At 48.8% G+C, this 71,700-nt stretch overlaps 1 protein-coding gene across 1 annotated transcript; it reads left to right on the top strand.

Annotated features, from left to right (window-relative positions):
- Positions 1–5,846: 5,846 nt before the first annotated feature.
- On the top strand, positions 5,847–19,778 carry INO80B (INO80 complex subunit B). The gene is made up of 5 exons (XM_073562790.1): positions 5,847–6,041; positions 13,310–13,508; positions 13,574–13,692; positions 18,684–18,844; positions 19,136–19,778. The coding sequence occupies exons 1-5, from the start codon at positions 5,882–5,884 to the stop codon at positions 19,649–19,651; spliced, it is 1,155 nt and encodes a 384-aa protein (XP_073418891.1). The 5' UTR covers positions 5,847–5,881; the 3' UTR covers positions 19,652–19,778.
- The last annotated feature ends 51,922 nt before the right edge of the window (positions 19,779–71,700 follow it).

Below are 71,700 nucleotides of genomic sequence, written 5' to 3' on the forward strand. Positions count from 1 at the left end.
TGGTTATTATTGGGGGGTTCACACTGATCGCTCGTCCCTCGGGGTCCGGTTATTATTGGGGGGGGTCACACTGATCGCTCGTCCCTCGGGGTCCGATTATTATTGGGGGGGTCAAACTGATCGCTCGTCCCTCGGGGTCCGGTTATTATTGGGGGGGGGGGGGTCACACTGATCGCTCGTCCCTCGGGGTCCGGTTATTATTGGGGGGTCACACTGATCGCTCGTCCCTCGGGGTCTGGTTATTATTGGAGGGGGGTCACACTGATCGCTCGTCAGTTGTCAGGCTTTTGAGAGATTTAAAGTCTTCTCCTGTCTCTGGGTGTAGGAGGACGAGAACAGACGGAGAAAGAGAGAACAACCAGAACAGGGAGATGAGTCATGTACTGAGCTGTGCAGGAGGAATAGTCTGCAGGGTGTAACGTGGGGGGAATAGTCTGCAGGGTGTAACGTGGGGGGAATAGTCTGCAGGGTGTAACGTGGGGGGAATAGTCTGCAGGGTGTAACGTGGGGGGAATAGTCTGCAGGGTGTAACGTGGGGGGAATAGTCTGCAGGGTGTAACGTGGGGGGAATAGTCTGCAGGGTGTAACGTGGGGGGAATAGTCTGCAGGGGGTAATGTGGGGGGGAATAGTCTGCAGGGTGTAATGTGGGGGGAATAGTCTGCAGGGTGTAATGTGGGGGGAATAGTCTGCAGGGTGTAATGTGGGGGGAATAGTCTGCAGGGTGTAATGTGGGGGAATAGTCTGCAGGGTGTAATGTGGGGGAATAGTCTGCAGGGTGTAATGTGGAGGAATAGTCTGCAGGGTGTAATGTGGAGGGAATAGTCTGCAGGGGGTAATGTGGAGGGAATAGTCTGCAGGGTGTAATGTGGAGGAATAGTCTGCAGGGAGTAATGTGGAGGAATAGTCTGCAGGGTGTAATGTGGAGGAATAGTCTGCAGGGGGTAATGTGGAGGAATAGTCTGCGGGGTGTAATGTGGGGGAATAGTCTGCAGGGGGTAATGTGGAGGAATAGTCTGCAGGGTGTAATGTGGGGGAATAGTCTGCAGGGGGTAATGTGGAGGAATAGTCTGCAGGGGGTAATGTGGGGGAATAGTCTGCAGGGGGTAATGTGGGGGAATAGTCTGCAGGGGGTAATGTGGAGGAATAGTCTGCAGGGGGTAATGTGGGGGAATAGTCTGCAGGGGGTAATGTGGGGGAATAGTCTGCAGGGGGTAATGTGGGGGAATAGTCTGCAGGGGGTAATGTGGGGGAATAGTCTGCAGGGGGTAATGTGGGGGAATAGTCTGCGGGGTGTAATGTGGGGGAATAGTCTGCAGGGGGTAGTGTGGAGGAATAGTCTGCAGGGGGTAATGTGGGGGAATAGTCTGCAGGGGGTAATGTGGAGGGAATAGTCTGCAGGGGGTAATGTGGAGGGAATAGTCTGCAGGGGGTAATGTGGAGGGAATAGTCTGCAGGGGGTAATGTGGAGGGAATAGTCTGCAGGGGGTAATGTGTGGGAATAGTCTGCAGGGGGTAATGTGTGGGAATAGTCTGCAGGGGGTAATGTGTGGGAATAGTCTGCAGGGGGTAATGTGTGGGAATAGTCTGCAGGGGGTAATGTGTGGGAATAGTCTGCAGGGGTAATGTGTGGGAATAGTCTGCAGGGTGTAATGTGGGGGAATAGTCTGCAGGGTGTAATGTGGGGGAATAGTCTGCAGGGTGTAATGTGGGGGAATAGTCTGCAGGGGGTAATGTGGGGGAATAGTCTGCAGGGTGTAATGTGGAGGGAATAGTCTGCAGGGGGTAAAGTGGGGGAATAGTCTGCAGGGGGTAATGTGGAGGGAATAGTCTGCAGGGGGTAATGTGGGGGAATAGTCTGCAGGGGGTAAAGTGGGGGAATAGTCTGCAGGGGGTAATGTGGAGGGAATAGTCTGCAGGGTGTAATGTGGAGGGAATAGTCTGCAGGGTGTAATGTGGGGGAATAGTCTGCAGGGGGTAAAGTGGGGGAATAGTCTGCAGGGGGTAATGTGGAGGGAATAGTCTGCAGGGGGTAAAGTGGGGGAATAGTCTGCAGGGGGTAAAGTGGAGGGAATAGTCTGCAGGGGGTAATGTGGAGGGAATAGTCTGCAGGGGGTAATGTGGAGGGAATAGTCTGCAGGGGGTAATGTGGAGGGAATAGTCTGCAGGGGGTAATGTGGAGGGAATAGTCTGCAGGGGGTAATGTGGGGGAATAGTCTGCAGGGGTAATGTGTGGGAATAGTCTGCAGGGGGTAATGTGTGGGAATAGTCTGCAGGGGGTAATGTGTGGGAATAGTCTGCAGGGGGTAATGTGTGGGAATAGTCTGCAGGGGGTAATGTGTGGGAATAGTCTGCAGGGGGTAATGTGGGGGAATAGTCTGCAGGGGGTAATGTGGGGGAATAGTCTGCAGGGGGTAATGTGGGGGAATAGTCTGCAGGGGGTAATGTGGAGGGAATAGTCTGCAGGGGGTAATGTGGAGGGAATAGTCTGCAGGGGGTAATGTGGGGGAATAGTCTGCAGGGGGTAATGTGGAGGGAATAGTCTGCAGGGGGTAATGTGGGGGAATAGTCTGCAGGGGGTAATGTGGGGGAATAGTCTGCAGGGGGTAATGTGGGGGAATAGTCTGCAGAGTGTAATGTGGGGGAATAGTCTGCAGGGGGTAATGTGGAGGAATAGTCTGCAGGGGGTAATGTGGAGGGAATAGTCTGCAGGGGGTAATGTGGAGGGAATAGTCTGCAGGGGGTAATGTGGAGGGAATAGTCTGCAGGGGGTAATGTGGGGGAATAGTCTGCAGAGTGTAATGTGGGGGAATAGTCTGCAGGGGGTAATGTGGGGGAATAGTCTGCAGGGGGTAATGTGGGGGAATAGTCTGCAGAGTGTAATGTGGGGGAATAGTCTGCAGGGGGTAATGTGGGGGAATAGTCTGCAGGGGGTAATGTGGGGGAATAGTCTGCAGGGGGTAATGTGGAGGGAATAGTCTGCAGGGGGTAATGTGGAGGGAATAGTCTGCAGGGGGTAATGTGTGGGAATAGTCTGCAGGGGGTAATGTGTGGGAATAGTCTGCAGGGGGTAATGTGTGGGAATAGTCTGCAGGGGGTAATGTGTGGGAATAGTCTGCAGGGGGTAATGTGGGGGAATAGTCTGCAGGGTGTAATGTGGGGGAATAGTCTGCAGGGTGTAATGTGGGGGAATAGTCTGCAGGGTGTAATGTGGGGGAATAGTCTGCAGGGTGTAATGTGGGGGAATAGTCTGCAGGGTGTAATGTGGGGGAATAGTCTGCAGGGTGTAATGTGGGGGAATAGTCTGCAGGGTGTAATGTGGGGGAATAGTCTGCAGGGTGTAATGTGGGGGAATAGTCTGCAGGGTGTAATGTGGGGGAATAGTCTGCAGGGTGTAATGTGGGGGAATAGTCTGCAGGGTGTAATGTGGGGGAATAGTCTGCAGGGGGTAATGTGGGGGAATAGTCTGCAGGGTGTAATGTGGAGGGAATAGTCTGCAGGGGGTAATGTGGGGGAATAGTCTGCAGGGGGTAAAGTGGGGGAATAGTCTGCAGGGGGTAATGTGGAGGGAATAGTCTGCAGGGGGTAATGTGGAGGGAATAGTCTGCAGGGGGTAATGTGGAGGGAATAGTCTGCAGGGGGTAATGTGGGGGAATAGTCTGCAGGGGTAATGTGGGGGAATAGTCTGCAGGGGGTAATGTGGGGGAATAGTCTGCAGGGGTAATGTGGGGGAATAGTCTGCAGGGGGTAATGTGGGGGAATAGTCTGCAGGGGGTAATGTGGGGGAATAGTCTGCAGGGGGTAATGTGGGGGAATAGTCTGCAGGGGGTAATGTGGGGGAATAGTCTGCAGGGGGTAATGTGGGGGAATAGTCTGCAGGGGGTAATGTGGGGGAATAGTCTGCAGGGGGTAATGTGGGGGAATAGTCTGCAGGGGGTAATGTGGGGGAATAGTCTGCAGGGGGTAATGTGGGGGAATAGTCTGCAGGGGGTAATGTGGGGGAATAGTCTGCAGGGGGTAATGTGGGGGAATAGTCTGCAGGGGGTAATGTGGGGGAATAGTCTGCAGGGGGTAAAGTGGGGGAATAGTCTGCAGGGGGTAAAGTGGGGGAATAGTCTGCAGGGGGTAATGTGGGGGAATAGTCTGCAGGGTGTAATGTGGGGGAATAGTCTGCAGGGGGTAAAGTGGGGGAATAGTCTGCAGGGGGTAAAGTGGAGGGAATAGTCTGCAGGGGGTAATGTGGAGGGAATAGTCTGCAGGGGGTAATGTGGGGGGAATAGTCTGCAGGGGGTAATGTGGAGGGAATAGTCTGCAGGGGGTAATGTGGAGGGAATAGTCTGCAGGGGGTAATGTGGAGGGAATAGTCTGCAGGGTGTAATGTGGGGGAATAGTCTGCAGGGGTAATGTGGGGGAATAGTCTGCAGAGTGTAATGTGGGGGAATAGTCTGCAGGGGGTAATGTGGGGGAATAGTCTGCAGGGGGTAATGTGGGGGAATAGTCTGCAGGGGGTAATGTGGGGGAATAGTCTGCAGGGGGTAATGTGGGGGAATAGTCTGCAGGGGGTAATGTGGGGGGAATAGTCTGCAGGGGGTAATGTGGGGGAATAGTCTGCAGGGGGTAATGTGGGGGAATAGTCTGCAGGGGGTAATGTGGGGGAATAGTCTGCAGAGTGTAATGTGGGGGAATAGTCTGCAGGGGGTAATGTGGAGGAATAGTCTGCAGGGGGTAATGTGGAGGAATAGTCTGCAGGGGGTAATGTGGAGGAATAGTCTGCAGGGGGCAATGTGGAGGGAATAGTCTGCAGGGGGTAATGTGGGGGAATAGTCTGCAGGGTGTAATGTGGAGGAATAGTCTGCAGGGGGTAATGTGGGGGGAATAGTCTGCAGGGGGTAATGTGGAGGAATAGTCTGCAGGGGGTAATGTGGGGGGAATAGTCTGCAGGGGGTAATGTGGGGGGAATAGTCTGCAGGGGGTAATGTGGGGGGAATAGTCTGCAGGGGGTAATGTGGAGGAATAGTCTGCAGGGGGTAATGTGGGGGAATAGTCTGCAGGGGTAATGTGGAGGGAATAGTCTGCAGGGGGTAATGTGGGGGAATAGTCTGCAGGGTGTAATGTGGGGGAATAGTCTGCAGGGGGTAATGTGGGGGAATAGTCTGCAGGGGGTAAAGTGGGGGAATAGTCTGCAGGGGGTAATGTGGGGGAATAGTCTGCAGGGGGTAATGTGGGGGAATAGTCTGCAGGGTGTAATGTGGGGGAATAGTCTGCAGGGGGTAATGTGGGGGAATAGTCTGCAGGGTGTAATGTGGGGGAATAGTCTGCAGGGGGTAATGTGGGGGAATAGTCTGCAGGGGGTAATGTGGAGGGAATAGTCTGCAGGGGGTAATGTGGGGGAATAGTCTGCAGGGGGTAATGTGGGGGAATAGTCTGCAGGGGGTAATGTGGGGGAATAGTCTGCAGGGGGTAATGTGGAGGGAATAGTCTGCAGGGTGTAATGTGGGGGAATAGTCTGCAGGGGGTAATGTGGGGGAATAGTCTGCAGGGGGTAATGTGGGGGAATAGTCTGCAGAGTGTAATGTGGGGGAATAGTCTGCAGGGGGTAATGTGGGGGAATAGGCTGCAGGGGGTAATGTGGGGGAATAGTCTGCAGGGGGTAATGTGGGGGAATAGTCTGCAGGGGGTAATGTGGGGGAATAGTCTGCAGGGGGTAATGTGGGGGAATAGTCTGCAGGGGGTAATGTGGGGGAATAGTCTGCAGGGGGTAATGTGGGGGAATAGTCTGCAGGGGGTAATGTGGGGGAATAGTCTGCAGGGGGTAATGTGGGGGAATAGTCTGCAGGGGGCGCCGCTCACTCCTGACGTCTCTTCCTCTTTTCCTCCTTATAAATGGCGCTCAGTGATTATCCTGTGCTCTCTCGTTACCTTCCCGCGGAAACGAAAGACTTACTGTTTAGTTCCGGGCTGGAGGTCGCTTTATCGGGCGCACTCACCGGAAGTCTTTTGTTACCTGGATTGTTGTGCCCCGTTCGTCACATGGAGGGAACAGGTGAGAAAGACCCCGTTATACCGCAGCCCCGCACCCCACTATACAGGGAGCACAACAGCAGCGCAGCGTCCAGAGCCCGATACCACAGCGCCCCCACAACACAGGACCCCTCCAACCAGCTGGAGAGTCAGTAACCCCCAAATCCTCTATTTCCCTCCACAGCACTTCCTGGAGGCGCTGACCTTATGTTCGGGGGGCTGTGACCTTATATTCGGGGGGCTGTGACCTTATGTTCGGGGGGCTGTGACCTTATGTTCGGGGGGCTGTGACCTTATATTCGGGGGGCTGACCTTATGTTCGGGGGGCTGTGACCTTATGTTCGGGGGGCTGTGACCTTATGTTCGGGGGGCTGTGACCTTATATTCGGGGGGCTGTGACCTTATATTCGGGGGGCTGTGACCTTATATTCGGGGGGCTGACCTTATGTTCGGGGGGCTGTGACCTTATGTTCGGGGGGCTGTGACCTTATATTCGGGGGGCTGACCTTATGTTCGGGGGGCTGTGACCTTATGTGGAGCGCTGTGACCTTATATTCGGGGGGCTGACCTTATGTGGAGCGCTGTGACCTTATGTGGAGCGCTGTGACCTTATGTGGAGCGCTGTGACCTTATGTGGAGCGCTGTGACCTTATATTCGGGGGGCTGACCTTATGTGGAGCGCTGTGACCTTATATTCGGGGGGCTGACCTTATGTGGAGCGCTGTGACCTTATATTCGGGGGGCTGACCTTATGTGGAGCGCTATGATCTTATATTCGGGGGCCTGACCTTATGTGGAGCGCTGTGACCTTATGTGGAGCGCTGTGACCTTATGTGGAGCGCTGTGACCTTATGTGGAGCGCTGTGACCTTATGTTCGGGGGGCTGACCTTATGTGGAGCGCTGTGACCTTATATTCGGGGGGCTGACCTTATGTGGAGCGCTGTGACCTTATGTGGAGCGCTGTGACCTTATATTCGGGGGGCTGACCTTATGTGGAGCGCTGTGATCTTATATTCGGGGGCCTGACCTTATGTGGAGCGCTGTGACCTTATGTTCGGGGGGCTGACCTTATGTGGAGCGCTGTGACCTTATATTCGGGGTGCTGACCTTATGTGGAGCGCTGTGACCTTATGTTCGGGGGGCTGACCTTATGTGGAGCGCTGTGACCTTATATTCGGGGGGCTGACCTTATGTGGAGCGCTGTGACCTTATGTTCGGGGGGCTGACCTTATGTGGAGCGCTGTGACCTTATATTCGGGGTGCTGACCTTATGTGGAGCGCTGTGACCTTATGTTCGGGGGGCTGACCTTATGTGGAGCGCTGTGACCTTATATTCGGGGTGCTGACCTTATGTGGAGCGCTGTGACCTTATGTTCGGGGGGCTGACCTTATGTGGAGCGCTGTGACCTTATATTCGGGGTGCTGACCTTATGTGGAGCGCTGTGACCTTATGTTCGGGGGGCTGACCTTATGTGGAGCGCTGTGACCTTATGTTCGGGGGGCTGACCTTATGTGGAGCGCTGTGACCTTATATTCGGGGGGCTGACCTTATGTGGAGCGCTGTGACCTTATGTGGAGCGCTGTGACCTTATATTCGGGGGGCTGACCTTATGTGGAGCGCTGTGACCTTATGTTCGGGGGGCTGACCTTATGTGGAGCGCTGTGACCTTATGTGGAGCGCTGTGACCTTATGTGGAGCGCTGTGACCTTATGTGGAGCGCTGTGACCTTATATTCGGGGGGCTGACCTTATGTGGAGCGCTGTGACCTTATGTTCGGGGGGCTGTGACCTTATGTGGAGCGCTGTGACCTTATGTGGAGCGCTGTGACCTTATGTTCGGGGGGCTGACCTTATGTGGAGCGCTGTGACCTTATGTTCGGGGGGCTGTGACCTTATGTGGAGCGCTGTGACCTTATGTTCGGGGGGCTGACCTTATGTGGAGCGCTGTGACCTTATGTTCGGGGGGCTGACCTTATGTGGAGCGCTGTGACCTTATATTCGGGGGGCTGACCTTATGTGGAGCGCTGTGACCTTATATTCGGGGGGCTGACCTTATGTGGAGCGCTGTGACCTTATATTCGGGGGGCTGACCTTATGTGGAGCGCTGTGACCTTATATTCGGGGGGCTGACCTTATGTGGAGCGCTGTGACCTTATATTCGGGGGGCTGACCTTATGTGGAGCGCTGTGACCTTATATTCGGGGGGCTGACCTTATGTGAAGCGCTGTGACCTTATATTCGGGGGGCTGACCTTATGTGGAGCGCTGTGACCTTATGTGGAGCGCTGTGACCTTATGTGGAGCGCTGTGACCTTATGTGGAGCGCTGTGACCTTATGTGGAGCGCTGTGACCTTATGTGGAGCGCTGTGACCTTATATTTGGGGGGCTGACCTTATGTGGAGCGCTGTGACCTTATATTCGGGGGGCTGACCTTATGTGGAGCGCTGTGACCTTATATTCGGGGGGCTGACCTTATGTGGAGCGCTGTGACCTTATATTCGGGGTGCTGACCTTATGTGGAGCGCTGTGACCTTATATTCGGGGGGCTGACCTTATGTGGAGCGCTGTGACCTTATGTTCGGGGGGCTGACCTTATGTGGAGCGCTGTGATCTTATATTCGGGGGGCTGACCTTATGTGGAGCGCTGTGACCTTATGTGGAGCGCTGTGACCTTATATTCGGGGGGCTGACCTTATGTGGAGCGCTGTGATCTTATATTCGGGGGGCTGTGACCTTATGTGGAGCGCTGTGACCTTATGTTCGGGGGGCTGACCTTATGTGGAGCGCTGTGACCTTATATTCGGGGGGCTGACCTTATGTGGAGCGCTGTGACCTTATGTGGAGCGCTGTGACCTTATGTGGAGCGCTGTGACCTTATGTTCGGGGGGCTGACCTTATGTGGAGCGCTGTGACCTTATATTCGGGGGGCTGACCTTATGTGGAGCGCTGTCATCTTATATTCGGGGGGCTGACCTTATGTGGAGCGCTGTGACCTTATGTTCGGGGGGCTGACCTTATGTGGAGCGCTGTGACCTTATATTCGGGGGGCTGACCTTATGTGGAGCGCTGTGACCTTATGTTCGGGGGGCTGACCTTATGTGGAGCGCTGTGACCTTATATTCGGGGGGCTGACCTTATGTGGAGCCCTGTGACCTTATGTGGAGCGCTGTGACCTTATATTCGGGGGGGCTGTGACCTTATGTGGAGCGCTGTGACCTTATGTTCGGGGGGCTGACCTTATGTGGAGCGCTGTGACCTTATATTCGGGGGGCTGACCTTATGTGGAGCGCTGTGACCTTATGTGGAGCGCTGTGACCTTATGTGGAGCGCTGTGACCTTATGTTCGGGGGGCTGACCTTATGTGGAGCGCTGTGACCTTATATTCGGGGGGCTGACCTTATGTGGAGCGCTGTCATCTTATATTCGGGGGGCTGACCTTATGTGGAGCGCTGTGACCTTATGTTCGGGGGGCTGACCTTATGTGGAGCGCTGTGACCTTATATTCGGGGGGCTGACCTTATGTGGAGCGCTGTGACCTTATGTTCGGGGGGCTGACCTTATGTGGAGCGCTGTGACCTTATGTTCGGGGGGCTGACCTTATGTGGAGCGCTGTGACCTTATATTCGGGGGGCTGACCTTATGTGGAGCGCTGTGACCTTATGTGGAGCGCTGTGACCTTATATTCGGGGGGCTGACCTTATGTGGAGCGCTGTGACCTTATGTTCGGGGGGCTGACCTTATGTGGAGCGCTGTGACCTTATGTGGAGCGCTGTGACCTTATATTCGGGGGGCTGACCTTATGTGGAGCGCTGTGACCTTATGTTCGGGGGGCTGTGACCTTATGTGGAGCGCTGTGACCTTATGTGGAGCGCTGTGACCTTATGTTCGGGGGGCTGACCTTATGTGGAGCGCTGTGACCTTATGTTCGGGGGGCTGTGACCTTATGTGGAGCGCTGTGACCTTATGTGGAGCGCTGTGACCTTATGTTCGGGGGGCTGACCTTATGTGGAGCGCTGTGACCTTATATTCGGGGGGCTGACCTTATGTGGAGCGCTGTGACCTTATATTCGGGGGGCTGACCTTATGTGGAGCGCTGTGACCTTATATTCGGGGGGCTGACCTTATGTGGAGCGCTGTGACCTTATGTGGAGCGCTGTGACCTTATGTGGAGCGCTGTGACCTTATGTGGAGCGCTGTGACCTTATATTTGGGGGGCTGACCTTATGTGGAGCGCTGTGACCTTATATTCGGGGGGCTGACCTTATGTGGAGCGCTGTGACCTTATATTCGGGGGGCTGACCTTATGTGGAGCGCTGTGACCTTATATTCGGGGGGCTGACCTTATGTGGAGCGCTGTGACCTTATGTTCGGGGGGCTGACCTTATGTGGAGCGCTGTGACCTTATATTCGGGGGGCTGACCTTATGTGGAGCGCTGTGATCTTATATTCGGGGGGCTGACCTTATGTGGAGCGCTGTGACCTTATGTTCGGGGGGGCTGACCTTATGTGGAGCGCTGTGACCTTATATTCGGGGGGCTGACCTTATGTGGAGCGCTGTGACCTTATATTCGGGGGGCTGACCTTATGTGGAGCGCTGTGACCTTATATTCGCGGGGCTGACCTTATGTGGAGCGCTGTGACCTTATGTTCGGGGGGCTGACCTTATGTGGAGCGCTGTGACCTTATGTGGAGCGCTGTGACCTTATGTTCGGGGGGCTGACCTTATGTGGAGCGCTGTGACCTTATGTGGAGCGCTGTGACCTTATGTGGAGCGCTGTGACCTTATGTGGAGCGCTGTGACCTTATATTCGGGGGCCTGACCTTATGTGGAGCGCTGTGACCTTATGTGGAGCGCTGTGATCTTATATTCGGGGGGCTGTGACCTTATGTGGAGCGCTGTGACCTTATGTGGAGCGCTGTGACCTTATGTGGAGCGCTGTGACCTTATGTGGAGCGCTGTGACCTTATGTGGAGCGCTGTGACCTTATGTGGAGCGCTGTGACCTTATGTTCGGGGGGCTGACCTTATGTGGAGCGCTGTGACCTTATGTGGAGCGCTGTGATCTTATATTCGGGGGGCTGTGACCTTATGTGGAGCGCTGTGACCTTATGTGGAGCGCTGTGACCTTATGTGGAGCGCTGTGACCTTATGTGGAGCGCTGTGACCTTATGTGGAGCGCTGTGACCTTATGTGGAGCGCTGTGACCTTATATTCGGGGGCCTGACCTTATGTGGAGCGCTGTGACCTTATATTCGGGGGGCTGTGACCTTATGTGGAGCGCTGTGACCTTATGTTCGGGGGGCTGACCTTATGTGGAGCGCTGTGACCTTATGTGGAGCGCTGTGACCTTATATTCGGGGGGCTGACCTTATGTGGAGCGCTGTGACCTTATATTCGGGGGGCTGACCTTATGTGGAGCGCTGTGACCTTATATTCGGGGTGCTGACCTTATGTGGAGCGCTGTGACCTTATATTCGGGGGGCTGACCTTATGTGGAGCGCTGTGACCTTATGTTCGGGGGGCTGACCTTATGTGGAGCGCTGTGATCTTATATTCGGGGGGCTGACCTTATGTGGAGCGCTGTGACCTTATATTCGGGGGGCTGACCTTATGTGGAGCGCTGTGATCTTATATTCGGGGGGCTGTGACCTTATGTGGAGCGCTGTGACCTTATATTCGGGGGGCTGACCTTATGTGGAGCGCTGTGATCTTATATTCGGGGGGCTGTGACCTTATGTGGAGCGCTGTGACCTTATATTCGGGGGGCTGACCTTATGTGGAGCGCTGTGATCTTATATTCGGGGGGCTGACCTTATGTGGAGCGCTGTGACCTTATGTTCGGGGGGCTGACCTTATGTGGAGCGCTGTGACCTTATATTCGGGGGGCTGACCTTATGTGGAGCGCTGTGATCTTATATTCGGGGGGCTGACCTTATGTGGAGCGCTGTGACCTTATGTTCGGGGGGCTGACCTTATGTGGAGCGCTGTGACCTTATATTCGGGGGGCTGACCTTATGTGGAGCGCTGTGACCTTATGTTCGGGGGGCTGACCTTACGTGGAGCGCTGTGACCTTATGTGGAGCGCTGTGACCTTATGTGGAGCGCTGTGACCTTATATTCGGGGGGCTGACCTTATGTGGAGCGCTGTGATCTTATATTCGGGGGGCTGACCTTATGTGGAGCGCTGTGACCTTATATTCGGGGGGCTGTGACCTTATGTGGAGCGCTGTGACCTTATATTCGGGGGGCTGACCTTATGTGGAGCGCTGTGATCTTATATTCGGGGGGCTGACCTTATGTGGAGCGCTGTGACCTTATGTTCGGGGGGCTGACCTTATGTGGAGCGCTGTGACCTTATATTCGGGGGGCTGACCTTATGTGGAGCGCTGTGATCTTATATTCGGGGGGCTGACCTTATGTGGAGCGCTGTGACCTTATATTCGGGGGGCTGACCTTATGTGGAGCGCTGTGACCTTATATTCGGGGGGCTTACCTTATGTGGAGCGCTGTGACCTTATATTCGGGGGGCTGACCTTATGTGGAGCGCTGTGACCTTATATTCGGGGGGCTGACCTTATGTGGAGTGCTGTGACCTTATGTGGAGCGCTGTGACCTTATGTTCGGGGGGCTGACCTTATGTGGAGCGCTGTGATCTTATGTTCGGGGGGCTGACCTTATGTGGAGCGCTGTGATCTTATGTTCGTGGGGCTGACCTTATGTGGAGCGCTGTGACCTTATGTTCGGGGGGCTGACCTTATGTGGAGCGCTGTCATCTTATGTTCGGGGGGCTGACCTTATGTGGAGCGCTGTCATCTTATGTTCGGGGGGCTGACCTTATGTGGAGCGCTGTGACCTTATGTTCGGGGGGCTGACCTTATGTGGAGCGCTGTGACCTTATATTCGGGGGGCTGACCTTATGTGGAGCGCTGTGACCTTATATTCGGGGGGCTTACCTTATGTGGAGCGCTGTGACCTTATATTCGGGGGGCTGACCTTATGTGGAGCGCTGTCATCTTATGTTCGGGGGGCTGACCTTATGTGGAGCGCTGTCATCTTATGTTCGGGGGGCTGACCTTATGTGGAGCGCTGTGACCTTATATTCGGGGGGCTTACCTTATGTGGAGCGCTGTGACCTTATATTCGGGGGGCTGACCTTATGTGGAGCGCTGTGACCTTATATTCAGGGGGCTGACCTTATGTGGAGCGCTGTGACCTTATGTTCTGGGCTGTGGGGGGGGGGTGTGACCTTTTATCTTCAGGGGGGGCTGACCTTATATTTGGCTTCTCAGGGGACGAGGATGATGTCGGATCTCACGTTCTTCACAAGAAGAAACACAAGAAGCACAAGAAACATAAGAAGAAGCATCACCAGGACGGCGGCACCCCTTCCATGCACTCACAGTCCCGCGTCGCTGATCCCAAGACCACCCTGAAACCACAGCTCCGCCTCAAGATCAAGCTGGGAGGACAAGTGTTGGGTACCAAAAGGTAAGTGCCCTCCGGACCGGGCCCATGCGCCCTGTGGACAGACTGATGAGCTTCTCTTCCCACAGTGTGCCCACCTTCACCGTCATCCCCGAGCAGTCCCGCTCACAGTCCCCCCTTATGGTGGTGGATGAAGACGACGAGCCGCTGGAGGGAGTCCCCATAGAGCAGTACCGGGCGTGGCTAGGTACGGGGGTTGGTGTTGGGGGTTGAGGATGATGGTGGTTGTGGCACCGAGAATTCTGCGGTTGTGAAGATGGTGGAGGCTCGGTACGAGGTGATGGTCAATGGCAGTGAGGGTTGTGTAATCCTTTGATTTTGCCCCGTGGCCATATATGTGAGCAGTTCTTCCAGAGTGTTGTCCATTCTGAGTAGTGCGTCCCCCGCACCGTGTCTCCCCTGTGCCCACTGGCTCTCCATGCCACGTCTCCTTTGTCTCTGCCGTGTCTCTCTGTACGGTTACTCTCCAGTGCCATGTTTTCTGTCCCCATGCCATGTTTCTGTACCGCGTCTCCTGTGCCGTCTCATCTGTTTCCCCGTGTCCCATGCCGTATCCTCTGTTCACCCTGCAGGTTTCTGTGCTCTGTGTCTCCTGTGCCGTCTCCTCTGTTCACCGTTCAGTGTTTCTGTGCTCTGTGTCTCCTGTGCCGTCTCCTCTGTTCACCGTTCAGGGTTTCTGTGCTCTGTGCCTCCTGTGCCGTCTCCTCTGTTCATCGTGCAGGGTTTCTGTGCTCCGTGTCTCCTGTGCCATCTCCTCTGTTCACCGTGCAGGGTTTCTGTGCTCCGTGTCTCCTGTGCCATCTCCTCTGTTCACCGTGCAGGGTTTCTGTGCTCCGTGTCTCCTGTGCCATCTCCTCTGTTCACCGTGCAGGGTTTCTGTGCTCCGTGTCTCCTGTGCCATCTCCTCTGTTCACCGTGCAGGGTTTCTGTGCTCCGTGTCTCCTGTGCCATCTCCTCTGTTCACCGTGCAGGGTTTCTGTGCTCTGTGTCTCCTGTGCCATCTCCTCTGTTCACCGTGCAGTGTTTCTGTGCTCCGTGTCTCCTGTGCCATCTCCTCTGTTCACCGTGCAGGGTTTCTGTGCTTCGTGTCTCCTGTGCCATCTCCTCTGTTCACCGTGCAGGGTTTCTGTGCCATCTCCTCTGTTCACCATGCAGGGTTTCTGTGCTCCGTGTCTCCTGTGCCATCTCCTCTGTTCACCGTGCAGGGTTTCTGTGCTCCGTGTCTCCTGTGCCATCTCCTCTGTTCACCGTGCAGGGTTTCTGTGCTCCGTGTCTCCTGTGCCATCTCCTCTGTTCACCGTGCAGGGTTTCTGTGCTCCGTGTCTCCTGTGCCATCTCCTCTGTTCACCGTGCAGGGTTTCTGTGCTCCGTGTCTCCTGTGCCATCTCCTCTGTTCACCGTGCAGGTTTTCTGTGTTCTGCTTTCTCCCGTGCCATCTCCTCTGTTCACCGTGCAGGGTTTCTGTGCTCCGTGTCTCCTGTGCCATCTCCTCTGTTCACCATGCAGGGTTTCTGTGCTCAGTGTCTGCCGTGCCATCTCCTCTGTTCACCGTGCCGGTTTTCTGTGTTCTGCTTTCTCCCGTGCCATCTCCTCTGTTCACCGTGCAGGGTTTCTGTGTTCTGCTTTCTCCCGTGCCATGTTTTTGTGCCCCGCACCTCTCATGCCTCGTTTCTGTGGCTCTCCATGCCACGTCTCCTTTGTCTCTGCCGTGTCTCTCTGTACGGTTACTCTCCAGTGCCATGTTTTCTGTCCCCATGCCATGTTTCTGTACCGCGTCTCCTGTGCCGTCTCATCTGTTTCCCCTGTGTCCCATGCCGTATCCTCTGTTCACCCTGCAGGGTTTCTGTGCTCCGTGTCTCCTGTGCCATCTCCTCTGTTCACCGTGCAGGGTTTCTGTGCTCCGTGTCTCCTGTGCCGTCTCCTCTGTTCACCGTTCAGTGTTTCTGTGCTCTGTGTCTCCTGTGCCGTCTGCTCTGTTCACCGTTCAGTGTTTCTGTGCTCTGTGTCTCCTGTGCCATCTCCTCTGTTCTCCATGCAGGGTTTCTGTGCTCCGTGTCTCCCGTGCCATCTCCTCTGTTCACCGTGCAGGGTTTCTGTGCTCCGTGTCTCCCGTGCCATCTCCTCTGTTCACCGTGCAGGGTTTCTGTGCTCCGTGTCTCCCGTGCCATCTCCTCTGTTCACCGTGCAGGGTTTCTGTGCTCCGTGTCTCCCGTGCCATCTCCTCTGTTCACCGTGCAGGGTTTCTGTGCTCCGTGTCTCCCGTGCCATCTCCTCTGTTCACCGTGCAGGTTTTCTGTGCTCTGTGTCTCCCGTGCCATCTTCTCTGTTCACCGTGCAGGTTTTCTGTGTTCTGCTTTCTCCCGTGCCATCTCCTCTGTTCACCGTGCAGGGTTTCTGTGCTCCATGTCTCCTGTGCCATCTCCTCTGTTCACCGTGCAGGGTTTCTGTGCTTCGTGTCTCCTGTGCCATCTCCTCTGTTCACCGTGCAGGGTTTCTGTGCTCAGTGTCTCCTGTGCCATCTCCTCTGTTCACCGTGCAGGGTTTCTGTGCCATCTCCTCTGTTCACCATGCAGGGTTTCTGTGCTCCGTGTCTCCTGTGCCATCTCCTCTGTTCACCGTGCAGGGTTTCTGTGCTCAGTGTCTCCTGTGCCATCTCCTCTGTTCACCGTGCAGAGTTTCTGTGCTCCGTGTCTCCTGTGCCATCTCCTCTGTTCACCGTGCAGGGTTTCTGTGCTCCGTGTCTCCTGTGCCATCTCCTCTGTTCACCGTGCAGGTTTTCTGTGTTCTGCTTTCTCCCGTGCCATCTCCTCTGTTCACCGTGCAGGGTTTCTGTGCTCCGTGTCTCCTGTGCCATCTCCTCTGTTCACCATGCAGGGTTTCTGTGCTCAGTGTCTGCCGTGCCATCTCCTCTGTTCACCGTGCAGGGTTTCTGTGTTCTGCTTTCTCCCGTGCCATGTTTTTGTGCCCCGCACCTCTCATGCCTCGTTTCTGTGGCTCTCCATGCCACGTCTCCTTTGTCTCTGCCGTGTCTCTCTGTACGGTTACTCTCCAGTGCCATGTTTTCTGTCCCCATGCCATGTTTCTGTACCGCGTCTCCTGTGCCGTCTCATCTGTTTCCCCTGTGTCCCATGCCGTATCCTCTGTTCACCCTGCAGGGTTTCTGTGCTCCGTGTCTCCTGTGCCATCTCCTCTGTTCACCCTGCAGGGTTTCTGTGCTCCGTGTCTCCCGTGCCATCTCCTCAGTTCACCATGCAGGGTTTCTGTGCTCCGTGTCTCCCGTGCCATCTCCTCTGTTCACCGTGCAGGGTTTCTGTGCTCCGTGTCTCCCGTGCCATCTCCTCTGTTCACCGTGCAGGTTTTCTGTGTTCTGTGTTCTGCTTTCTCCCGTGCCATCTCCTCTGTTCACCGTGCAGGGTTTCTGTGCTCCGTGTCTCCCGTGCCATCTCCTCTGTTCACCGTGCAGGTTTTCTGTGCTCTGTGTCTCCCGTGCCATCTCCTCTGTTCACCTTGCAGGGTTTCTGTGCTCCGTGTCTCCCGTACCATCTCCTCTGTTCACCGTGCAGGTTTTCTGTGCTCTGTGTCTCCCGTGCCATCTCCTCTGTTCACCGTGCAGGTTTTCTGTGCTCTGTGTCTCCCGTGCCATCTCCTCTGTTCACCGTGCAGGTTTTCTGTGTTCTGCTTTCTCCCGTGCCATCTCCTCTGTTCACCGTGCAGGGTTTCTGTGCTCCGTGTCTCCCGTGCCATCTCCTCTGTTCACCGTGCAGGTTTTCTGTGCTCTGTGTCTCCCGTGCCATCTCCTCTGTTCACCTTGCAGGGTTTCTGTGCTCCGTGTCTCCCGTGCCATCTCCTCTGTTCACCGTGCAGGTTTTCTGTGCTCTGTGTCTCCCGTGCCATCTCCTCTGTTCACCGTGCAGGTTTTCTGTGCTCTGTGTCTCCCGTGCCATCTCCTCTGTTCACCGTGCAGGTTTTCTGTGTTCTGCTTTCTCCCGTGCCATCTCCTCTGTTCACCGTGCAGGTTTTCTGTGTTCTGCTTTCTCCCGTGCCATCTCCTCTGTTCACCGTGCAGGTTTTCTGTGTTCTGCTTTCTCCCGTGCCATGTTTTTGTGCCCCGCACCTCTCATGCCGCGTTTCTGTGGCTCTCCATGCCACGTCTCCTTTGTCTCTGCCGTGTCTCTCTGTACGGTTACTCTCCAGTGCCATGTTTTCTGTCCCCATGCCATGTTTCTGTACCGCGTCTCCTGTGCCGTCTCATCTGTTTCCCCTGTGTCCCATGCCGTATCCTCTGTTCACCCTGCAGGGTTTCTGTGCTCCGTGTCTCCTGTGCCATCTCCTCTGTTCACCGTGCAGGGTTTCTGTGCTCCGTGTCTCCTGTGCCGTCTGCTCTGTTCACCGTTCAGTGTTTCTGTGCTCTGTCTCCTGTGCCATCTCCTCTGTTCACCATGCAGGGTTTCTGTGCTCCGTGTCTCCCATGCCATCTCCTCTGTTCACCGTGCAGGGTTTCTGTGCTCCGTGTCTCCCGTGCCATCTCCTCTGTTCACCGTGCAGGGTTTCTGTGCTCCGTGTCTCCCGTGCCATCTCCTCTGTTCACCGTGCAGGGTTTCTGTGCTCCGTGTCTCCCGTGCCATCTCCTCTGTTCACCGTGCAGGGTTTCTGTGCTCCGTGTCTCCCGTGCCATCTCCTCTGTTCACCGTGCAGGTTTTCTGTGTTCTGCTTTCTCCCGTGCCATCTCCTCTGCACGGTGAACAGGTTTTCTGTGTTCTGCTTTCTCCCGTGCCATCTCCTCTGTTCACCGTGCAGGTTTTCTGTGTTCTGCTTTCTCCCGTGCCATCTCCTCTGTTCACCGTGCAGGTTTTCTGTGTTCTGCTTTCTCCCGTGCCATCTCCTCTGCACGGTGAACAGGTTTTCTGTGTTCTGCTTTCTCCCGTGCCATCTCCTCTGTTCACCGTGCAGGTTTTCTGTGTTCTGCTTTCTCCCGTGCCATGTTTTGGTGCCCCGCACCTCTCATGCCGCGTTTCTGTGGCCCGCATCTCTCGTGCCATCTCCTCTCTTCCCCGTGCCGTGTGACTGCTCTGCTGTATTGGTAAAGTACAGTGTTGGAGGCTGCTGTATACCGGTTGACATCTTGTCACTGTGCCCTCCTGGCTGCATGTGATGTGTTGGGTCTCCATGTGTCTGTAGATGAGGACAGTAACATGGATCCGCTGCCCTCGCCCGCTGCGGCTCCGGTGTCGGAGCAGGATGAGGAGATGCGTTGGTTGGACGCTCTTGAGAGGGGAGATCTGGATGTCAATGGTGATCTAAAGAGAGAGACTGACGATACACTGCTGACAGCTCGCCAGGTGAGTGCGGTATAGGGAGTGGGTGGGCACAATGTTGGGTGTGGTAGGTTCAATGTGGTGGTGGGGTTGGAGGTGCAGCACATTATGGTATGTGGTAGTGGGGGGGGCTTAAGCACAGTATAGGAAGGTAGATGTGGTGGGGTGGAGAGGCAGGGAAGCCTTTCTCCTGCTTGCCCGTTACCGCCTCCTCCTGCCCGTTCCCGCCTCCTCCTGCCCGTTCCTGCCTCCTCCTGCCCGTTCCCTCCTTTCTCTGTTTCGCCTGCTGTGTGTGATGTGTTGGTCTCTTCGCAGAGAGCCCTCTTGCAGAAGCAGCAGACCCCTGCTGCCCCTCTGTACCCGCCAGCTGTTTACGCACGCCCCCCGCAGGAGATGTCTCAGGAGATGTTGGTGAAGAGAGAGGAGAAGGCTCGAAAGAGGAGACTGCAAGCGGCAAAGAAAGCCGAGGAGAGTAAAAAGCAGACCATAGAGAGACTGACCAAGACCTCCAAATCCCGGGGCGCCAAGCCGGCCTCTGGACGAAGAGGGGGCCGCCAGCCTCCATGCCCCACTATCCGATACCAGAACAATGCCCACAGTATTACCATGTCCTACCCCCCAGGTGTTCCCCACCCTGTCCCGGCAGAACCCCGGGCCACACTGCCTGCCCCACAGCTCTGCAGCGCCCCCGGCTGCACCAACCTAAAGAAATACTCCTGTTCTAGGACTCGTGTCCCGCTCTGCAGTCTGCGGTGCTACCACAAAAACTTGGAGGTCCACAGTCACCAGAACTATGACCCGTCCCCCCACATGGAGACAACGAGACCCTGACTGAGCAGAGAAACCCCAGGATGTCACGCTCAAGGATTCTTCTATAGGTTGATACTAAATCACCGGAACACCGACCTGTGTCATGTACAGCTCCAATACGTGCAATAAATGTCAGCGTAACTAATGAGCATAGGATGGTATGTGTGCCCACAGGGGTGGTGTGATGGGAGTTATAATCTTGTACATAGGGGCAGTATTATAGTAGTTATATTCTTGTACATAGAAGCAGTATTATAGTAGTTATATTCTTGTACATAGGAGTAGTATTATAGTAGTTATATTCTTGTACATAGGAGCAGTATTATAGTAGTTATATTCTTGTACATAGGAGCAATATTATAGTAGTTATATTCTTGTACATAGAAGCAGTATTATAGTAGTTATATTCTTGTACATAGGGGCAGTATTATAGTAGTTATATTCTTGTACATAGGAGCAGTATTATAGTAGTTATATTCTTGTACATAGGAGCAGTATTATAGTAGTTATATTCTTGTACATAGAAGCAGTATTATAGTAGTTATATTCTTGTACATAGGAGCAATATTATAGTAGTTATATTCTTGTACATAGAAGCAGTATTATAGTAGTTATATTCTTGTACATAGAGGCAGTATTATAGTAGTTATATTCTTGTACATAGGGGCAGTATTATAGTAGTTATATTCTTGTTCATAGGAGCAATATTATAGTAGTTATATTCTTGTACATAGGAGCAGTATTATAGTAGTTATATTCTTGTTCATAGGAGCAATATTATAGTAGTTATATTCTTGTACATAGAAGCAGTATTATAGTAGTTATATTCTTGTACATAGGGGGCAGTATTATAGTAGTTATATTCTTGTACATAGGGGGCAGTATTATAGTAGTTATATTCTTGTTCATAGGAGTAATATTATAGTAGTTATATTCTTGTACATAGAAGCAGTATTATAGTAGTTATATTCTTGTACATAGGGGCAGTATTATAGTAGTTATATTCTTGTATATAGGGGCAGTATTATAGTAGTTATATTCTTCTACATAGGGGCAGTATTATAGTAGTTATATTCTTGTACATAAGGGGCAGTATTATAGTAGTTATATTCTTGTACATAGGGGCAGTATTATAGTAGTTATATTCTTCTACATAGGGGCAGTATTATAGTAGTTATATTCTTGTACATAAGGGGCAGTATTATAGTAGTTATATTCTTGTATATAGGGGCAGTATTATAGTAGTTATATTCTTGTATATAGGAGCACTATTATAGTAGTTATATTCTTGTATATAGGGGCAGTATTATAGTAGTTATATTCCTGTACATAGGGGGCAGTATTATAGTGTTATAGTGTTGTATATAGGTGGCAGTATTATAGTAGCTATATTCTTGTACATGGGGGCAGTATTATAGTAGTTATATTCTTGTACATAGGGGCAGTATTATAGTAGTTATATTCTTGTATATAGGGGCAGTATTATAGTAGTTATATTCTTGTACATAGGGGGCAGTATTATAGTAGTTATATTCTTGTATATAGGAGCAGTATTATAGTAGTTATATTCTTGTACATAGGAGCAGTATTATAGTAGTTATATTCTTGTACATAGGAGCAGTATTATAGTAGTTATATTCTTGTACATAGGAGCAGTATTATAGTAGTTATATTCTTGTATATAGGGGCAGTATTATAGTAGTTATATTCTTGTACATAGGGGGCAGTATTATAGTAGTTATATTCTTGTACATAGGAGCAGTATTATAGTAGTTATATTCTTGTACATAGGAGCAGTATTATAGTAGTTATATTCTTGTACATAGGAGCAGTATTATAGTAGTTATATTCTTGTACATAGGGGGCAGTATTATAGTAGTTATATTCTTGTATATAGGAGCAGTATTATAGTAGTTATATTCTTGTATATAGGGGCAGTATTATAGTAGTTATATTCTTGTACATAGGGGGCAGTATTATAGTAGTTATATTCTTGTATATAGGAGCAGTATTATAGTAGTTATATTCTTGTACATAGGAGCAGTATTATAGTAGTTATATTCTTGTACATAGGAGCAGTATTATAGTAGTTATATTCTTGTACATAGGAGCAGTATTATAGTAGTTATATTCTTGTATATAGGGGCAGTATTATAGTAGTTATATTCTTGTACATAGGAGCAGTATTATAGTAGCTATATTCTTGTATATAGGGGGCAGTATTATAGTAGTTATATTCTTGTACATAGGGGCAGTATTATAGTAGTTATATTCTTGTACATAGGGGGTATTATTATAGTAGTTATATTCTTGTACATAGGGGGCAGTATTATAGTAGTTATATTCTTGTACATAGGAGTAGTATTATAGTAGTTATATTCTTGTATAGAGGGGCAGTATTATTGTAGTTATATTCTTGTGCATAGGTGGCAGTATTATAGTAGTTATATTCTTGTGTATAGGAGCAGTATTATAGTAGTTATATTCTTGTACATAGGAGCAGTATTATAGTAGTTATATTCTTGTACATAGGGGGCAGTGTTATAGTAGTTAAATTCTTGTATATAGGAGCAGTATTATAGTAGTTATATTCTTGTACATAGGAGCAGTATTATAGTAGTTATATTCTTGTACATAGGGGCAGTATTATAGTAGTTATATTCTTGTACATAGGAGCAGTATTATAGTAGTTATATTCTTGTACATAGGAGCAGTATTATAGTAGTTATATTCTTGTACATAGGGAGCAGTATTATAGTAGTTATATTCTTGTATATAGGGGCAGTATTATAGTAGTTATATTCTTGTTCATAGGAGCAATATTATAGTAGTTATATTCTTGTACATAGGGGCAGTATTATAGTAGTTATATTCTTGTACATAGAAGCAGTATTATTGTAGTTATATTCTTGTTCATAGGAGCAGTATTATAGTAGTTATATTCTTGTACATAGAAGCAGTATTATAGTAGTTATATTCTTGTTCATAGGAGCAATATTATAGTAGTTATATTCTTGTACATAGGAGCAGTATTATAGTAGTTATATTCTTGTTCATAGGAGCAATATTATAGTAGTTATATTCTTGTACATAGAAGCAGTATTATAGTAGTTATCTTCTTGTACATAGGGGGCAGTATTATAGTAGTTATATTCTTGTTCATAGGGGCAGTATTATAGTAGTTATATTCTTGTATATAGGGGCAGTATTATAGTAGTTATATTCTTCTACATGGGGCAGTATTATTGTAGTTATATTCTTGTACATAAGGGGCAGTATTATAGTAGTTATATTCTTGTATATAGGGGCAGTATTATAGTAGTTATATTCTTGTTCATAGGAGCAGTATTATAGTAGTTATAGTCTTGTACATAGGGGGCAGTATTATAGTAGTTATATTCTTGTACATAGGGGCAGTATTATAGTAGTTATATTCTTGTATATAGGGGCAGTATTATAGTAGTTATATTCTTCTACATAGGGGCAGTATTATAGTAGTTATATTCTTGTACATAAGGGGCAGTATTATAGTAGTTATATTCTTGTATATAGGGGCAGTATTATAGTAGTTATATTCTTGTTCATAGGAGCAATATTTTAGTAGTTATATTCTTGTACATAGAAGCAGTATTATAGTAGTTATATTCTTGTACATAGGGGCAGTATTATAGTAGTTATATTCTTCTACATAGGGGCAGTATTATAGTAGTTATATTCTTGTACATAAGGGGCAGTATTATAGTAGTTATATTCTTGTACATAGGAGCAGTATTATAGTAGTTATATTCTACATAGGGGCAGTATTATAGTAGTTATATTCTTGTACATAAGGGGCAGTATTATAATAGTTTTATTCTTGTATATAGGGGCAGTATTATAGTAGTTATATTCTTGTATATAGGAGCAGTATTATAGTAGTTATATTCTTGTACATAGGGGCAGTATTATAGTAGTTATATTCTTGTACATAGGGGCAGTATTATAGTAGTTATATTCTACATAGGGGCAGTATTATAGTAGTTATATTCTTGTATATAGGGGCAGTATTAAAGTAGTTATATTCTACATAGGGGCAGTATTATAGTAGTTATATTCTTGTACATAGGGGCAGTATTATAGTAGTTATATTCTTGTATATAGGGGCAGTATTATAGTAGTTATATTGTACATAGGAGCAGTATTATAGTAGTTATATTCTTGTACATAGGGGCAGTATTATAGTAGTTATATTCTTGTACATAGGGGCAGTATTATAGTAGTTATATTCTTGTACATAGGGGGCAGTATTATAGTAGTTATATTCTTGTACATAGGGGCAGTATTATAGTAGTTATATTCTTGTACATAGGGGAAGTATTATAGTAGTTATATTCTTGTTCATAGGAGCAATATTATAGTAGTTATATTCTTGTACATAGGGGCAGTATTATAGTAGTTATATTCTTGTTCATAGGAGCAATATTATAGTAGTTATATTCTTGTATATAGGGGCAGTATTATAGTAGTTATATTCTTGTTCATAGGGGCAGTATTATAGTAGTTATATTCTTGTATATAGGGGCAGTATTATAGTAGTTATATTCCTGTACATAGGGGGCAGTATTATAGTAGTTATATTCTTGTATATAGGGGCAGTATTATAGTAGTTATATTCCTGTACATAGGGGGCAGTATTATAGTGTTATAGTCTTGTATATAGGTGGCAGTATTATAGTAGCTATATTCTTGTACATGGGGGCAGTATTATAGTAGTTATATTCTTGTACATAGGGGCAGTATTATAGTAGTTATATTCTTGTATATAGGGGCAGTATTATAGTAGTTATATTCCTGTACATAGGGGGCAGTATTATAGTGTTATAGTGTTGTATATAGGTGGCAGTATTATAGTAGCTATATTCTTGTACATGGGGGCAGTATTATAGTAGTTATATTCTTTTACGTATGGGCAGTATTATTGTAGTTATATTCTTGTACGTAGGGGCAGTATTATAGTAGTTATATTCTTGTACATAGGGGCAGTATTATAGTAGTTATATTCTTGTATATAGGGGCAGTATTATAGTAGTTATATTCTTGTACATAGGGGGCAGTATTATAGTAGTTATATTCTTGTATATAGGAGCAGTATTATAGTAGTTATATTCTTGTACATAGGAGCAGTATTATAGTAGTTATATTCTTGTACATAGGAGCAGTATTATAGTAGTTATATTCTTGTACATAGGAGCAGTATTATAGTAGTTATATTCTTGTATATAGGGGCAGTATTATAGTAGTTATATTCTTGTACATAGGGGGCAGTATTATAGTAGTTATATTCTTGTATATAGGAGCAGTATTATAGTAGTTATATTCTACATAGGGGCAGTATTATAGTAGTTATATTCTTGTACATAAGGGGCAGTATTATAATAGTTTTATTCTTGTATATAGGGGCAGTATTATAGTAGTTATATTCTTGTATATAGGAGCAGTATTATAGTAGTTATATTCTTGTACATAGGGGCAGTATTATAGTAGTTATATTCTTGTACATAGGGGCAGTATTATAGTAGTTATATTCTACATAGGGGCAGTATTATAGTAGTTATATTCTTGTATATAGGGGCAGTATTAAAGTAGTTATATTCTACATAGGGGCAGTATTATAGTAGTTATATTCTTGTACATAGGGGCAGTATTATAGTAGTTATATTCTTGTATATAGGGGCAGTATTATAGTAGTTATATTCTTGTATATAGGGGCAGTATTATAGTAGTTATATTGTACATAGGAGCAGTATTATAGTAGTTATATTCTTGTACATAGGGGCAGTATTATAGTAGTTATATTCTTGTACATAGGGGCAGTATTATAGTAGTTATATTCTTGTACATAGGGGGCAGTATTATAGTAGTTATATTCTTGTACATAGGGGCAGTATTATAGTAGTTATATTCTTGTACATAGGGGAAGTATTATAGTAGTTATATTCTTGTTCATAGGAGCAATATTATAGTAGTTATATTCTTGTACATAGGGGCAGTATTATAGTAGTTATATTCTTGTTCATAGGAGCAATATTATAGTAGTTATATTCTTGTATATAGGGGCAGTATTATAGTAGTTATATTCTTGTTCATAGGGGCAGTATTATAGTAGTTATATTCTTGTATATAGGGGCAGTATTATAGTAGTTATATTCCTGTACATAGGGGGCAGTATTATAGTAGTTATATTCTTGTATATAGGGGCAGTATTATAGTAGTTATATTCCTGTACATAGGGGGCAGTATTATAGTGTTATAGTCTTGTATATAGGTGGCAGTATTATAGTAGCTATATTCTTGTACATGGGGGCAGTATTATAGTAGTTATATTCTTGTACATAGGGGCAGTATTATAGTAGTTATATTCTTGTATATAGGGGCAGTATTATAGTAGTTATATTCCTGTACATAGGGGGCAGTATTATAGTGTTATAGTGTTGTATATAGGTGGCAGTATTATAGTAGCTATATTCTTGTACATGGGGGCAGTATTATAGTAGTTATATTCTTTTACGTATGGGCAGTATTATTGTAGTTATATTCTTGTACGTAGGGGCAGTATTATAGTAGTTATATTCTTGTACATAGGGGCAGTATTATAGTAGTTATATTCTTGTATATAGGGGCAGTATTATAGTAGTTATATTCTTGTACATAGGGGGCAGTATTATAGTAGTTATATTCTTGTATATAGGAGCAGTATTATAGTAGTTATATTCTTGTACATAGGAGCAGTATTATAGTAGTTATATTCTTGTACATAGGAGCAGTATTATAGTAGTTATATTCTTGTACATAGGAGCAGTATTATAGTAGTTATATTCTTGTATATAGGGGCAGTATTATAGTAGTTATATTCTTGTACATAGGGGGCAGTATTATAGTAGTTATATTCTTGTATATAGGAGCAGTATTATAGTAGTTATATTCTTGTACATAGGAGCAGTATTATAGTAGTTATATTCTTGTACATAGGAGCAGTATTATAGTAGCTATATTCTTGTATATAGGGGGCAGTATTATAGTAGTTATATTCTTGTACATAGGAGCAGTATTATAGTAGCTATATTCTTGTATATAGGGGGCAGTATTATAGTAGTTATATTCTTGTACATAGGGGCAGTATTATAGTAGTTATATTCTTGTATATAGGGGCAGTATTATAGCAGTTATATTCATGTACATAGGGGGCAGTATTATAGTAGTTATATTCTTGTATATAGGGGCAGTATTATTGTAGTTATATTCTTGTGCATAGGTGGCAGTATTATAGTAGTTATATTCTTGTACATGGGGCAGTATTATAGTAGTTATATTCTTGTATATAGGGGCAGTATTATAGTAGTTATATTCTTGTACATAGGGGGCAGTGTTATAGTAGTTAAATTCTTATATAGGAGCAGTATTATAGTAGTTATATTCTTGTAAATAGGAGCAGTATTATAGTAGTTATATTCTTGTACATAGGAGCAGTATTATAGTAGTTATATTCTTGTACATAGGAGCAGTATTATAATAGTTATATTCTTGTGTATAGGAGCAGTATTATAGTAGTTATATTCTTGTACATAGGAGCAGTATTATAGTAGTTATATTCTTGTACATAGGGGGTATTATTATAGTAGTTATATTCTTGTATATAGGGGCAGTATTATAGTAGATATATTCTTGTACATAGGAGCAGTATTATAGTAGTTTTATTCTTGTACATAGGAGCAGTATTATAATAGTTATATTCTTGTGTATAGGAGCAGTATTATAGTAGTTATATTCTTGTACATAGGAGCAGTATTATAGTAGTTATATTCTTGTACATAGGGGGTATTATTATAGTAGTTATATTCTTGTATATAGGAGCAGTATTATAGTAGTTATATTCTTGTACATAGGAGCAGTATTATAGTAGTTATATTCTTGTACATAGGAGCAGTATTATAGTAGTTATATTCTTGTACAGGGGGGCAGTATTATAGTAGTTATATTCTTGTACATAGTGGGCAGTATTATAGTAGTTATATTCTTGTACATAGGGGCAGTATTATAGTAGCTATATTCTTGTATATAGGGGCAGTATTATAGCAGTTATATTCTTGTATATAGGGGCAGTATTATAGCAGTTATATTCTTGTACATAGGGGCAGTATTATAGCAGTTATATTCTTGTACATAGGGGCAGTATTATAGTAGTTATATTCTTGTACATAGGAGCAATATTATAGTAGTTATATTCTTGTACATAGGGGCAGTATTATAGTAGTTATATTCTTGTTCATAGGAGCAATATTATAGTAGTTATATTCTTGTACATAGGGGCAGTATTATAGTAGTTATATTCTTGTACATAGGAGCAGTATTATAGTAGTTATATTCTTGTACATAGGAGCAGTATTATAGTAGTTATATTCTTGTACATAGGGGCAGTATTATAGTAGTTATATTCTTGTTCATAGGAGCAATATTATAGTAGTTATATTCTTGTACATAGGGGCAGTATTATAGTAGTTATATTCTTGTACATAGAAGCAGTATTATTGTAGTTATATTCTTGTTCATAGGAGCAATATTATAGTAGTTATATTCTTGTACATAGAAGCAGTATTATAGTAGTTATATTCTTGTTCATAGGAGCAATATTATAGTAGTTATATTCTTGTACATAGAAGCAGTATAATAGTAGATATCTTCTTGTACATAGGGGGCAGTATTATAGTAGTTATATTCTTGTTCATAGGAGCAATATTATAGTAGTTATATTCTTGTACATAGGGGGCAGTATTATAGTAGTTATATTCTTGTACATAGGGGCAGTATTATAGTAGTTATATTCTTGTATATAGGGGCAGTATTATAGTAGTTATATTCTTCTACATGGGGGCAGTATTATAGTAGTTATATTCTTGTACATAAGGGGCAGTATTATAGTAGTTATATTCTTGTATATAGGGGCAGTATTATAGTAGTTATATTCTTGTTCATAGGAGCAGTATTATAGTAGTTATATTCTTGTACATAGGGGGCAGTATTATAGTAGTTATATTCTTGTACATAGGGGCAGTATTATAGTAGTTATATTCTTGTATATAGGGGCAGTATTATAGTAGTTATATTCTTCTACATAGGGGCAGTATTATAGTAGTTATATTCTTGTACATAAGGGGCAGGATTATAGTAGTTATATTCTCGTATATAGGGGCAGTATTATAGTAGTTATATTCTTGAACATTGGGGCAGTATTATAGTAGTTATATTCTTGTACATAGGAGCAGTATTATAGTAGTTATATTCTTGTACATAGGGGCAGTATTATAGTAGTTATATTCTTGTACATAAGGGGCAGTATTATAGTAGTTTTATTCTTGTCTATAGGGGCAGTATTATAGTAGTTATATTCTTGTGTATAGGAGCAGTATTATAGTAGTTATATTCTTGTACATAGGGGCATTATTATAGTAGTTATATTCTTGTACATAGGGGGCAGTATTATAGTAGTTATATTCTTGTATATAGGGGCAGTATTATAGTAGTTATATTCTACATAGGGGCAGTATTATAGTAGTTATATTCTTGTACATAAGGGGCAGTATTATAGTAGTTATATTCTTGTACATAGGGGCAGTATTATAGTAGTTATATTCTTGTACATAGGGGCAGTATTATAGTAGTTATATTCTTGTATATAGGGGCAGTATTATAGTAGTTATATTGTACATAGGAGCAGTATTATAGTAGTTATATTCTTGTTCATAGGAGCAATATTATAGTAGTTATATTCTTGTACATAGGGGCAGTATTATAGTAGTTATATTCTTGTTCATAGGAGCAATATTATAGTAGTTATATTCTTGTACATAGGAGGCAGTATTATAGTAGTTATATATTCCTGTACATAGGGGGCAGTATTATAGTAGTTATATTCTTGTATATAGGGGCAGTATTATAGTAGTTATATTCCTGTACATAGGGGGCAGTATTATAGTGTTATAGTCTTGTATATAGGTGGCAGTATTATAGTAGCTATATTCTTGTACATGGGGGCAGTATTATAGTAGTTATATTCTTGTACATAGGGGCAGTATTATAGTAGTTATATTCTTGTATATAGGGGCAGTATTATAGTAGTTATATTCCTGTATATAGGGGGCAGTATTATAGTGTTATAGTGTTGTATATAGGTGGCAGTATTATAGTAGCTATATTCTTGTACATGGGGGCAGTATTATAGTAGCTATATTCTTGTACATGGGGGCAGTATTATAGTAGTTATATTCTTGTACGTAGGGGCAGTATTATAGTAGTTATATTCTTGTACATAGGGGGCAGTATTATAGTAGTTATATTCTTATATTTAGGGGCAATTTTTATTATAAAACCAAACATAAATACAGTTATAATAAAACAAAAATCATCCAGCATTACAAAACACAAATCACTTAGGTAATATATACAGAAGCACTAACTAATCAAATCATATTCATAAATAAATTAAAGTGTCCACACCTGGGGATGAAAAAAGAAAGAGCTCATATTTCCTAACTGAATTTTACGTTTCTCCATAACGTTATGTTTCTTGGACTCCTTCCAACTTCCAGTGATTTTATCCACCGGAGTTCTGACATCACCTGATTGGCGGCAGCGGTGTGATCGAACAGCTCATTGTGCAGTGACACCCGGGTTCTCTTGTGCCAGGGATAATATTTGATGACACTGATTATAATGTACATCGTCTCTCTGTTGATGTCACTAACAGTGGAGGGGACACCATAGATTATGTCGGGATACTTTAGGGTCCGCAGTCTGGGGATTTTTAGATTATCTGACACTTCCTCCCAGATCTTCCTCCCTCCCCAGCAATCACATATAAAGTGCTCCATAGTCTCCTCCTGCTGACAACCAAGGGGACAATTCCGATCAGAGACACACAGATGTTTCAGGTTCCCTTTGACAAAGAGCCGACTATGCAGTGAAAGCCAAGTGATATCAAAGAGTTTAGGAGGAAGCCGTTTCCCGTTTAGGAATCTAAGGCGTTCCTGCAGGGTGATGGTGACACAATCTCTCAGGGCCAGTGGAGAGTAGAATAAAGTCCTACATACACGAGCATACAGGTCTCTTCTCGTACTGCTCTCAATGTAAGACCTCTCCAGTCCCAACCTGCTAACACAATTCAGACCTTAGTCCAGATACTGGGGGAGGTGGTCACCTGTCCATCTCCTCCTCTTGAGACTGCCGCCTCGCACCCAAGATTCCGCAAAAGGCAATATCCAGTACCTGATACTATTTACCCACAGGGAGCTACTGTTTGAGTCCATGTTCCCAAAATTCACCTTTAGAAACAAGGAGTCAAAAAAAACCCCTTGGATTCAACATATCCAGCCCGCCCTCACTCCACCGTAGGTACATTATACCCCTCTTTATTAGGTTCAACCTATTCCCCCACAAGAGCTGGAAGAACAGGCTGAAGAGCCTCGCTGAGAAAGATTTTGGCAAAGGGAAAGCGACAGAGACGTACAAGAAAACGGGGACCAGGTACGTCTTCAACATTGTGACCCTTTCTCTGTAGGTCAGCCTCCAGTTCTTCCATCGCTGAACCTTTGCATTTCCGGTTTCCAATTTCTCCTCCCAATTTAGCGTGGCATTATCATCCCTCCCAAATTTAACCCCTAGGATCTTAATATGGGTGGAGGCTTTGGAAAACTGCGGCAGATCAAAGCTGGGCTCAGTATCTAATGTTCACAGAGCTTGACTCTTTTCAAGGTTGACCAGAGACCCGGAGGCCCCTGAGTAGCTTCTGATGGACGCAGATAACATCTGCACCTCCCGAGGATTGGAGATCACCAGCGTCACATCGTCCGCATAGGCAACAACATTCAGAGGCGGGCAGTGGGGGACCGGCACCCCCTGAAAATCGCACTCCTGCAGTGACCTCATAAACCGGTCTAGGGCAAAAACATACAGGAGTGGACTCAGTGGGCAGCCCCAACTCCAAAAGTGTCACCCTGCCAACCATTAATCAGAGGAAAGCTCACCGCCTCTCTGTACAACGTCTTCAGCCAATCCACAAATTGTCCCGGAATACCGTACTTTGACAAAGTGGCCCACAGATAATCATGATCAACCCTGTCAAAGGCTTTAGCCTGGTCTAGACTAACAACATATCTCCCACACCGCAGAGCTATACATCTCTCAAACATCTCGTATCGAGATGACTGCTCCAGAGATGTTCCGCCCTTTTACTGTGTCAAACTGAGAGCTTGCCAACAGTGCCGGGGACAAACAGACTAATCTAGAAAACAGGATCTTTGCTAGAATCTTCCTGTCCACATTCAAGAGGGCAATCGGCCTCCAGTTCTTGATGTCGCTCGGCTCTTTACCTTTAGACAGCAGAATTAACGAGGACACTCTCATGGATGGAGGCATCAGATGATTTTCTAGACCATTTCTATACACATCCACGAGAATTGGAGCCAGGAGGTCTCTGAATTTCTTACAAAATTCTGCCGTTATACCATCTGGACCTGGTGCCTTCTTCAGATATAATTTATCTGCTGTCAAAGGAGAAAAGTCCAGATCATTAGTATCAGGCACTGCAGTTGCCTCCAAGAATTGAGCCATCTTATCTTTATCCAAAACTTTCCTCTGAAACAAGTCAGCATAGTAAGATCTCACCACCTCCAGGATACCCTCCCGTGAATCCTGCAATACACCCTGGGAGTCAATGAGACCTGTGACCATTTTTTTGGCTCCCCTCTCCCTGCAATTCTCAAAGGGATCAGGGGCCTCTAAGGACCCATAATCCTGTTCAAGAACCAGGGAGCTATACCTGCTATACTGATACTGCCTTATCTCAGATTTCAGCCGGTCGATCTTCACTTTGTCATCCCCGCCCGCCGAATACAGTGATTCCAATTCTTTGTGCAGCTTTAGGTACTGGCTGTACTTACTCCTGCCTTTATTAACTGACAGTCTCTTTAAGAGGGATCTGGTATCATCCTTGACGTCCTCCCTCCAGTCGGTCATGTCATTGAAGTCAACCCTGTCTAGATGAAGCTGGATGAGGGAGTGAACATGGCCCTGAACATAGGCATCATCCAGGAGCCTGGAATTGAGCTTCCACAACCCTCTACCACTGTCCGGACGGTTAGAGGCCCCCAGAGAGAAGCACAAGGCGAGGTGATCAGAGTAAGGGACGACCTTCTCAGGGTGCTGACAGCCTCTGTAGGACTAACAAAAGCAAAATCTATCCTACTGCTCCTGTTCATAGAATCGTAGAGTTGGAAGGGACCTCCTGGGCCATCTGGTCCAACCCCCTGCTCAAAGCAGGATTCACTAAATCATTCCAGTTAGATGTCTGTCCAGCCTCTGTTTGAAGACTTCCATTGAAGGAGAACTCACCACTTCGCGTGGCAGCCTGTTCCACTCATTGATCACTCTAACTGTCAAAAAGTTTTTTCTAATATCTAATCTGTGTCTCCTCCCATTCAGTTTCATCCCATTGCTTCTAGTCTTTCCTTGTGCAAATGAGAATAAAGATGATCCTTCTACAGTGTGACAGCCCTTTAGATATTTGTAGACAGCTATTAAGTCTCCTCTCAGTCTTCTCTTTTGCAAACTAAACATTCCCAAATCCTGCAACCTTTCCTCATAAGACAGGGTTTGCAGACCGGTCACCATTCTGGTCGCTCTTTTCTGAACTTGCTCCAGTTTGTTGATGTCTTTTTTAAAATGTGGTGCCCAAAATTGGACACAATATTCCAGATGAGGTCTGACCAAAGAGGAGTAGAGGGCAATAATTACTTCACGTGGTCTAGACTGTATGCTTCTGTTAATACATCCTAGAATTGCATTTGCCTTTTTTGCTGCTGCATCACACTGTTGACTCATATTCAGTCTGTGATCTATTAGTATACCCAAGTCTTTTTCACATGTGCTGTCACTTAGCCCTATTCCTCCCATTCTATATATGCTTTTTTCATTTTTATTGCCCAGATGTAGTACTTTGCATTTCTCCCTGTTAAAAACCATTATGTTAGTTGCTGCCCACTTCTCCAGTTTATTTAAATCTTTTTGAATCCTCTCTCTCTCTTCTCTAGTATTAGCTATCCCTCCTAGCTTTGTGTCATCAGCAAATTTAATCAGTTTACCCTCAATTCCTTCATCTAAATCGTTGATAAAGATGTTGAACAATACAGGGCCCAGGACAGAGCCCTGTGGTACCCCACTTGAGACATTCTTCCAACTGGATGTGCAGCCATTTACGACCACTCTTTGGGTCCGATCACTAAGCCAGTTATGAATCCACCTAACAGTTGCCTTGTCCATTCCATACTTAGTCATTTTTTCAATAAGGATTGTATGAGAGACTTTGTCAAATGCTTTGCTGAAGTCAAGATATACTACTGTTGGAACATGAATACGTGAATTTTGGCTGTCGCCCACCCTGTGTGAAAACGTCAGTCAGCCCTGCCTGCATTATGACGTTATGTAGGACCTTACCGTCCCTGGTCACTGAGGAGCTGTCACCTGATGTCATTATGGCATTAAAGTCCCCCGCCATCACCACTGGAAGAGAAGTGAAGAGGTAAGGCTTGACGTCATTAAACAGCTGGATCCTGTCAGTCACCGTCTGTGGCCCATATAAGTTAATAAGCCGGAGTCGCCTCCCATGGACAGTGACTTCCAGGACCAGACATCTTCCCATAACCACCTCCGTCATCCTATGCACAGTCACATCATTGGTGTTAAACAGGACAGCGACCCCGGCGTAAGGCTCCACAGCCAGTGACCAGAAAGAAGGACCGGACCGCCATTCCCTCTCAGCCTCTCTCATAAGCCCCAGAGATGTCAGTCGTGTCTCCTGCAGGAAGATGACATCTGTGTCCAGTTATGTGAGATGTTCGTACACCACGTGTCTAGTTCTCCGCTTAATGCTATTCACATTACTCGAGGTCACTGTCAATGAGAACCCCGCCATCACAGCACAATATACACTGTTATACAGATATACACCGGCGCTAACAATAGAAAAGAAAAGGATAGCTCCGGCCGGTAGCGTCCTGGATGCACAGCTGAGGGGGGCCGACACAGGGTACCCTGATGAAGAAGCACGTTTTGCTTTGAAACGCGTAGGTTTTTGGCCCCAGCTAGGCTCCGTAGCCTCAACCTGTGACGTCACACGCTGTCAGTGCAGGACAGTGTCGGCCCCCCTTAGCTGTGCATCCAGGACGCTACCGGCCGGAGCTATCCTGGCTCTGCCCAGCTCTCTTCATTACTTGCACCCCAGTCAGCCAGCTCATTCACGTCATCCTCCCAGCTTCTCACCTGGTTTTCCAGCATTTCTGTGGATCATTCACTGGGATCAGCACAGCATCTTCATTCAGCAGAGCTTAGGGTAAGCTTGTACAAGTCCTTTACCATTCATCAGTGTATCTTGCTGTGGCAGATTTTCATCTCCTGCACGCTTGGCTTATGTGTGAAAGGCAGGACTTTTACGTTATCATCTGTGAATCCTCCTGTGAGCGCCGTGCCTTCCTCTATCTACAATATACACTGTGTTCCAAATTATTATGCAAATTATATTTTTCTCTGATTTTCCTAAATAGTCGGTACAAATGACAGTCAGTCTAATAAAAGTCATCACCGGTTAGAGTATACATCAAATTTTATTGAAGAAACCTCCCAATGATAACAGTATAATCTCCAAAATGAATGAAAACTCAAATTGCCCTGTTCCAAATTATTAGGCACAGTAGAATTTCTAAACATTTGATCTGTTTTAAAGAACTGAAAATGCTCGTTTGTGGAATTTGCAGCATTAGGAGGTCACATTCAGTGAACAAAAAGGGTATTTTGGAGTTAAATAGCTTAACAGGCCAAGTTGCATGTTAACATAGGAACCCTGCTGTGACATCACCTTCACAATTCTTGCATCCATAGAACTTGGGAGTTTTTGGAGAGTTTCTGCTTGTATTTCATTGCATGAAGTCAGAATAGCCTCCCAGAGCTGCTGTCTTGATGTGACCGGCCTCTCACCCTCATAGATCTTTCGCTTGATGATACTCCAAAGGTTCTCTATAGGGTTGAGGTCGGAGAAGATGGTGGCCACACCATGAGTTTATCTCCTTTTATGCCCATAGCAGTCAATGACTCAGAGGTCTTCTTTGCAGCATGAGATGGTGCAGTGTCATGCATGAAGAGGATTTTGCTCCTGAAGGCACATTTCTGCTTCTTATACCATGGAAGACAGTTGTCAGTCAGAAACTCTATATACTTTGCAGAGGTCATTTTCACACCTTCAGGAACCTTAAAGAGCCCTACCAGCTGTTTCCCCATGATTCCGGCCCAAAACATGACTCCTCCACCTCCTTGCTGACGTCACAGCCTTGTTGGGACATAGTGGCCATCCACCAACCATCCACTACTCCATCCATCTGGACCATCCAGGGTTGCTCGACACTCATCAGTAAACAAGAAGGTTTGAAAATTAGTCTTCATGTATGTCTGGGCCCACTGCAACCATTTCTGCTTGTGAACACTGTTTAGGGGTGGCCGAATAGTAGATTTATGCAGCACAGCAAGCCTTTGAAGGATCCTACACCTTGAGGTTTGAGGGACTCCAAAGGCACCAGCAGCTTTAAATATCTGTTTGCTGGTTTGTAATGGCTTTTTAGCAGCCGCTCTCTTAATCCAATGAACTTGCCTGGCAGAAACCTTCCTCATTCTGCCTTTATCAGCACAAACATGTCTGTGCTCAGAATCAACCACAAATCTCTTAACAGTACGATGATCACGTTTAAGTTTTTGGGAAATATCTAATGTTTTCATCTCTTGACCAACGCATTGCACTATTTGATGCTTTTCAGCAGCAGAGAGATCCTTTTTATTTCCTAAATTCCTTGAAACCTGTGCCCTGCTTAATAATGTGGAACATCATTCTTAAGTAGCTTTCCTTTAATTGAGCTCACCTGTAAGCTAATTATCACAGGCATTTGAGATTGATTTCAGTGATCCAAAGAGCCCTGATACACAATACCATCTATGAGTTTATTTGAGAAACAAAAAATTACATCTTTAGGACACTTAAATCCAATTTGCATAATAATTTGGAACACAGTGTAGAAGGAGCAGAGTAACAGCCATCAAGAGTCAGAGATGTTCTCTCCAGCACTGGTGTCCATGTCAGACTCTACCTGAGGGTCCACAGATAAGGGCTTCCGCTTTGGCGGGGGATGGTCCTCTATGTCCCTGTCACACTCAGCATCATCTTTCCTCAACTCTTCCTCATAATCGTCACCATTGGAGTCAGATAAAACTCCATACTTGATGGACACGACCATCACTCCTGCAGAATTCTGAACCTTCTTACTAGCACTCTGACCAGTGTCATATTCTGCCTCAGGTTTACGGGAGGATGTGTTCTTTTTCTTCCTTTTATTATTATTATTAATGTTCCAGTCATCAGATACAGACAGCGATGCTGAAGGGGGGGGTGTCTGAGGCTGCTGGACCTGATGGACGATCTCCATGTTCCCCTCTGCACCCTGCTTCTCTGGTGCTACCTGAGTGGACTCCTGGTGGGCATCTGAGCTGGTCAACATCTCTCCTGACATTAAATCCTCCTCCTCATGTGTCCCTGCCACCACATCCTCATCCTCCTGAGCCTCTGCCCCTGCCATCACTATCTCATCAGGGAAGGCTCTGCAGATGTTGTACCAGGTGTCTGGACAGTCCCTCTGAGGGTGGCTCATCTTACCACAGAGGTTGCACCTGACGTCCCGGCAGTCTGCAGCGACATGGCCGATTGCCCCACACAGACTGCACTTCACCACAGTACAGGCGTTAGCCAGATGACCTTTCCCACCACATTTGAAGCACTTTCTGGGTTGCCCGGGATAATAACACCTTCCCTTCTCCCTCCCAATGAAGGAGGAGTGGGCAGTGATGTTCTCACATTGCCGCAGTTTCACCAAGACCCGCCACCCCATTGTCCAGATACCATCCTCATCTCTGACCTTGGTGAGTCCAGAGACGAGGTCACAGTGCTCCGGAGCCACACCTCGATGTCCTGTGGAAGAACGGCCTCATTCCAGAAGGTGATATTCACTGTGACTGTGTCCGGCCTGGAGACAGGAACCTTATATGATAAAATGAAAACCTGGCACTCAACTTAATGCTTGGTGAGGCAGTTTATTGTAGTACCAGAAAACGTTTCGGTCGATATAGACCTTCATCAGTTACGTGCTAGTATGTTTGAAAGTAGCTTGAAGGAGGGCGCTTTTTATGTTATTCACTGCTAACGCCAGTAATCAAATGGTCAGAAAGCTGCTGTAACGCAGGATAATCTTAATAGTTGAAAATATCAGCGCAGCCTGTTCCTCCTGGACGTGGTAAACACGTCCAGGAGGAACAGGCTGCGCTGATATTTTCTTCAGGGCCTGTTGCGCCCCACCGGCACAGTTTCTTCAGGGCCTCTTGCGCCCCACCAGCATAATTTCTTCTGGGCCTGTTGCGCCCCACTGTCATCGGTTTTTCAGGGCCTGTTGTGCCCCACCGTCATTGTTTCTTCAAGGGCCTGTTGAGCCCAGTTTCATCCCGGAATATCGAGGCGTCAAGGCAGCCGCATCAGCGACCTCTACGCAGGCCACGCCTGTGATCCTGACAGACCCCTGGAAGGATAAGTGTACTATAGGAGATAAGGACCCCCAGTTTGGTCATACGTGGCCTATAGCACCTGGGCCAACCGGGTTAGTCGCATTTATCAAAAGAAAGTGTTGTTAGGTTTGTGGAGTCCCTGCGTGGACTGGTGTTTGTTCATACTTTTTGTTTGCTCAATATAGCCCCAGCGGCTACAGTTTATAAAAGTTATTTCCACAAACCACACCCAGTCTTGTGTCTCGTCCCTGCAGCCTGCGAACCTGCTGAACCCTACACTTGGCGTAGTCGGCAGGATGCAGTCTCCGAGCACAGACAGTGGTGCCCCAGATCAGGGTAGAGCTGTGAACTCTACAAATGATGAGGGTCCCCGTACCAGCATATCAATGGGGCCATGCTGAACAACCTGCCTAGATTTTCCGACTCCAATACTATGTTATGGAGCTGGACAGAGCGGATGCGGGGGCTCTTTCGGATGCACCCAATGACCCCTGATCTGGAGGCCGAGGTGGCACTCATGGCACTGGACGGGGAGGCGCAGAGGTCGGTGATGTTGAAACCTCCGGGGCACTGCAACACTTTTGAAAAAGTGTTACTGTGGCGCCCCTGAGGTTCAGTCGCCACAGAGGTTCTGCACCTTCTCCTAAGGTGTAGTGCCCCACCGCCTAGGTAAGTTGGGAACTCCTTTCCACACTCCAACACCTGCATCCCACACACAGGATAGTTCAGTAGGTCCGCCTAGCATCTTCAGACTGGGGGTAGCAGAGCACCCTTCGTGGAACCCTGCTTCGTAACACGAGATGTGCTGGGAGGTGGGTGGAGTTAGTATAAAAGAGGGGGAAAGTGGAGAATTGTAGTTCAGTCTGGCAGAGGCCAGTGAGAGGGCAGGCTGACAGGAGGTCAGCCTGAGGGGAGCTCAAGGCGGAGGAAGGCAGTCAGGCGAGGCCGAGGACTGGTCTTAGTGGAACGAGCTCCCTAGAAGAGAGATAGAAGAGAGAGTGCTGCAGCTGCCTCAGTGATCTGAGCCAGCTGGCACGGGAAAGAGAAGAGAAGGAGAAGGAACAGCACGGAATGAAGGAGTAGGAGAACAGAGGAATTGTGGGTTGGAAGAGGAACCCTGCCTATAGGTTCTCAGCGCAAGGCCGGGGCCCGGTCCCCGAGGTTGTATGGACACTTATGGTTCTGCAGCAGACAACGGTGGAGTAGTTGGCTGTAAATGCACTACTCCCATCCAAGACTTGGAACACAACAGCAACCGATTTGAGAGCCAGGACTCTGAGAGGAGTCCCCGATAGAGGCTACAGCTGTCTGTCATACAAGTAAGGTTCTAGGAACATCTGACAGGAGGAATTCCAGAGAACTACGGTACTGGAGCTCTTCACCTTAAAAGGCGCAATAGAGGAGTCGTTCAGGAAAGGCACATATTGGCGGAATGTTGGAGAGGAGAACCCTGACTTGCCCGGGAGGTTGATTGAGTCTCTACCCCGGAGGACACGGCACGGAGGCGGGCACCAGTGGGTACCACGAACTGTGAGTAAAGCTTTGAAACTACAAGCCCTGGTGTCCTCCATTCATTCGTCGCTAACACCTTCAGCACCGCTACATCTGGGTACCAGCATCTATACCATTCTGCGCCTCTCCTCATCCATTGCACCCACACTGTTATGGGACTACAGCTCCACCTGTGGGGAGCTACACCATCTTTGCTGCACCACATCATCAGTCCCAGTGGATCTGCATGCAGCGTTGGCTCAACATCTTACTTGCCAAACACCACGGGTGGCGTCACGAACTATTCAACCAAGCTATAACACTATTGACATCACCGCCATTGATATTGGGTGCCCAGGGCCACGGACCGGGTCACCGCTGCTGTGACACATCCCCCTGACACCGGCCCAGTACCGAGTACCCCACTGCCCTGGGTGTGAGGGGCGACCCATTACAGATAGTAAAACACCCATGGGAACCCTACTAATGTGGGAGAGTTAAGACCCCGTTTGTTTAGTCGGATGCCAGTAGAGGGGGAGACGATCACAGAGTATATGAATGTCCTCCAAGAATTGCATACAGCTATAGAAAGGGAGGATGGGGTAGGGGCAGGGACTGTTGACATTACCCTATGTGACCTACTGGTGATTGGTTTGCGAGATCCATTCGTCAAACAAGCACTGCGGGAACAGATCAGAATGAATCCCCGAATAGATTTTTCAAAGGTGGGAAGTCAGGCACGTGCTCAAGAGCAGGAGCAGGGGATGGCAGTCCCCGTGGGGAAAGTCCAAGGTATGGAGGCCTCCGTGAATGTAGTCAAGGAGCCTCAGTGGGTGGAAGAGGTGAAGCAAGAGCTGGAAAGTATTAAGGGCGAGTTGGCCGAAGTAAAGAGAAGAACCGAGACCGGGACTGGACGACCTAGCTTTAACCCTGGCTCCTGGGATCACGCTCCCCGCGGGGTGGTCAGCCTACACAGGCCCGGCGTTTCGAGTGTGGAGAACCAGGCCACTTTGCCCAAGAGTGCCTGTGGCATGGGAGATACCCACCCCGGTGGCCATTAAACTAAAGGGCTCCGGGCTGGGGGGACGCCGCTCGGAGCCGAAAACCACAACTAGGGGTGGTGGAAATATCAAAGATTTGGTAGCAAAGTGTCTGGTGGTTTGGGCAGAAGTGGAGGGCTGGGCCGTCCGGTGTCTGGTGGACACGGGGTCACAAGTAACCACAATGCCTGCAACGTACTTTCAACAGAACTTCCCGGAAGCAGCAAGGCCTCAGTGGGGGCCCGTGATCAGACTAGTAGCTGCCAACCAACTGCCGGTCCCAGTTGCCGGGGTGGTGTGGGTGCAAGTGACGCTGTGCGGTAAATCCCTTGGTCGCAGATGGGTGGTACTGACTCAAGGAGAAGCTGATAAGCAACACCCCATCACCCTAGGCATGAATGTTCTACGAGAGTTCGGCAACCTACTGCTCAATGACCCTACACAGAGGATTCTGAAGCAGTGGGGTTCTCGCACAGCCCAGGGGCAGGTATTCCAGCAGCTGGTGCGGGGAGCATGGGTACATCAGGACCGTCAGGAAGGCGGGGCTCTGGGTAAGGTTATCACGCCAGCGACTCCCCTGCTTGTGTTACCTCCTGGACAGACAGTGGTGGCCCTGCCAATTCGAGCCCCGATACCTTTGGAGGGCGTGGAGGTGCAGGTGGAGCCGTGTCACTCAGAGCGCTTACCTCCTGGCATACTGGTGGCCCGTTCCCTGGCTACGGTGCAAAAAGGAACCATCCTGGTACGGTGCGTTAACCTTGAAGACTGAGACACCGTTCTGAAAGCATGGACTGTACTGGCCAAACTAGTAAGGCCTTTAGAAGAAGTGCTGCCAGCTCCTGCGGTTCAATTACGAGTACACCCCGAGGATCCTTGGGAAGTAACAATACGAACCTTACAGGTCCACGAAGTCTCGGCACAAGATAAGGGCCGAAATATTTTGGAGCAAATGCGGGCCGAGCTTTCTGGATTAACTGCAGCCCAACTCTCACAGATAAAAACATTGCTTGGACAGTACCATGAAGTATTTGCTAGTCATGATGACGATTTTGGGTGTACCACCACCATCACTCATGAAATCCCAACAGCAGGTGCCGCCCCTACCTGGGAACGATATCGACAGATTCCGCCACAACTCTATCAGGAGGTGAAAACTTTGCTGGCCCAAATGCTGCGAAAAGGGGTGATACGAGAAAGTCAAAGCCACTGGGCGGCCCCAATCGTGTTGGTCCGGAAGAAAGATGGTACACTACGATTCTGTGTGGGTTATCGTAAACTAAATGCTTGTACTATTAAAGACTCATATCCACTGCCCCGCATAGAAGAATCCCTGTCCGTCTTGGGAAAAGCAACATATTTTTCAACCCTGGACTTGGCCAGTGGGTACTGGCAGGTGCCCATGTCAGAAGAAGATAGAGCCAAGACGGCGTTCATATTGCCCATGGGACTGTTTGAGTTTAATCGGATGCCATTTGGGCTGGCCAACGCCCTCGGGACCTTTCAGCGATTGAAGGAGCGGTGTCTGGGAGATCTCAATTTTGAGGCTACGTTGATCTATCTGGATGACATCGTCTATGCCGCCACCTTTGAGGACCACCTGAAGCGGTTGGGACAGGTACGCAGCCGGTTGCAAAAGTACGGGTTGAAGGCGAAGCCTCAGAAATGCCACCTATTTCGCTCTCAGATTGAGTATCTGGGTCATGTCGTTTCGGCAGAGGTTGTGAGGCCATCCCGGGAGAAGGTTGCTGCTATCCAGGAATGGCCTACCCCCGAGACGGTGAAAGATGTGCAGGCTTTTCTGGGGTTAGCCGGATATTACCATCGCTTCGTAAAGAATCTTGCATGTCGAGCTCGAGCCCTGCACGACCTGCTTAAGGGGGCTCCCGCTGGGGCCAATGGGCGAAAAATCCAGTGGCAACACCCTCGGGAAAAGGCCTTCCGAGACCTCAAGGCTGCGCTCTCGGATGCCCCAGTGTTGGCTTATGCAGATTTCTCTCAACCGTTCATCTTGCACACTGACGGGAGTCTTCACGGGCTGGGGCTGTGTTGTCACAGGTTCAGGATGGCCGGGAGAGGGTGATCGCATATGGAAGTCGCTCACTCCATGACTCCGAGCGTAACCCTGACAATTACAGCTCCTTTAAGCTCGAGCTCCTCGCAGTGGTGTGGGCTATGACGGAGAGATTCACAGAGTACCTAGCGGGCTCCGAGGTGGTAGTGCGAACTGACAACAACCCGCTGGCTCATTTGGAAAACACCAAATTGGGGGCTCTGGAACAGCGATGGGTAGCCCGGATGGCGAAGTACAATTATAAGATTATCTACAAAAGAGGGGCTGAGAATGTCCATGCAGACGCCCTCTCCAGGATTCAACATACAACTCCAGGACAGAATCGAGACGAAGAATTAGAAGGAGAGGAAATACCGTTCGCTCTCACTGCTGCCATGCTCACAACTGACAATAAAAAAAATATCTGCCTCTGAGACCCCAAGGGGCATATTGAAACAATCTCGGGATAAGTGGATACAACAGCAACAAGAAGACGAAGAGGTTGGCCTTCTCAGGACATGGGTCGCCGCTGGGCAATTACCCACTGACTCTCAATGGCAAAACTTGACTCAAGACCTGTTGCTTATGCTGCGACAATGGAAGAGATTGGTTATCCGAAAGGGATTATTGTATCGTAAAATAACATCACAAACAACCTCGATGACGGTTTGGCAGGTGGTTACGCCAGGAGCCCAACTTCACGTACTGGCTCGGGAGGCTCACGAAAAAGGGGCCCATTTCGCAACAAAAAAATCTTTGCAATGGCTGCAACAGAAAGCTTACTACCCGCGCTTGCCGGCTGTTGTGGACGAAATTTGCCGGACCTGCCGCTTGTGTGAATTAGCCAAACCACCCGCTCAGCGAGCCGCAACACAGACTATTGTGACCTCAGCGCCCCTTGAGCTCCTGACAGTGGATTATCTGACCATTGGGTCTGCATTTCAGGGATACGAACACTGTCTCGTTATGGTAGATCATTTCACCAAGTTCGCTGTGATCACCCCCACTCGGGATCAGACCGCAGAGTCAGCTGCCTCCGCAATTTGTAGAAACTTTATACAAGTATACGGCTGTTCTCAACGAATACATTCTGATCAGGGAGTATGTTTTTTGGGAAAAGTCATGGAAGAACTACATCACCTCTACGGAATTGACAAATCCCTGACCACACCATATCACCCGCAAGGAAATGGGACTTGTGAACGATTTAATCGGACATTGATTCAGATGTTGCATGCTCTGGAGAGTGACAAGGCCCGTTGGCCCGAATATGTTTCTGAATTAGTTTGGGTCTATAACAATAGGGTACATCGAGTGACTGGCTATACCCCCTATTCCCTGTTGTTCGGACGAGAAGGTAAAGGGATCACGGAGGTGGAGTTAGACCCCGAAGAGCCTCAGCCTTGGACTGGAGTGTCGTCTTGGGTCTGATATCATCGTCACTGACTGCAAACTCTTCACCGAATTGTACACACCAAGCTCCGAGACTGGGAACACCCAGGGAAGAATGCAACCCCACCTCCTCACCTCCAAAGCGGGGACCAGGTGCTTGTACTAGATCAACGCCCCCAGAACAAACTGGAGCCGCGTTGGGAAGAAAGTCCTTATCGGGTCTTACGCCGTATCCATCCAGACGGACCGGTGTACGAAATACGACCTGAGGAGGATGAAACACTGCCCACTCGTATTGTGCATCGTAATATGTTACGCCCATGTACTTCCTCCGACACGAAGCAACCGGAGCCTACCCCGTCGACATCCGTACCGTCTTCCGTATGTTGGGACCCGGACGACAACGAAGATTGTCTCCCAGGACACAGAGGCCCTCCACTCAGTAACGAATCATCTGACACAATTAGCCCGCCCGCACCAACCAGCCCACCGATGTCCACCACCCCAGACGACGCTACCCCAGTTGAACTTAGACGCTCCGAGCGGTCAACAGCCGGTAAACCCCCTGAACGATATGAACAAGACCAGTTTGTATGGCAATGAACATTGATACCTCCGCAGACCCGTTTCAATAGACTAAGGCCCTCGCCCGAGGACTGGTGAGCTTACAGGGTGGGGGAATATGGGGAGGAGGACCCCATATAGTGTTTGGGCCGGAACCAAGGGGACCGCCATTAGGGTTCCTGAAGGAATCACACCAGGGGGATGACAAAGGGAGAGACACGATTAAGGGTGTCAAGGCAACAGGGGGCGGGGCTAGGATGAAAGGAGCAGGGGGCACGCTCTGGTGTCAGTTGACAGAGAGCCGGACAACAGGCAGGAAGCTGTGTGAGAAGGGGATGGCCTGGGAGGGCTCCTGCAGCAGCGTCCACAGGGCTGGAGCCCTTAGCCTTTTCTTGTCGGGCGAAGGTAGTCACCCCCGTCGCTCCTGGCGGTGTGTCCTGGCGTCCGGCCACAGATCTTCAGTTGGCGATCAGTGGCGTCCCCCCTCGTGGGCAGACGCTGAAAATCCAGCCCACGGCTTCGGCCGGTGCTGGGCCGCGGACGGAAGTCCCGCCTCCCTTCTTCGCGTCACTTCCGGCGGCCCGCGCCCCGTGGCCTGGGCGGGCGCCGAAGAAATTGAGCTCCCGGCTTTGGACCAGCGCTAAGCCTCAACCGGAAGTACCACCCAGGATGCCTCTACCAACAGCCCGCCCACAGCTTAGGCGCGCACTTCTTTGAGTGGAGCAACGCCTGGCACTTCCAGGACACGTGGGGGGCACAGGACTGGGGTAAGTGCTGCACCCCAACCTAAGAGGCCACTTTACGGGTAGATGAGGAGCATTCTCCCCCCCCCCAGCAGGCTGCAGTACTGATGCCCTGCAGATGCAGCATCTCCGGAAAAGCGAAGACGCACATGTTCCTATACGCTGCATGCATCTCTTGTTGGTCCACTTTCCCGCGGGCGCAGAGCAAACGATTATGCGAAGCCTGCGATTCCAAACATGCCCAGGAGCCCTCAACTGCGACCAAGCCCGGTGTTCCAGAATGGGCCTTATCAATATGGCATCACTTACGAGAGCAATTGGGTCCCTCCGCACCCCAGATAGGGGCAGGGATAGTGGCTTGCCTGTCTTAGAGGGGTCCTCCACCTCACAGGACCCTCCGGCCTGCAGGGGCCGCTCTCACTCCAGGCAGACGCGGGGGAAACGAACACACGACGTCTCCCGGCCCGTCTGGTGCCTCGGCATCCATGAGTTCTGCTTCTCGCTCTTCCTCACCAGCAGTCGAGAGCGAGCAAAGTTCAGATTATGACTCAGGCGAACCCCTGGATCTAGGTACTGTCATGATCCAGGATGGGGTTTCGCTTTGGCCCGTCCTGGTAAGACTGGGGGTTAATTGTTCTGCCTCTCTCTGGCAGAGGGCGGCTATTTAATGCTCTCTGGACTTAGGTCCGGTGTCAGTTATACTCCTTTCCTCGGCTGAGGTAGTTGACCTCTTGTATACGTGTGCCTTGTGCCTGATAACTTGTTGCTTGTTTGGTAGTGATCCAGTTCTGTCCCTGTTATGAGTTCTGCCTGCCCCTCTTGTACCGCACTGCTCTCTCGTGTATGACTCTCTGCTTGTGACTCAACTGCTCTCTGCTCGTCCCTTTGGTACCGCACCGCCCTCTTGTGTATGACCTTTGGCTTTGTCTGACCTCCCGTCGGTTTATCCCTCCTGTACCTCGTTGGCCCGTACTGTGTATGACCTCCATTTTGCCCGAATCTCAGAGTTTTCTACCTTCTCTGAAAGCAGGACGCTAAGCCCCGCCCCCTTGCGGTCACATGACCGTAGGTCCTGTGCCGGCTTGCTAAACTTCAGCATTCAGGTCCTGTGCATCTGTACTTTCTGGCTGTTCTTGTCCCCAGGGGTCCCTACAGTGCGGGTGAGTCCCTGCTCAGCGGAGGCTGTACGTCGGCGCTGTCAGGATCCTGATATTCTAACTGACCCATACCATTTTTTTTCCTCTGCTCCCCTTCTCCTGTGTGTGTGATGGATCCTATGCACGCTCTGAGCAGGTAAAGCACCTGACTCAGATGTCTCAGAAACTCCTTGGAGAACAACGAGTCCCGGCTCAGTCTCAGCAGCTGATCGCTGACACTGTGCAGGGGGTTTTTTCATTAGGGGCTTGGGATGTTACATTAGTTTCCCCTTAGTCTCCGGTTAAGTTACCGAATACCTTTTGGGGATGAAACTCAGAGAGTCGGGGTCATTATGTCTCTGTTAAGGGGAGCCCCCCAAGCTTGGGCTTTCTCCCTTCCGACCACGGCCCCTAAGCGTATGATGGTAGATGCATTTTTTGAGGCCCTGGGGCATATTTATGATGAGCCTGATCGGATGCGTATGGCTGAGGACATGGTGATGAGTATGTGTCAGGGGAAGCACTCAGCCGAGTGGTTTTGCTCAGAGTTCAGATGCTGGGCTGCTGAGGTCTGCTGGAATGATGCCGCCCTCCGGGGTTTGTTCCATAAAGGCCTGTCTGAACATCTGAAAGATGCCTCCACCTGATTCCCTGGAGGAGGCTATAACACAGGCCGTCCGAATGGATCGCAGGCTACGGGCGAGGGGAGTGATGCAAATTGAGACACCGTTATTCTCTCAAGGAAGGGGAGCCAGTCCTACATTGGAAACCATGGAGATGGGAACCATCGACCTCAAGGAGAAAGGAGACAACGGCGCTTGGGAAAATGCTGTTTTCACTGTGGCGATTCTGGACATTGGAAAAAGGATTGCTACTCCTGTCCACTAACCAACAAGCGACTGAGCCCGGGTGATTGTCGTGGAGGTCACCCAGGCTCTCAGGTACCCTTTTCTGCCTTCTCTAAAATGTTGTTGCAAGTGGAACTTTGTTGTGGGAGTGTCTCCACATCCACTTCTGCCTTCGTGGATTGCGGATCGTCATTGAACTTTATTGACTCTGACTTAGTGTCCAGGTGTAAGTTAGGGACAGTTAGGTTGGAGACTCCTATTCACATTGTTGCCATTGACAAAACACCACTGGTTAAGAATGACGTTATGTTTCGTACTGAAGAGTTTCTCCTTAAAGTGAGTTCCTTGCACCAGGAACATATTTCATGTTTTGTGATGGACAACCTGCCTGCAGGGCTGGTATTGGGGTTCCCCTGGTTACAACTGCATAATCCGGTGATTAGTTGGGAATCTCGGGACAGTGTTAAATGGGGTCCCTATTGTTCTGAAAAATGTCTTGTTATTGTGTCTGTGTCGTCCGTGGGTCTGGAAGGTATTCCGGAGTGCCTGAAAGACTATACGGACGTTTTCTCCGAAAAAGAGGCTGAGGTTTTACCACCACACCGCCCATTTGATTGTGCCATTGACCTAGTTCCAGATTCTAAATTGCCCAAAGCCCGCTTTTATAACCTTTCGGGTCCAGAACGGGATGCGATGAAGGAATATATTTCCGAGAGTCTCCGTAAGGGACACATTCGTCCTTCTGTTTCTACCGTGGCGGCGGGGTTCTTTTTTGTAAAGAAAAAAGACGGTGGTTTACGCCCATGCCTCAATTTTCATGAGTTAAATAAAATAACTGTGAGGAATACGTGTCCCCTTCCACTTATTCCTGATTTATATAACCAGTTGTCCGGAGCTAAGTGGTTTTCGAAATTAGATATAGGGGAGCGTATAACCATATCCGAGTCCGGGACGGAGATGAGTGGAAAACCGCTTTTCTCACTACTGAAGGGTTGTTTGAAAATTTGGTCATGCCTTTCAGCCTGACCAATGCTCCAGCGGTCTTCCAAAATTTCATAAATCACATGTTCTCTGATTTTATTGGATGTTTTTTGGTGGTATATTTGGATGACATATTCATCTACTCTCCTGATAAATAGGCTCACATTGGTCATGTTCGGGCAGCTCTCCAAAGGCTCCGGGAGAACTGTCTCTTTGCTAAACTAGAAAAATGTTTATTTTTTGTTCAGGAACTGTCTTTTCTGGGGTTCATCGTGTCTGCTGAAGGGTATCTCATGGATCCTAATAAGGTGCAGGCCATTGTTGAGTGGGTTCAACCTTGTGATTTGAAGGCTCTGCAGCGTTTCCTAGGATTCGCCAATTACTATCGTAAATTTATAAAGGGGGTTCTCACAGGTGGTTAAACCCCTCACTGACATGACTCAAAAGGGGGCCGATATCAAGAATTGGTCAACCGCAGTGGTAGCGGCATTTCAGTTTTTGAAAAAATGTTTCATGTCTGCCCCGGTTCTTATTCAACCGGACCCGTCTGAACCATTTATTGTTGAGTTAGATGCCTCAGAGGTGGGGTGGGGGCGGTATTGTCTCAGGGACCCACCACTTTGACCAATTGAAGACCTTGCACCTTTTTCTCAAAGAAATTCTCCCCTGCGGAGAGAAACTATGATGTGGGGAATCGAGAACTTCTGGCCATAAAGTTGGCCTTTGAAGAATGGAGGCATTTTTTGGAGGGGGCTGTCCATCCTCTAACCGTAATTACGGACCACAAAAACCTAGCCTACATTGAGTCAGCTAAAAGGTTGAAGTCAGGCTAGATGGTCACATTTTTTTTCCCGATTCAACTTCTCGATCACTTTTCGGCCAGGATCCAAAAATGTCAGAGCAGATGTCTTGTCACGCAGTCTAGATCCGGTGTCCCCCCCGGAACCTCCATCCTCCATTTTTCAGCCTGGGGTGGTGGTGGCAGGTATTTCTAATATGTTGAAACGGGAGATTCGGGAAGCCCTGTCTCTTGCACCTCCGGCTAAGCCGGTGGATAAACTTTTTGTGCCAACTCAGTTTTATCTCAAGGTCCTCCAGGAGTTCCATGACTCAGTTCTGGGTGGACATCCAGGGATCTCGGCCACCCGGAAGGCCATTTCTAGAATATTCTGGTGGTCTTCTTTAGCCTCTGATGTTGGGGAATATGTGTCTGCATGTGATATTTGTGCCCGTGCAAAAAAAAACCCATAACCGACCGGCCGGGAAATTGGTACCACTGCCAATTCCTGAGAGACCATGGACTCATCTGTCCATGGATTTCATCACCAACCTTCTCCCCTCCAAGGGTAATACCGTCGTCTGGGTTGTGGTGCACAGGTTTAGTAAGCAAGCACATTTTGTACTTTTGGCAGCTCTACCTAATGCGGAAACATTGTCCAGATTGTTTGGTGAGCATGTGGTGCGGTTGCATGAGGTACCCTTGAATGTGGTGTGTTGTGAGTTCATTTTCCCCTTCACCATTGAGGTCTGATGAACTCCCTCTTCTGGTGAAGGAAGGTAGTGAGGCTGATTACCAAACACCTGAGCTGGTAGAGGATGACTGGGTGACTGGAATTGCTGACTGGATATAAGGCAGCCGACGCCCTTCTGCCTCGCTGGTGATTTCTCTGAGGGATTCTAGGAGACCAGTCTGATTCCTGCTCCTCAAATGCTAAGTTTTCTGCCTTGCTTTTTGCATTTGTGTTTTGGTTTTATTTTGCCTTGCTTTTCTGGATTCTGCCATTCCCTGCTGGGGTGAGCTGAATTCCTTTGTGTCTTTTTGCTCTGTCTTCAGAAAATACCTGAGTACTGACATAGTCTTTTTGAAGCCAAGCGTCTTCAGGGCCTTTTTCCCTGTCAGTCTGTAGGCTCTTGTTTTGATAGGGTTTTTGGCGGATTGCAGACAGCAGCTTTTCTATTCTGTCCTATTTAGTTAGCTTGGGCCCCATCATTTGCTCAGCCTATCTTTCTATCTGTGTTAGTGTTTTTTCTTCTTGCTTCACCATCATTATATGTTGGGGGCTGCCTATTGCTTTGGGGTCTGCTCTGGGGCAGTTTAGATTTCCCTTTCTGTCTTTAGGCTATGTAGTTCTCCGGCTGTGATCGAGGTGTCTAGGGCACCGTAGGAACCCCCCACGGCTACTGCTAGTTGTTGTTGATAGGTTCAGGGGTCTGCAATCCGATAGCTGCCAACTTCTCTGGTTTTCTGGACTTAGCTAGCATTTCTGTTTTTGCCTCCTACGGTGACTCGTTCATAACAGAATCACCAGCCATACCGCAGATCCTAGGGTACTCACTAGCAGGAAAGAATTGTGTTTAAAAAAAAAAAAAAAGTGTATATTTTTTCCTCTATATCTCTGAGGCCGTAGGGGGAATTTTTTTTTTCTCTCAGTGGAGATAAAGCAATTGTCTGATCGTGTGGAGCAGCTCGCTGCGGAAGTGCGGGGAATTTCCACCTACCTTGCTCATTCACATGCTGCTGAACCAAAGATCCCTACTCCTGATGTGTTTTTTGGGGATCGGTCTAAATTTTTGAATTTCAAAAATAATTGTAAATTATTTTTTGCCTTGAAGCCTAACTCGTCAGGGAGCTCCGCGCAGCAGGTTAAAATTGTCATCTCTTTGCTGCGTGGCGATCCCCAGGATTGGGCGTTTTCTTTGAAACCAGATGATCCTATTCTGACTAATGTGAACGCATTTTTTCAAGCCTTGGGGTTGTTGTATGACGAACCTAATGCTATTGATCAGGCTGAAAAGACCCTGTTGGCATTGAGCCAGGGTCGAGATTCTGCAGAATTGTACTGTCAAAAATTCCAAAAGTGGGCGGTCCTTACTACCTGGAATGATAATGCCTTGGCTGCTCTCTTTCGGAAGGGTTTGTCAGAAGCCGTAAAAGATACTATGGTGGGATTTCCTGTTCCCTCTGGTCTTGACGATTCTATGTCGTTAGCCATTCAGGTTGATCGGCGTTTACGTGAACGCAGGACTGCACGAGAGGTGTTGCCACCTGTTGAACAAGTGTCTGAACCTATGCAATGTGATAGAGTTTTGTCCAGGGAGCAAAGTCAGGAGTTCAGAAGGCGTAATAAGCTGTGTTTTTCTTTGTGGAGATGCCTCGCATATTATTTCTGCCTGTCCTAAACGAGAGAAACGTTTTGTACACACGTTTTCTGTGGGTGGTGTTCAACCTAAGTTTCTTCTGGCAATTACTCTGATCTGCTCCCTGTCCACATTTTCCGCCAAGGCTTTTGTGGATTTGGGAGCAGCCCTGAACCTAATGGACTTGGATTTTGCTAAACGTTGTGGATTTCCTATAACACCTCTGCGGACGCCTATCCCTTTGAGGGGGATTGATGCTACTCCTTTGGCGAAAAATAAACCTCAGTTTTGGACCCAGGTGGTAATGCGGGTCACCCCAGACCATCAACAAAATTGCAGATTTTTGGTGTTGCATAATTTGCATGATACCATTGTTCTGGGGTTTCCCTGGTTACAGATTCATAATCCAGTTTTGGATTGGAAATCTGTGTCTGTGGTGAGTTGGGGTTGTCGGTGCACCCTTAGTGAGGCTCCGGTTTTTTCCACCTCTCCTCAGTCGCATGATGTTCCTGACTATTTGGCGGACTTTTATGATGTATTTAGTGAGAATGAGTCTGCGTCTTTCCCTCCTCATAGGAGTTATGACTGTGCAATTGAACTGAGCCCGGTGTGTAAATTTCCCAAGGGTCGGCTCTTCAATTTATCTGTACCCGAGCACGAGGCTATGCGATCCTATATTAAGGAGGCGTTGGAGAAGGGTCATATTAGACCATCCTCTTCACCCTTAGGTGCTGGTTTTTTTTTTGTGGCCAAAAAGGATGGTTCATTAAGGCCTTGTATTGATTATCGTGCCCTCAACAAAATTACTATTAAATATCAGTATCTGTTACCCCTGATTTCGGATCTATTCTCCAGAGTCAAAGGTGCTTGCTGGTTTACCAAGCTTGGCCTCAGGGGGGCGTATAATCTTATCCGCATTAAGCATGGGGATGAATGGAAGACGCCGTTTAATACTCCAGAGGGACATTTTGAGTACCTGGTGATGCCTTTTGGGCTCACTAATGCCCCTTCTGTCTTCCAGTGCTTCATGAACGACATTTTCCGAGACTTTGTGGATAAATTTTTGATTATCTACCTGGATGATATTTTGATCTTCTCCAAGGATTGGGATTCTCATATGGAACATGTTCGGACTGTGTTCCGGATCTTGAGGGAGAATTCCCTGTATGTCAAGGGATCGAAATGCCTTTTTGGTGTACAGAGGATTTCATTTTTGGGATTTATTTTGTCTCCGTCAACTATTGAAATGGACCCGGCCAAGGTACAGGCCATTTGTGATTGGGTTCAGCCCACTTCTTTGAAGGCCCTTCAGAAGTTTTTGGGTTTTGCTAATTTTTATCGGAAATTTATAGCAAAATTTTCTAGTATTGCCAAGCCATTGACTGATCTGACTAAGAAGGGTGCTGATGTGTTGAATTGATTTCCGGAGGCTGTTTCTTCCTTTCAGGAGCTGAAGCGAAGATTCACTTCTGCCCCGGTTTTGCGGCAACCTGATGTCTCACTCCCGTTCCAGGTAGAGGTGGATGCTTCTGAGATTGGTGCAGGAGCTGTTTTGTCCCAAAAGGATCCTGTAACATCTAAAATGAATCTCTGTGCTTTCTTTTCCCGAAAGTTCTCTCCATCTGAACGTAACTATGATGTGGGGAATCGGGAACTGTTAGCAATGAAATGGGCATTTGAGGAGTGGAGACATTGGTTGGAGGGAGCTAAACATAAAGTCGTGGTCCTCACTGACCACAAGAATTTGATTTACCTGAAGTCGGCCAAACGCTTGAACCCTAGACAGGCTAGATGGGCCTTGTTTTTTACACGTTTTGATTTTGTGGTCTCTTTTCTTCCTGGCACTAAGAATGTCAAGGCTGACGTTCTTTCTAGGAGCTTCTTGGCTGATTCTCCTGTGGTGACCAAGCCTGCTACCATCTTAGGCGAAGGGGTAGTTCTTTCTGCCATCTCGCCCGATTTGAGACGTGCTCTGGAAGAGTTCCAGGAGGACAAATCTGAGCGTTGTCCCAGTGGAAAGTTGTATGTTCCTGACCAGTGGAAGAAGAGAGTGATGTCTGAAGTTCATTGCTCTGTATTGGTTGGTCATCCAGGTATTTTTGGTACTAGAGATCTGGTGAGTCGGTCTTTTTGGTGGCCCGCCTTGTCTCGTGATGTCAGGAATTTTGTGCAGTCCTGTGGGACTTGCTCCCGGTCTAAACCTTGTTCTCGCTCTAGTGGGTTGTTGATGCCTTTGCCGGTCCCCAGGAGGCCATGGACCCATATTTCAATGGATTTCATCTCTGATATGCCTGTCTCTCAGAGAATGACTGACTGTTATTTGGGTGATTTGTGATAGGTTCTCTAAGATGGTTCATCTTGTACCAGTCCCTAAGGTGCCATCTTCTTCTGAGTTGGTGCCCCTGTTTTTGCAACAGGTGGTTCGCTTGCACAGGATTCCTGAGAACATTGTATCTGACAGAGGAGTTCAGTGTGTGTCTAGATTTTGGAGGACTTTCTGTTCCAAGCTGGGAATTCAGTTGTCCTTCTCCTCTGCGTTTCACCCTCAGACCAATGGGCAGACGGAGAGAACAAACCAGACCTTGGAGTCGTATTTGAGATGTTTTATTTCCGCTAATCAGGATGATTGGGTTTCATTTTTGCCCTTGGCCGAATTTGCTTTAAATAATAGAGCTAGTTCTGCCACTTTGATGTCACCTTTTTTTTGTAACTTTGGGTTTCATCCTCGATTTTCTTCAGGGCAGGTGGAGCCTTCTGCCTGCCCAGGTGTTGACACTGTGGTGGAGAGAATGCACCAGATCTGGGACCAAGTGGTGGATAAGTTATCTCTCTCCCAGGAAAAGGCCCAGCGGTTTTCCAACCGACATAGGACCATTGGTCCCCGGTTTAAGGTGGGTGATATGGTTTGGTTATCATCAAAAAATATCGCTATGAAGGTAGCTTCTCCTAAGTTTAAGCCTAGATTTATTGGACCTTACAAGATTTTGGAGATCACTAATCCGGTCTCTTTTCGGTTGGCTCTTCCTGTCACATTTAAAATCCATAATGTGTTTCTTAAGTCCTTCTTGAAGAGGTTTGTTGAACCAGTAGTTCCTGGGGTGGCACCTCCGGACCCTGTATTGGTTGAAGGTAACATGGAATATGAGGTAGAGAAGATACTGGATTCCCGTCTGGCTTGACGGAGACTCCAGTATTTGGTTAAGTGGAAGGGTTATGGTCAGGAGGATAATTCCTGGGTCTCTGCCTCTGATATTCATGCCAAAAGATTGGTGCGTGCCTTTCATTGGGCTCACCCTGATCGCCCTGGTGGCGTGGATGAGGGTTCGGTGACCCCTCCTCAAGGGGGAGATACTGTTGTGAGTTCATTTTCCCCTTCACCATTGAGGTCTGATGAACTCCCTCTTCTGGTGAAGGAAGGTAGTGAGGCTGATTACCAAACACCTGAACTGGTAGAGGATGACTGGGTGACGGGAATTGCTGATTGGATATAAGGCAGCCGACGCCCTTCTGCCTCGCTGGTGATTTCTCTGAGGGATTCTAGGAGACCAGTCTGATTCCTGCTCCTCAAATGCTAAGTTTTCTGCCTTGCTTTTTGCATTTGTGTTTTGGTTTTATTTTGCCTTGCTTTTCTGGATTCTGCCATTCCCTGCTGGGGTGAGCTGAATTCCTTTGTGTCTTTTTGCTCTGTCTTCAGAAAATACCTGAGTACTGACATAGTCTTTTTGAAGCCAAGCGTCTTCAGGGCCTTTTTCCCTGTCAGTCTGTAGGCTCTTGTTTTGATAGGGTTTTTGGCAGATTGCAGACAGCAGCTTTTCTATCCTGTCCTATCTAGTTAGCTTGGGCCCCATCATTTGCTCAGTCTATCTTTCTATCTGTGTTAGTGTTTTTTCTTCTTGCTTCACCGTCATTATATGTTGGGGGCTGCCTATTGCATTGGGGTCTGCTCTGGGGCAGTTTAGATTTCCCTTTCTGTCTTTAGGCTATGTAGTTCTCCGGCTGTGATTGAGGGGTCTAGGGCACCGTAGGAACCCCCCACGGCTACTGCTAGTTGTTGTTGATAGGTTCAGGGGTCTGCAATCCGATAGCTGCCAACTTCTCTGGTTTTCTGGACTTAGCTAGCATTTCTGTTTTTGCCTCCTACGGTGACTTGTTCATAACAGTGGTGTCTGATAGGGGAATGCAATTTGTTTCCAGATTTTGGAGAGCTTTTTGTAAGAGGTTAGGTATTGATATGTCCTTTTCATCCGCTTATCATCCAGAGACTAATGGGCAGTCCAAGAGGACCAACCAGTCTCTGGAGCAAATTCTGCGTTGCTTGACCTCAGCCCGACAGGATGATTGGTGTTCTGTGTTACCGTTGGCCGAGTTTGCATTTAACAACCGCATTAACCAGTCAACGGGTACATCTCCCTTTTTCTGCAATTATGGGTTTCATCCTCATTTTGGAGAATTTTCCCGTTTGAATTCTGGGTGTTCTGGGGCGGATGAGATGATCCAGCGGTTGGGGGAGGTATGGCGGGAGGTCCAGAGTAATATTACGAAGGCCCAGGACAAATTTAAATTTTTTGCGGACAAAAAACGATCCGCAGGACCGGTGTTTCAGATTGGGGATAAGGTATGGTTGTCCACCAAGAATATAAGACTCAAGGTCCCCTCTGCTAAGCTTGGGCCCAAGTTTATAGGTCCCTATGAAATTACCGAGGCAGTTAACCCGGTGGCTTTTCGGTTGCGCCTCCCGCCATCTCTGCGGATCCCAAATGTTTTCCATAAGGCCCTTTTGAAACCTGTGAGGTCTGGTGGGGAGGGATCATCAGCTTCCCCGCCACCGGTTTTGGCAGACGGGCAGTCGGAGTACAAGGTGGAACGAATTGTCGACTCCAGGTTGATCCGTCATGCCCTTCAATATCTGGTACATTGGAAAGGCTACGTTCCTGAAGACCGCTCGTGGGTTCCTGCTTGATCGGTTCATGCGGATCGGTTGGTCCGAGCCTTTCACGCCAAGTACCCTGAGAGACCTGGGGGTCCGGTTGCCCCCCATTGAGAGGAGGGTACTGTCATGATCCAGGATGGGGTTTCGCTTTGGCCCGTCCTGGTCAGACTGCGGGTTAATTGTTCTTCCTCTCTCTGGCAGAGGGCGGCTATTTAATGTTCACTGGAGCTAGGTCTGGTGTCAGTTATACTCCTACCCTCGGCTGAGTTAGTTGACCTCTTGTATATGTGTGCCTTGTGCCTGATAACTTGTTGCTTGTTTGGTAGTGATCCGGTTCTGTCCCTGTTACGAGTTTTGCCTGCCCCTCTTGTACGGCACTGCTCTCTCGTGTATGACTCTCTGCTTGTGACTTGACTGCTCTCTGCTCGTTCCTTTGGTACCGCACCACCCTCTTATGTATGACCTTTGGCTTTGTCTGACCTCCCGTCTGTTTACCCCTCCTGTACCTCGTTTGCCCGTACTGTGTATGACCTCCGTTTTGCCCGACTCTGAGTTTTCTACCTTCTCTGAAAGCAGGACACTAAGCCCCGCCCCTTGCAGTCACATGACCGTAGGTCCTGTGCCGGCTTGCTAAACTTCAGCGTTCAGGTCCTGTGCATCTGTACTTTCTGGCTGTAGGGGTCCCTACAGTTCGGGTGAGTCCCTGCTCAGCGGAGGCTGTACGCCGGCGCTGTCAGGATCCTGATAGGTACCCTGGGGTGTCGAGAAACAGTGGACAGCCTCATCGAAGCCGTCAATCAGACTCTGGGGATTGAGGATGATTCCACCCTGGCTTCAGGCCATAAGGTGTCATTTGAGCAAGCTAAGCGGCCGCATAGAGTATTTTGCACTCACCCAGAATTTGAGGACATAGTGCAACAACACAGGGAACGGCCAGACAGGCGTTTCTCAGGCCAGAAGGCGCTGGAAGCAAGGTATCTGATTGCCCCGGATCTCTGTAAAAAATGGACGGAATCCCCAACGGTGGATCCAACCGTGTCACGCTTGGCCTCTAAAACCCTGTTATCCGTACCTAGTGGTTCTCCTATTAAGGACCCCACTGATTGTCTCATAGAGAGCTTGGCTCCCTCAGTTTTTGAAGCGTCAGGATCAGCACTCTCTCCCTCATTCGCGACAACGTGGATAGCCAAGGCCATAATTTCTTGGTCTGAATCATTGAACAGAGCATTGCAGGATAGGGAACTACCTGCAGAGGTATCAGAGATCGCGAGTCAGATCGCTATGGCTGGGGACTACTTAATCAATGTTTCTTTGGATGCGGCCAATTGCGCGGCACTGGCTGCCGCAAACACAATTTCCATTAGGAAAGCCTTATGGTTAAGGACATGGCGGGCCGATTCAACCTCCAGGAAGTCCTTGACATCCCTACCTTATCAGTGCGGCCACCTATTTGGAGAGAAGTTAAACCAGCTCATCTCTGACGCCACAGGAGGGAAGAGTGGGTTTCTCCCTCAATAAAGAGTCAAACTGCCGTTTCGCCACCAGTTTCAGGCATGGTTTTGGGCCTTTTGCAACCCCGGGTGGACTACAGCGGCCAATTCCACCGCTTCAAGTCGCTCCAACCAGGATAGGGATCGACAAGTCTCAGAGCCAACCCGTTGGGGAGATTGCGTGCTCGCCAGCCCAGGTTGAGGGGAATCAGGTCCCAGAGAGCCTCAGTCAAATGACTCGAGGCATTCTTTAGGCGACATCAGCAAAGTAGGCGGCCGCCTACTCTGGTTCGTCACGTCTGGGGCACCGTCGCACACGACTCATGGGTGAGAGCTGGTATCCTCAGGGTACAAGATAGAGTTTGTCAGGTACCCCCCAAAGCGGTTCTTTCTCTCCCGCCTTCCCAAAGGGGAGACCCGGGCAAGGGCGTTGCTAGGATCCATCGAATTACTCCAGCACAACGGAGTCATTATTGCCGTACCAGAGCACGAGAAGGCTCAGGGCTTCTATTCCAACCTATTTGCGGTCCCCAAGAATGACGGGACGGTCAGGCCTGTTTTGGACCTAAAGCTCCTGAACAAATTTGTTAGGATCAGACATTTCTGGATGGAGTCTCTCCGTTCAGTTATATTGGCCATGGGGCAGGGAGAATATTTGGCCGCTATCGACATCCAGGACGCCTACCTGCACATCCTCATTTTCCCCTCTGCATCAAAGATTTCTACGCTTCGCCATCAGCGGTTTACATTTCCAGTTCGCAGTGCTGCCCTTCGGGCTAGCCACCACCCCCAGAGCGTTCACAAAAGTCATGGAGTCGTCATGGCCATCCTCCACTCTCGGGGCATAGTTTTTTTGCCTTACTTAGATGACCTCTTGGTCAAGGGCCCTTCAATTCGGGCATGCGTGGAAAGTGTCTCTTTCCCGCTTAGGATGGTTGGTCAACATGAAGAAATCATCCCTGGTCCCAGCTCAGAGGATTGCCTTTTTAGGGATGATCTTAGACACCTGCCGAGAGTTGGTAATTCTCCCTCGAGACAAAGCCCTAGCGCTCCGGCAGGGAGTCCAGACGCTTCGCCGACCGGTCCCTCACACCATCCGTTTTCGGGATGAGGATACTAAAAAAGATGATGGCAGCGATGGAAGCGGTCCCATTCGCCCAATATCATCTTCGCCCCCTGCAGCACGCCCTCTTGTCATCCTGGGACAAGAACCCATTCACGTTCGATCACCGATGCCGGTTGTCCTCTCAGGTCAGTCAGTCACTCGAGTGGTGGACAGTCAGTTCCGCACTGCTTCAGGGGAAACCTTTTTCCGCCAGACTATTGGTTGGTAGTCACAACTGATGCCAGCCTCCTTGGCTGGGGAGCGTTTTTTCACCACCACACGACCCAGGGACGGTGGTCGCCGCAGGCGGCACGCCTCCAGATCAACTTGTTGGAAATACGAGCGATCTGGCTGGCTCTGCAACAGTTTCAGCACCTTCTAGCAGGCCGCCCCGTCCGGATTCAGTTGGACAACGCCATGGCGGTGGCTTACATAAATCATCAAGGGGGCACCCGCAGCAGAGCAACCATGCGCGAGGTAGGGCACGTTCTTCACTGGGCCGAAAGGAATCACTCGGAGATATCGGCGGTCCACATCCCGGGCGTGGAGAATTGGGCGGCAGACTTCCTCAGTCGGCAGGGTCTTGCGTCCGGGGAATGGTCACTGTGATGTACAATGTCTGCAAGATATGTTTTCTGTTGCAATGTGCTAACAAATCCTCCATTTTCTTTGAGAAGCTGCCTGCCAGTGTCTCAGTTACATTGCACACTGCAGCAGCTTCCCTTCCCCCGAGTGCCATAAACCAATTTACTGTCACCCCATTTGGCTTCTCTCAGCCTCAGCTGAAAGAGGAAAAAAAAGTGCGGGAAAGGAAAACTCTTTGTTTGAAATAAAGGTTAGAAGTAACCCTTTAAGAGCCTGCCCTGCGAAAACCGTACCAAGTAGAGATATGGAAATCATATTTTTGTAACCTGAGCGGTCCCAGCTTCGATACCGCGTATCTTTCGAAGTTCTACCCTGTCCAGAACATGAGATAGGATTTCCGCCCAAATGGACGGTCATATCGCATAGATGTTTGATGTTTTCTTGATAGGCTCATTACGCTGGGAAACATGATACCACTGATGAGTCCATACCAGCTTCTCCCATAAAGTTATAGCTAATCTAAGTTTTGTAGCCAAAACATAACTTGGATAAGAGAGGTGGGATCAACCCAGAATGCACCTCTCTGTGATGTCACATAGGAAAGTCTATAAGGCATTCCCTGGCAGAACCAGCACAGAACAGCTGCAGAGTCCTTGCTGACGAGAACTCCAGATGAGTGGAGATGTGTGGCTCCTCCCCCCTTAAAGCCGCATGGTCTGCCTAAGGAACAATATGGAACTGTGAGTGTAATCTCTTTGTTTTCTCCACTTTTATTTTGTACCTGTACTGCACATATTTTATGTCTCAATTTTATAGCAACTTTTATCTGTAATCACTGTCCTCTTTCGGAAAATAAATGAAATAATTATTTAGATCTGTCTCCATGCTCTAAGAATCGAACTATACGCCTTTGATAGATAATCGCTACTAATTCAAGGGGTTTGCCACGGACCCTCTTAATTTAACACTGTGAATTAAGTAACCGTGACTGGTGGCAGCGCGTTGTGTACGGCTATTGCGGCTTGCTGGCAGTCTAGAAGGGTCTTATATTGCTGAATGAGGGGCTGCGGCCACAGCATTGATAATTCCCTTACTGCAGAAGCCTGATTGCCGGTTCACAACAGGCAGCCCGTCCGGCGACTAATTATCCTAGGTGCAGTTCCCTGACTGACCTGAGGGTAAGGGGGCGCCGGAGAGCTGCGAGTTCCAAAGTGGAACTGAGAAAGTGGGATATACATAAATCCCCGCAGTACTTGGAAGATTGATAGCAGTGGTGGGGCATCCAAATTAAACTCCCCCTGCGGCAAATTGTAGAGCGAGATTAGCTTGCTGGATATTTTTGGTCACATGGTGCCAGTGTTGGGATAACTAAGATAAGCCCCCACTGCGCCTGTGATAGTCGCGTGCCGGCATTGTGTCTCGTCCCTCCGTCCGCTGATACACCCGTGTCAGTGGTGGGACTGTGACATAGTGGTGACACAGGGTCCGCTGTCCGTCGCGTTTTGGTGGCAGCGGGACCCCCGTTAGTCGCCTCCGTAAGTGGACGAACGGCCGTGGGCTGTTCGTCACATATTGGTGGCAGCGCGGTGGGATAATCCTAGAGCATTAGTGATTTGGTTTGAGCAATCATTCCTCTCACTAAAAACCTGCACGGTTCCTGCGGGAATCCTGCATCATAGGTTTTGGAGAACAGACTCAGTGGTTACTAGTCCTGAGACATTAGTGTGTACTTGCAAGTATCCCCCTCCCGTTTCTTCGTTTTTCTTTTTCTATCTTTTATTTGGCAACCATGGCGGCAAAAGGAGAACCTTGGTACAACCGGCAGACAAAGGAAGTTCTTGCTGGGTTATGCACGTACCAAGGCCTTGACGCCACGAACAAAAACAGAGCTCAAATGATCGCGGCTCTAGTGCAGCTGGACAACGACCAGAATCCAGCGAGCGCAGAAGTTGGCCCAAGTGGCAATGGGGCTGCAGCAGAGGCTCCACTCATGAGCGCGGGGCCCACATTCAATCAGAGCACGCTGGACCCCTACCTGCAAGCGGCCTTGGATGCACTCCCTGCCGAAGACCGTGACGGACGTATGCAGCTGATCCAGCAAGCTCGAGCGAGAGCAGAGCAGCGAGCCGAGCGGGAGGCGGAGAGACGCGAGCGCCAAGCAGAGGCTGAGAGAGCCGAGCGCCAGGCGCAGAGGGCCCATAAACTGGAGGTGCTCCAGCAGGGTGGGAATGCCCCCACAGCCCGAAGCGGTGAGCCCAGCAGCGTCCAGACTCCTAAACCCCGGCTAGAGCATTTTCCCATGATGGAAAAGGACGGGGACTTGGACACGTTTCTGCGAGCCTTTGAGAAAGCCTGCAGACAGTACCAGCTGCCTAGAGACCAATGGGCAAGGTACTTGACCCCAGGGCTAAAGGGCAAAGCTCTGGAGGCATTTGCTTCTCTTCCGCCAGAAGCCGATGACGACTATGACGCCATAAAGCAGGCGCTGATCGCCAAATACCGGCTGACACCTGAGGTATACCGAAAGAAGTTCCGGCACCTCCAACGTGGCCCACACGATAGCTACAGTGATGTGGTGCAAGGACTCAGGACCCACTTTGACCAGTGGATCCATGGACTGTCCGTTGAAACCTTTGAGCAGCTACGGGACCTGATGATCAAAGACCAGTTCCTGCATCTCTGCCCAGCTGAGGTCCGACAGTTCATCCTGGACCGCGAACCAACGAACGCGGACAAAGCGGCGCAGATCGCTGACAACTACGAGGCCAACCGGAAGCCCGAGACGCGGAGGCCAGTCGCCACCAGCTGGAAAGGGGGTAAGCCGGCAACCAACCACAGTGCCCCAGCTAGCCGTCCCTCCGGAGGCCTTGTCCCTGTTGCCAACAGCAGGCCGGCTACTGACAGTCGCCTGTGTCACCACTGCAAGCGGCCTGGTCACTTCTCTTACACTTGTCTGGATAGGCCGAAGAACCCCCCAGCCAAGGCCCCCGGGCCCAACGCCTCTGTTCTTTTGGTGGGAGGTGTGGTTGGGAGGGCTGACGACAACGTTCAACCTGTTCAGGTGGGGGCCCGTCTTGCTACAGGCCTCAAGGACACCGGGGCTGAACGAACCCTCATTGTCACGTTTCCGCCAGACTTAGGGCCTGCTGTTCCGGTCGCGGCCTCTAGGAGGCGCCGGACCGCCACTTTATCGTCAGACTCAGGGACGGCTGTTCCTGCCTCGGCCACTGGACAGGGCCGTGGTTCTGTCACGTCAGGCTCAGAGCCTACTGTCCCGGCTTTAGCCTCTAGGAGGCGCCGGTCTGTCACGTCGCCGTTAAATTCTGGGTCTGCTGCTCCTGTCGCGGTCACTAGGAGGCGCCATGGCTCGCCCGGGAGTTATGGTGCTGACAGAGTAAGGGCACCTGCGCAGGCATCTGGTGGACGCAGGATCCACCCCTCTGTCAGTCATCAAGAGGTTACTGCATCTCCATCTGGCCTGGTCCTGGGGGCGGTACTGATGACATCATCAGTCCAGGAACCTATGAGGGGTGACCTGATCCCTGAAATACCTTGGGACTGGTCTTGCAAGCCGCTGGATATATTCTTGGTTCCCCTGTGTGAATTGCTTTCTGACTGACTGACTGACTGACTTTGGCCTGGATTCTGACTCTCCTTCTGCCTAACGATTCTGTACCTCTGCTACTCTCCTGGTTTATGACTCTCGGCCTGAATCTGACTCTGCTTCTGCCTAACGATTCTGTACCTCTGCTACTCTCCTGGTTTATGACTCTCGGCCTGAATCTGACTCTGCTTCTGCCTAACGATTCTGTACCTCTGCGACTCTCCTGGTTTATGACTCTCGGCCTGAATCTGACTCTGCTTCTGCCTAACGATTCTGTACCTCTGCTACTCTCCTGGTTTATGACTCTCGGCCTGAATCTGACTCTGCTTCTGCCTAACGATTCTGTACCTCTGCTACTCTCCTGGTTTATGACTCTCGGCCTGAATCTGACTCTGCTTCTGCCTAACGATTCTGTACCTCTGCTACTCTCCTGGTTTATGACTCTCGGCCTGAATCTGACTCTGCTTCTGCCTAACGATTCTGTACCTCTGCTACTCTCCTGGTTTATGACTCTCGGCCTGAATCTGACTCTGCTTCTGTCTACCGTTTTTGTACCATTGCTGCCCGACTGGTTTAGACTCGCATATCTCCACGTTTGTGTCCTGTATTGGAACACCTTTCTGGCGACCGTCCTGCTCTGGTCACTGCTCCTATTCAGACAGCGCCTCCTGGGCTCTGCTATAAATCCAGATCCCTGTATAGGGGTAAAGGGTATCAGTGTTTCTCGGGGTGTTGCCTGGCTGCAGCCCAGACCCGCAGGCGGACGTCACATTATATCCGGCCATATAAAAAAAAAACTGCTTCTTGTGTATATATCCAGCATATACAAAAGCAGTCTCCCTGAACTTTTTTTTTTTCTCTCCCTTCTTCTGACTGAGCTGATTTCTGGCCTAAACACCTGGTTCAGTGCACAGCCTGAAGGAGCACTTTCATCTTCCTGCACCAGTATGCTGCAGTCTGGAGCCTTCAGAGAGAGAGCTGAGCGTCAGAGATCCATACTACTGAGACATCGGCCTCTGGGCAACTCTGGCTATGGTTGCCCAGGGGCACAGGTATTGCCCGCAGATGCGGCTAAAGTTTTATTGCCTATTGCCCTTTCTTTTGGTCAGAAATCTCAGTGTGTGAACGCATATGTGGATTGTGGATCTGAAGGGAATTTTATGGATTCTTTGGTTGCTAAAAGTCTCGGTGTACCCCTATTAAGACTTAATGCCCCTATAAAAACTACGGCTATTAATGGCACATCTATTGTCCAGGAGGGGGTTAAATTTGTTACTGACAAAATCACTATGTCGGTGGGAGCATTGCATACCGAGGTTATGTCATTTTTTGTGATGGATAATTTGTCTGCTGCAGTCATATTGGGGATGCCATGGCTACGCCAGCATAATCCAGTCATCGACTGGCACCTAGGCGATGTTATACGCTGGAGTTCACACTGTCAGGAAAACTGCATGTCGCTAACAGTAAACCAAGTTAAAGTTAAACCCCTCCACATACCGTTTGCCTTCAGAGATTTTGAGGATGTCTTTTCTATTGCAAAATCTGAAAAGCTACCCCCTCACAGAAAGTATGATTGCCCTATAGATCTGATTCCAGATGCCCGTCTCCCAAAAGGGAGAATATTTAATCTCTCAGGTCCAGAGCGTCAGGCTATGAACGAGTACATAGCAGGTAGCTTAAAAAAGGGGTTTATTAGACCGTCCATTTCACCAGTTGGAGCTGGCTTCTTCTTTGTAGAAAAGAAAGATGGTGGTCTCAGACCCTGCATTGACTACCGGGAATTGAATGCAATCACTATAAAGAACCAGTACCCGCTTCCACTCATCCCTGATCTTTTTAATCAGCTAATGGGAGCCCGTTGGTTTACTAAACTGGACCTCCGGGGGGCATACAATCTAGTCCGCATAAGAGACGGGGATGAGTGGAAAACAGCCTTTAATACCCCTCTTGGCCACTTTGAGTACCTGGTAATGCCCTTCGGACTCAGTAACACACCTGCCGTGTTCCAGCACTTTGTAAATGACATTTTCAGGGACATTTGTGGGGTGTATGTCGTCGTGTATTTAGATGACATTTTGATTTATTCTGCTGACCCTGTGACACATGCTCAGCACGTTCGCTCCGTACTGCAGAGACTGCGAGAACACTCCCTGTTCGCTAAACTGGAGAAATGTGTTTTTTTTTTGCGGAGGAGGTACAATTTTTAGGATATGTGGTTTCAAGCACAGGCTTCCGTATGGATCCTGCCAAGATCCAACCTATTAAAACTTGGGTGCAACCCAAGTCGCTAAAAGCGCTGCAGCGATTTTTAGGGTTTGCAAATTATTACCGAAAATTCATCAGGGGTTTCTCCGAAATTGCTAAACCACTCACGGATTTGACCCGAAAAGGGGCAGACGTGACCAATTGGAACCCTGAGGCAATTCAGGCTTTTGCTACGTTAAAAGAGTGCTTTGTAGCCAACCCAGTTTTGGTTCAGCCTGATCTGGACCGCCCGTTTATTGTAGAGGTGGACGCCTCTGAGGTCGGAGTGGGAGCAGTGCTGTCACAAGGCACTGCATCACTCACTCAGCTTCGCCCATGTGCCTTTTTCTCCCGCAAATTCTCTGCCACTGAGAAGAATTACGATATAGGTAATCGGGAGTTATTGGCGATCAAATGGGCCTTCGAGGAATGGCGCCACTTCCTCGAAGGCGCCAAACATAAGATCACTGTGATTACAGATCACAAGAATCTGACTTACCTGGAGTCAGCTAAAAGATTAAATTCTAGACAAGCGAGGTGGGCCTTGTTCTTCTCTAGGTTTGATTTCTTAATAACCTTTCGTCCTGGTACCAAAAATGTGAGGGCTGATGCTCTCTCTCGAAGTTTCTGCCCCTCACAGGCTGAGGACTCGGAGCCAGTTCCAATACTGGCCAATGGTATTGTTGGGTCGGCTGTGTCTCTGGACCTTCTGGAGGAGATCCGTAGGTCCCCAGAACCAGCCCCTGACTCGACGCCACCCCAGAAATTGTTTGTTCCAGCGCCGTTTCGCCTACAAGTTCTGAAGGAGTCGCACGACTCCGTCCTGGCAGGCCATCCTGGGGTCAATAATACCGCCAGGCTTGTGACTAGGAGTTTTTGGTGGCCAACGGTAGTTAAGGACTGCAAGGATTATGTACTAGCTTGTGAAATCTGTGCTCGCGCCAAGTCCCCTCACAATCGGCCTGCCGGCTGGCTCCAGTCCTTGCCCGCTCCAGAGAGTCCATGGACCCACATCTCCATGGACTTCATTACTGACCTACCACCCTCAGAGGGGAAGACATGTATCTGGGTGGTGGTGGACAGGTTCAGTAAGCAATGTCATTTCGTCCCCTCTCTGGATTACCTAATTCAGAAACTCTGAGTAAGTTGTTTATTGTTCATGTAATAAGGCTGCATGGCGCTCCAGAGAATATCGTGTCCGACCGAGGTACCCAGTTTGTTTCCAAATTCTGGAGAGCATTCTGCAAACGTATTGGTATTGAATTATCCTTCTCCTCCGCTTACCACCCTGAGACCAATGGTCAAACGGAGCGTACCAACCAGGCTCTAGAGCAATATCTTCGCTGCTATGTCTCGGAACATCAGTCTGATTGGGCGGAACATCTCCCATTAGCTGAGTTCGCTCTAAATAACCAGTACCAGGAATCTATCAAAACCACCCCGTTCTTCTGCAATCATGGTTTGCACCCACGTTTTGGTTCATTTTCGGCCAAGATGTCGGAGCTTCCGGGAGTAGAGAATTCCATACGTCACTTAAGGACAATCTGGTCGGAGGTGAACACAAACTTGAAAGGGTCCCAGGTCAGGCAGGCTTCGGCCGCAAATAAACGGAGGTCCACGGGGCCGCACCTAGGAGTTGGGGACAAAGTTTGGCTGTCTACCAGAAACATTAAGCTTAAGGTGCCATCTGCCAAACTGGGGCCCAGGTTTATTGGTCCCTACGAGATATTAGAAGTAATTAACCCGGTAGCCTTTCGTTTAAGGCTCCCTCAATCTTTTAAAATTCCTAATGTTTTCCACAAATCCCTTCTCAAGGTGTACCGCTCCCCAATTCATCCCGTCCAGTCCCCTCCTCCTCCAGTTTTGGTCAAGGGTGCCTTGGAGTACGAAGTCCAGGGCATCCTTGATTCCCGTTTAGTGAGAAAGTCTGTGCAATATTTAGTTCATTGGAAAGGCTATGGCCCAGAGGAGAGGTCCTGGGTCCCCGCTAGTGACATTCATGCCAAGGGGTTGATTAGAAGGTTTCACCTCCTTCACCCTGACAAACCGGGTTTTGAGGGTCCGGAGGCCCCTCTTGGAGGGGGGGGTACTGTCACGTTTCCGCCAGACTTAGGGCCTGCTGTTCCAGTCGCGGCCTCTAGGAGGCGCTGGACCGCCACTTTATCGTCAGACTCAGGGACGGCTGTTCCTGCCTCGGCCACTGGACAGGGCCGTGGTTCTGTCACGTCAGGCTCAGAGCCTACTGTCCCGGCTTTAGCCTCTAGGAGGCGCCGGTCTGTCACGTCGCCGTTAAATTCTGGGTCTGCTGCTCCTGTCGCGGTCACTAGGAGGCGCCATGGCTCGCCCGGGAGTTATGGTGCTGACAGAGTAAGGGCACCTGCGCAGGCATCTGGTGGACGCAGGCTCCACCCCTCTGTCAGTCATCAAGAGGTTACTGCATCTCCATCTGGCCTGGTCCTGGGGGCGGTACTGATGACATCATCAGTACAGGAACCTATGAGGGGTGACCTGATCCCTGAAATACCTTGGGACTGGTCTTGCAAGCCGCCGGATATATTCTTGGTTCCCCTGTGTGAATTGCTTTCTGACTGACTGACTGACTGACTTTGGCCTGGACTTCTGACTCTCCTTCTGCCTAACGATTCTGTACCTCTGCGACTCTCCTGGTTTATGACTTTCGGCCTGAATCTGACTCTGCTTCTGCCTAACGATTCTGTACCTCTGCTACTCTCCTGGTTTATGACTCTCGGCCTGAATCTGACTCTGCTTCTGTCTACCGTTTTTGTACCATTGCTGCCCGACTGGTTTAGACTCGCATATCTCCACGTTTGTGTCCTGTATTGGAACACCTTTCTGGCGACCGTCCTGCTCTGGTCACTGCTCCTATTCAGACAGCGCCTCCTGGGCTCTGCTATAAATCCAGATCCCTGTATAGGGGTAAAGGGTATCAGTGTTTCTCGGGGTGTTGCCTGGCTGCAGCCCAGACCCGCAGGCGGACGTCACACTCATCCGTCCTGGACTGGCGGCCCCTGAAGAGTTTGTTGAGGGGAAAACCCTGACTGTCACCGGGATTGGAGGCACCTGTTGTCCCTTGCCAGTGGCACGAGTTTTTCCTGCCCACTGATGTTTTATTGGGGACTGACTTGGGGCGGATGGTTGCATACTACGTCCCTGACACCCTTCCCCAAACTGATAATAAGGGTAACGTTAACCCTGATGATGATGATGATGAGGGGAAACTGAATGTGTTACCTGCTAATGCCTTGATGAGTATTGATGCAACTAACAACCATTCTTTCCCCAGGTATGATGCTGATGCTAATGTGAATGTGCCAAAGCAAGCTAATAACCATTCTTCTCCTAGGAAGGATGATGATGTTGATGTATCTGTGCCGACTGAACCCGTTAACCCTTTCTTTGAAGCGGTAGATGTGTCCACAGGTACCGAAGTGCTCAGCCCCGTCACTCTGCGGAGTGAGACGGCTGAGGAACCCCTGGCAGGAGCAAGCAACGGTGCTCAAGAGAATGGGGAGGTGCATGGGGACCATGAGGAAGGTAATGCCATGCAGCTGACCAGTGCCACCGAGGAAGGTAACTGGCCCATAAGTAGCACTGCTCCTGAAGTGTTGGGGGTGGATGGGGAGGTAGAGCCCAGGGCAGGACTGGCTGGTGGGTCTGTAGAAATCCCCAGGGAGACAGCATACATAGCAGCTGTCACACGCAGTCAGAGTGCCCAGATCGCAGGTAACGCACTGTCTTCTGGACCCTCTGCTGCTACAGGAGAGACTGAACCAGAGGTGAACCCAGAGCCGGTTCCAGAGGGTCCCAGTAAAGAGGGGACCCTGACGTCACTTCTGGCAGCCTCCAGCATGGAGTTCCAGGCTGCTCTGCACTCAGATGCCAGCCTGGAGAAATTGAGAGGCCTCGCCAAGACGCCAACCTCCGAGTCTGATAAGGAGAAGGTGTTCTGGGAACGAGGAAGGTTGTACCGGGAGACAGTACCCGGAGATCCTAAAAAGGAGTGGTTGAGGGAAAGACAGCTGGTCGTCCCCTATCAGTTCAGAACTGAGTTGTTGCGGATTGCCCATGAGATTCCACTCGCTGGACACTTGGGGATCAGCAAAACAAAGGCACGGCTGTCTCAACACTTCTATTGGCCCAAGATGGGGACAGATGTAACCCACTACTGCCGCTCCTGTGCCACCTGTCAAAAAGTGGGTAAGGCGGGGCCTGCTCTTAAGGCTCCCCTTATTCCTTTGCCGGTGATAGAGGAGCCTTTCCAGAGAATCGCAGTGGACATTGTAGGACCGCTGTCCGTCCCCAGCAGCTCCGGAAAGCGATACATTCTCACCGTGGTAGACTACGCTACCCGGTACCCAGAGGCAGTAGCTCTGTCTTCAACCAGGGCAGATAAGGTGGCTGACGCACTGGTGACCATCTTTTCAAGAGTAGGATTTCCCAGGGAGATGCTTACCGATCAAGGGCCCCAATTCATGTCTCGCCTAATGGAGGCTCTCTGTGAGAAAATGCAGGTGACGCAGCTGGTATCGAGTCCGTATCACCCACAGACTAATGGTTTGTGTGAACGTTTCAACAGTACCCTCAAACAGATGCTCCGCATACTGGTTGAGACCCAAGGGCGCGACTGGGAGCGGTACCTCCCACACCTGCTGTTCGCTTACAGAGAAGTTCCGCAGGCCTCGACCGGGTTCTCCCCCTTCAAGCTCCTGTATGGCAGGCGAGTCCGGGGACCCCTTGGGTTGATAAGAGAATCCTGGGAAGATGAGCCAAACCCCACAGAAGTGTCCATCGTGGATTATGTCATGCGCTTCCGTGACAAGATGCAGACCTTGACGCAGTTGGTGCATGACAACATGACGCAGGCTCAGGCTGACCAGAAGCGCTGGTACGACCAGAACGCCCGGGAGCGGACCTACCAGGTGGGTCAAAAGGTGTGGGTGCTGGTCCCTGTACCAACGGATAAGCTTCAGGCAGCCTGGGAAGGCCCGTACGTCATCCACCAACAGCTCAACCCGGTCACCTACGTGGTCACGCTTGACCATGCTCGGGGTAGGTGCAAGGCCTTTCACATCAACATGCTGAAGGCGCACTACGAACGTGAAGCTTGCGTCCTACCGGTCTGCAATCTGCCAGAGGATGGGGAGGAAGATCCTCTCCTGGACATGCTGGCCCAGGCCAAGGCCAATGGGTCCATTGAGGACATGGAGATAAGTGGTTCGGTAACCGTATCCCAGCGGTTGCAGTTGATGGCCACCCTGGAACCCTTCCGGGTCGTGTTCACCAACCAACCGGGGAGGACGGAGTTAGCGGTTCATGAGGTGGACACCGGGAATCACGGCCCATTACGGCGAACACCCTATCGGATCTCTGAAGCGGTGAAACAAGTCATGCGCCAAGAGATCGATGAGATGTTAAGGCTGGGGGTGATTCGACGGTCAAAAAGCGCGTGGGCTTCACCTGTAGTCCTCTTGCCTAAAAAGGATCGAACCACCAGGTTCTGCGTGGACTACAGGGGGCTCAACGCCATCACAACCTCTGATGCTCACCCGATGCCGCACATCGAGGATCTGCTCGAGCGGTTGGCAAATGCCAACTACATATCCATCATGGATTTGAGTCGGGGATACTGGCAGATTCCCCTGAGCCCTGAGGCGCAGGAGAAATCCGCCTTTATCACCCCCTTTGGACTGTACGAGTCCACGGTCATGCCCTTCGGCATGAAGAATGCCCCTGCCACTTTCCAGTGGTTGGTCAACCACCTGCTTCGGGGACTGGAGGAGTACGCGGTGGCGTACTTAGACGATATTGCTGTCTTCAGTTCCACCTGGGAGGAACACCTTCAGCACCTCCAGGAGGTGCTCAAGTGTCTTCACCAGGCAGGCCTGACCATCAAGCCGGGGAAGTGCCAGATAGGCATGCACAAGGTCCACTACCTGGGGCACCGGGTAGGCGGGGGTTCCATGAGTCCGGAGCCAGAAAAAGTGGACGCAATCGTGTCCTGGCCCACCCCCAGGACCAAGAAACAGG

The sequence above is a fragment of the Dendrobates tinctorius genome, unplaced genomic scaffold (genome assembly GCF_039654945.1).
Source record: "Dendrobates tinctorius isolate UK_male_01 unplaced genomic scaffold, ASM3965494v1 ptg000367l, whole genome shotgun sequence".
NCBI classification, from domain to species: Eukaryota; Metazoa; Chordata; class Amphibia; order Anura; family Dendrobatidae; genus Dendrobates; species Dendrobates tinctorius.

Excerpts from the sequence above, each read along its gene's own strand:
- INO80B (XM_073562790.1), top strand. The coding sequence starts at position 5,882 with ATGGCGCTCAGTGATTATCCTGTGCTCTCTCGTTACCTTCCCGCGGAA. Across the intron at positions 13,509-13,573 it reads CAAGTGTTGGGTACCAAAAG|TGTGCCCACCTTCACCGTCA; the intron begins GTAAGTGCCCTC and ends CTCTTCCCACAG. Across the intron at positions 13,693-18,683 it reads GCAGTACCGGGCGTGGCTAG|ATGAGGACAGTAACATGGAT; the intron begins GTACGGGGGTTG and ends ATGTGTCTGTAG.